This window comes from Phaseolus vulgaris, chromosome 2, assembly GCF_000499845.2.
Source record: "Phaseolus vulgaris cultivar G19833 chromosome 2, P. vulgaris v2.0, whole genome shotgun sequence".
Classification (NCBI taxonomy): Eukaryota; Viridiplantae; Streptophyta; class Magnoliopsida; order Fabales; family Fabaceae; genus Phaseolus; species Phaseolus vulgaris.
Window position 1 is genome coordinate 20,091,518 of NC_023758.2, and position 72,089 is coordinate 20,163,606.

Consider the following 72,089-nt stretch of genomic DNA (forward strand, 5'->3'; position numbering starts at 1 on the left):
CACACGGATACAGAGATACATAAAGATTTATGTGCACAAGTATGTTTCAGATTATTTTTTAAAGCAGAAAGATGTTCACAAGGATTTGTTTCTTATTTTTATAATCATAATAACAATTTATACAATGAATTTTTTAAAAATTAATGTATTTTTCCTTTTTAAAATTGTGTTAGAACTGTACTAGAATTGTCAGAAATGTAACAAATACTTTTTGAATTGAACACTTCAAGGATACGTGTTCTACATGTGTCATATATCGGACACCGCCATTTAAGAGAAGTGTTTGAGTTTATAGCTTAGTATTACAAATGCTAAACCAAATTATCATAACAAGTAATCAATGATTACCGGTAAAGAAACTTTTATATCATCAATGTATTTAAATCAAATTCAAAGGCCATTTTACTAATTAATTATCAATTCATTAATATGACATGTTAATAAGATAACTTTTTTTTTGTTGTTGAATGCTAACATATAATAAAGTATTGTTTTTTTTAATAATTACATTAAGTATAATATACAAGGACAAATACAAATACTCTCCAACTCTTTATAACAAAACAAATCACCATTCTCCTTAAAAATTATAATTGAGGTGTATTATTAATAACAATGACAGTAATTAAATTTTTTTTTTATTTAAACACAGTATTATTAGGAATTAAAACATATTTTAATTTTTATATAGCATTAATCAAATCTTTATATGTACAAATAAATATATATCCTAAAATTAATTGGAGATGTAGTAACTACATATATATTTTTAATTATATTTTATTATTTATTAATGGAATTCAACATGAATCCCTTTCATTGATTAAGAAACTCCACTTATAAGTTTATAGTTATTAATAAAATTTATTATTATTTTGATTTTCTTGTCTTGTTTTTTAATTAAATTCCATTATCCTTTAACTTATTTTTTATGTTCAATTTGGTCCTTTAGCTTTTAAAAAATCAGGTTAACCATTTGAAATTCACAAATTTACACTATCTCTTTCCTAATTAATAAACTCTACTTTTATAATTTTATTATTATTATTTTACTTTCTTACTGTATTTTTTGGCTAAATTTTAGTTTTAAAATTTTTAACTTATTTTTTATGTTCAGCATGATTCTATAATTTTAAAAATTTCAATTTAACCCCTTAAGTTTCTAAAATGGTTTTTTTTTTATTTGTTTTGTGACTGAGTTATAAAAAATATTAAAATTATATAATGTGACTATTAAGTATACACGTTCTTGAATTATTCACTTTCGATTCGATGATGACAAATTTCTTGAAATTATTAGTTAAGAACGAGTAGCTCTTGCAGGATTCCCAAGAAATTCTTCGATTTCTTCCGGAAGCAGATGATTATTCATCTGCTTCTCACGTTCCATGAATAGTCGGCACATTGAGGAATATCCATAAAGGTTTTTAAGGAATCGCTTTGATTCTATCTCTGTTCGATTATTAGTTGAAGTATTTATTATTATAGTTAAATAAATTATTGTTCATTTATTCAACATCATATTCTTCTCCAGAGAAAATCAACTCAGAAATATAAGTACAATAAAATCTTCCATTTTGCCTATATCCTCATCATGAGAAATAAACCCAGCATAAAAAGTTTTATAAAAGTCCAAAATATGTTCTCCATATGTTTGTATTTTTTTTTCTTGTTTAATAATTTTTCTTTTGGCTAAATTTTAGTTTAAAAATTTTTAACTTATTTTTTATGTTCAGCATGATTCTATAATTTTAAAAATTTCAATTTATCCCCTTAAGTTTCTAAAATGGTTTCTTTTTTTTTTATTTGTTTTGTGATTGAGTTATAAAAAATATTAAAATTATATAATATGACCATTAACTATACACATTCATGAATTATTCACTTTCGATTCGATGATGACACATTTCTTTAGTTGAAGTATTTATTATTATAGTTAAATAAATTATTGTTCATTTATTCAACATCATATTCTTCTCCAGAGAAAATCAACTCAGGAATATAAGTACCAATAAAATCTTCCATATTGCCTGTATCCTCATCATGAGAAATAAACCCAGTATAAAAAGTTTTATAAAAGTCCAAAATATGTTCTCCATATGTTTGTATTTTTTTTTTCTTGTTTAATAATTTTTTTTCATGCAATGACAAATTGAGGTGTCAGCATAACTGCGATGTCAAGTTGCATAATGATATCTAGCATGAAAGTTTTTTAAAAAAATAAAAAAAATAAAAATTAGCGTTCATTAGTTTTATCCTAAATTAAATAAATTTTGGTTTTAGTATTTTAAATTAGAAGTTAAGTTTTTCTTTTTCTATTATTGAACTATTTTTAATAGTAGAAAATAGATGAAATTGTGGTTGTAGTTTTTTATAGTTATTGTGCAAAGATTGTTGATGAAAAAGATAACCATTGTGAGATTAAGAAAAAAAAATTATGAAATAGCTAAACAAAACTTTTTAAAGTCAATGAATCAAATTGAAGATAAAAAACAAGTTAAAAGATTAAGAAGCAAAATTTATTGTATGTTTATACTTAACTATTTGTCAGTTTCCATATTACTCACGAAGAAGAGTGTCATCATTTTATTATTATTTTTGATGTATTTTGCTTGATATTTTTTTTAATTACTAAAATACAAAGTACATTAACCATAAGGAATGGTGAATTAAATAAAATTACATAGTATGAAAAAAATGTTTTCATAAGAAAATTATTACTTTTGAGATTATAGATATTTTTGTTTTCTAGAGGAACCAGTATTTAGAACATAACCCACATATTTTTGGTTAATTTCTTTATTAGATTCATCAATATGTACGTGAATGAGTTATGAACTACCTTTAAAATTTATTTGCATTTTTTATCATGACATCTTATGTTGTATTAACAATCTATTCACCATTTGTATTTCAAGTTCAACAAATTATTTATTATTAACACAACAGAGACATAGTAATTCTTCCACGGAATACAAGACTACCATCATCATATGAAGTTGGTCTCTATTATTGACATTAAGTTTTATAATTTTTTTATAATACATTTTAAAGTAATTTATGATTTATTAATTAATAATTTAAAAAAGTATAATTTTCTTTTATAAATCAATCATTTAAAATAAAAAAACCAAAAAATTATTTTAAAATATGATATCCTAAACACAACTTCTAAACGAAATAAACAACTATTCAAATTTTTGTCAAGACTAATTACTTAATAGAGAAAGAAACATTACAATGAAATAGTGAAAACAAAGACAAGTGTATCTTTTATTTTATGATAATAACAAATTAAAAATATAATTAAAAAAGAAGTAGATTTTATAATAATTATTAAAATAAAAAATTATTATAAAATAAATATCATAGTTGTAGAGTTATTAAGAATACCTATTATTAATAAAAAAAATGTACATTCAATTTTTTACAAAATAATTATAAATACCAATCTCTTTATTAATAGTTATAGATAATAATAAAAAAACAACAAAATATTCAATAGATAATAATGAATAAAAGTTTCTTAAAAGTGTGTAAAATAGTATCTATCAGAAGACATTATTAACTTTTTAACTGGACTTTAAATAACAATAGAAAATCAATATGCATTGTAACCCCTCCCCTAAAAGGAAAATAATAAAATACAGGAAGCTCCATTAACTTTTCAAATTAATGTTTGAAAATTAAAATATTTTAAAAACTGTAAACTAGTATTTTAATTATACAACTTTCAAAATAATAATTTTCATAACATAATATGGTATGTACATGGAAGAGTCTACGGAGAGAGGAAGTACGCGGGCATACGAATAGGCACGTCGTGAAGAAGTGAAAGCAAAGAAATGGAACTGAGAACTAATCTGAAAAAGAAAAGAAAGACGGCGGATCTTGCTTTTGGGATTTAATTAAAACTTCAATTATTTATAGTTGGAAAAAAAAAAAGAAGGAAAGGAAAGGAAAAGAAGGTAACACTAATATCCAGGCTGAAAGTGGAACCAGCTCCCGCACTTGCATTGCATTGCAACCACACCACTCCCATCTCTCATCTCTCATCTCACATTTCATAATTCATATTCAATTCCATTCCAATTTCCACTAACCACACACTCTCAGATCTGGCATTCCCGCATATTTCAACCATTTTCTCTCTCTCTTTCTCTGCTGCCTAAACTTTGAGCTTCTTTCTCTCTCTTCCCCGTTGAATTTGGTTCCGTGCAAAGAAGTGCTTCTTCTGTTTTTCCGTGGTGCAGTTTTACTCACAATGTCAGATTTGTTGTTACATTTGCTATTTCCTATTTTATCTTTGGTTACTCTGCTACTTAGCTCATCACCGCTAAAAGTGGAATTAGGTTTTAGCTCTCTTTTTAATATCGTGCTTAAACTGCAAATTCATGCTTACAATTCGCTAATTCACTTGACTAACGTCTCGTGTGTGCTATGAAATTAACTGTGTTGTTGATTGTTAGCTCATTTTTCTGTTGTTTATTTTATATATGTTAGGGAGCAGAACACCTGTGCTGTTTTTTAAGATATTAGGTTTAGAGTTGAGGATATTTGTTAGACGTTCTTTTTATGGTAATGGAATCGAATTTGGAGTGGTTTTATTTGAATGTGAAAATTGAAATATAGTGGAATTGTGACAGTAAAGTGAGGGAAGCTCCAGAGATTAGTTGGGTTGGTGGTTAGTTTATACATGGGCTTGATTTGTGGAAAACTTGATATGCAGACTGCTTAATTGTTCATGGCAAAGTCGAGGCAAAAATTATCAAACCAGGATTCTTCGTTGTCACCTACTGCTGCAAGATCAAGGGACTGGGATGGGCCATCTAGATGGACGGACTACCTTGGAAGGGAAATGACTTCTCCATTGTCGTCTAGTAGCTCCAGGAATATATATCATGATGGGCAGTCTCAGGGCACAACTCCATCCCAATCACACAAGGGTATTAACATGCAGTGGGTTGTCCAACTCACTGAGGTTGCTGAAGGTTTAATGGCTAAGATGTATAGGTTAAATCAACTTTTGGATTATCCAGATCCAATCAACCATGTATTTTCAGACGCATTTTGGAAAGCTGGTGTGTTCCCCAACCTTCCTAGAATCTGTGTGTTGCTCTCTAAGAAATTTCCTGAACACTTCGGCAAATTGCAACTTGAACGTGTAAGAACTGATGTCTGATATGCTTTATATTTTGAATGTTGACTACGGCCTCTGTTAATTTCATCATTTGGGAAGAAAATGGATGCAGATAGACAAGGTTGCTTGGGATTCATTGCAAGATAATGCGGAGCTTCATTTACAGAGCCTGGAACCATGGGTGCAGGTACTATTATGATACTTTTTTTTATTGGCATGTGTTTCCCATTGGTAGCCCTTAAGCAATTAATTGAAGGTTTCCACAGTCCAGTTGCACGCCCTCATTAGACACCAAACTTTTCACATCCCTTCGCCCAATACCCAAGCTTTTAGTTTAATTGATTCATGCACCTCATCTTGCTTTTGCTGGATTAGTTTGAGTTATTTTAATACTATCCAAAGTCTACTTGTCAAGATCTTTCTTTATTCAATGTAGGAATAAAGAATAAACACAAGCCATAACTAAATAGGAATCTTCAAATTTTTATTTGCATTTGATTTCTAGATTTATTTCTTTTTCTTAGGAGGAAAGGTTCACAAGAGTGAAAGAGAAGGCTGAAGCTTGTACTAAAGTCTAAACTTGTTGTTTAGATTTAAAACCTATACACCAAAAGGTTTTTAAGCACACACAAACAACTTGCATTGAGACCCAGGAGAATACTTATACTCAATCAGACTATTATATATACTGTTGAGCAAATAGACTACCGATAGATACACCAAAAAACCAGTTACAACTTTTCCGAATCTTTTTTTTCGTCCAATGATAGTTGCTTTATTCATAACAAGATAAAAGGACGACAAACTACTGCTGCCAAGTGCTAACATCTGTCTATGTTCTTTTGTTTGGAGATTGTGCAGTAATCCTATTGTTCTTGTCTTGTGTAGCAATCCACCCTATACTTTAAAGTACCTTCAGTTTGGCATTCACTCTATGTTTCCTTCACATTATGTTTAATTCTGCTGATGACGTGAGCTACATTTTATTATTAATAAACTAAAATCTTCACACTATTTCTATGTCCAAGCTTCTATCTTGACTATATTTATAGCATAAATAGCTTACCATGCACTCTCATTATTTCTTCATAAATAATTCCTTTTGTGGGTTTGGCAACCTTGCTGCATTCTGAGTATTACTGTTTCTGTGCTTGTAATTTATGATAGGATAACTATTCCTTCCCCAGTTTTACTTCTCCTTTTCTTGTCTCTAATTTTTATTTTTTAATCCAAAAGGAGATGTGAATAGTTGTGATACATAACACTGAACTTGGACCTCCTATTTATACTAATAATCCAGGTTAAGGTACTAATGCAGTACAATTTGTACAAACCTAGCTTAATAACTGTCACAACTAATTAATACTGTATAGATAACGCTTTTAGGGTTAAATTTGAACACCACAACTGTAAACTTCAAGAACAGTGGGGTATCTACAAAGACAATATAGAATCACACACGTCACAAGTCACTAACTATTGAATTTGGGAGATTAGGAGAAAGAAGACGCAAATAATGTCCTAGACTCATGTAGTTGGGCTGTGCAGTTAAATGCAAATTGTTTGGAAAAGAAAGTGTTTGAATTAGGTGAGACCTAACTTTAGTTTGAGGTCTACTCTATTTGACATGTAGACTATGGTAAAAGAAACTTAAGATTAAAGTCATCTTATAATACTACAATACTAGACTTGAACCATGTAATAAAATAAAGAATCATTTTATGGATAAGAATCACAACAATTACATTCTCATAATCTCTAATTATAATAATCAAAACTTTTAAAATACGGAAACAAAAATATTTTGAAATGAATAGGAAGATTTTGAAGATATTTTTTCTTAATTACTATGGAGATATAGAAAATATTTTTATCCTAATAATATGCTATTTACAACAACTAGCGATTAGGACAAAAGTTAGATGCAATACCATAGGTAATGTTCTCTAATTGTAATTTTGCCTTAGTAATATGCATCGACATTTAATGGAATCAATTATTGTGCGGATAATCAAGATGAAATTCCATTATGATTGGAGAATATATGGTATTGTATCTAAGTTTTGTCTAGCATATTAATAAGGAAAAGTAAATAAGAAAAATAGGATGTTGATACCCCATTACTGTTCATGGAGTTTAGAGTAATAGTATTGTCCTTGCAAATATCTCACTTTTTTGTTTTTAGTCCCTGTAATTATAGTTTTGTTTTTATCCTTGCAAATTTATAATGTTTTACTTTCAGCCCCTGAATTTTTTTGGCGACACAAACTCTAATTTTTTTTGTATGTACTAAAACCAGAAAACACTATTATTACGGGACTAAAAACATATTTAACCTTATTTTTAACTTAGAGTAGTACCTTAATATTCTAACCATTCAGGTTTCATTTAACACAAACAAGGATTTGCAACATTGGTGCTCTATGCATTAAGAAAATTTACATTGTCAAAAGTTGTTTAGAAAAAGGCCCATTTCATCTTTATTTTATGCTTTGCATTTATTGTTTTATTTGATCATTCTATGGTTTATGTCCTCTTGCATTTAGCCTTTGTATGCACATCATCAGAAAAGTATAAGTTATATAAAAATGGAGCCGCATCTTCATTCTCTTGCTATCATTGGCCTTAATGAGATATATTATAGGTTTCTTTGTACTCATGATTTATGATTTTGTTCAATAACTATTTTGAATGGTGCCTATGTCAACTAGTCTTGCTTGTTTATGCCATATCTTTTAGATTTTCAATTTCATGTTACCTGAACTGATAAAGTAACGATTCTTTTGTGTGTGCAGCTACTACTTGATTTGATGGTGTTTCGTGAACAAGCTTTGCGACTTATATTGGATCTAAGCAGTACAGTAATCACCTTGTTGGTGAGTCTGAATATTGTTGCAAGGATCTTGAAAGTGGTTTATTTATACATATAACATTATATGATATGTGCCTAGTTCTCTCTTTATTTGAGTCTTGAGTGCAAAAGCTTTCATCATTGACGAATATCAGTGCTAGTGATAGGGATTTGGATATTGTGGGGGGTCTAAGTTCCACGTCGACTAGTACAGAAAGTTAGGTGGAATATTAAGTTTCTCGTTCTCCCTTTTTCAAAAACTTTTAAGGGTGGCTACCCAAGTGCTTATCAATTGTTATTAAAGCTGGTTGTCGATATCTTGAAAAGGACTGCCCGTTGAAGGTTCTTACCGACAAAGAAGTTGAGTTAAGTGTCACTAGGGGTGTCAAAGTGAGCAAATTCGGCCCATATAGGTTCTCTCACCACGGGTTAAACTAAAAATGGGTCAACTCAATTCGGCTCACTTTATGGTGAGCCAAAAAGTTTGCAATCTGGCTCAACCTACCATGGGTTAGTGGCTTAGTTGAGTTGATTTACTTAAGCATGGTTTTTTTTCCTCAACTTATTTATATATTTATTGCAGTCCAATTAACGTGGGTTGACTCAACCCACCTGTTTATTGGAGTACAATCAAGAATGATTTGTCATGGTTAACTCAAATCACCTATTTATTTCAGTTCATAAATGTTGTTGAGTTGAGCAAGGGGATTCAAAGTTCATCAAGAAATGAGTTACAAGTCAACCCACCTCTAAACCAGCTTGAACTCGTTTAACCCACGAGTTAAGTTAGGCAAGTTCATTTTAACCCATTTTATTAAAATTATTCTTTTCAACCCAACTTGGCTTAAACCCATGGTGAGTTGGGTTGTCTCACGGGTTTGATTCCATTTTGACAGCCCTAAGTGTCACTGAGTGAAGTGTCGTTGAGTGTGAGTTGTCGATATGTTGGGTATTTTTGGATATCCAAGTCTCACATCAAGTAGTATTATATGATTGGTGAAGTATTAAGTGTTTCATCACCCTTCCTTAACAACTGGCTTTTTGGGTTGGGTGCTTATGAGTTGGTATGATAAAAAAGTGGTGTCTCATCAAATTTCCTGGAAAGTCTTTCAACTTTTATGAAAGCTTCTATAATTGATGTAAATATAGGATAGGAAATGAGGTATTGTGAGTTTATCTTTGCCCTTTTTAGCTCATTCATCTAAAGTCACCACTTCATTCAAATGGTTTTAATAGTTGTCGTAGCATTCAAAATAAACTAATAAATAATAAGTTAATAATTTGTGTATATCTCTAATAACGTCTCAGTGTTTTGCAGCCCCATCAGAATTCTCTTATACTACATGCATTTATGGATCTCTTCTGTTCCTTTGTGCGGGTTAACCTTTTCTCTGAGAAGGCAAGTTAATTTCCCCTCAAATTTCTTGATTTTTTTTACTTATGAGAAGCTTTTATGTTATTGAAATAATTTTTTGGTAAACTATATGAGAGTAATTATCTAAACCAATTCTCTCATTACAGATGCCAAGGAAAATGTTGATACAAACCTATAACCTTCTACATGCAATGTCAAGAAATGAGCGAGACTGTGACTTTTATCATCGGTAAGAAATTTTTATAAGTTCTCTTGAATTATTGTCTATTTCTTGTAAACCATAATAGATAGGGATGGATGTTTACTTGCACATATGAACCTACTCTATTGTATAATTCAACTTTTAAGAAAATTTATCCACTCTTTCATTAATAGAGATGCATAAGAAAATGTTTCGAACAAATGTTGATGGCCATTTTCTATATGCAATTATGTACTCTTGGCTTGTGTTTAGGGATGACAAAAACCTATACATGTGGGTATTGTTTGAACCTATCCCGATGTTGACGGAGAATACTCAAATTGACCGGACATGGGTATGGGGATCAACATATACATGTCTGACTTATCCCTATTTTAAATTACTAAGAACCCTTAGTTTCTTTGATACTCTACTTTTAAATTTATGAAATTATAATTTCTTAATCGTTATTTGGAGTTGAAGAGAAGAAAATGTGTGCTTTTTTAGCAATAAATTCTTGATAACTATGTTTCCTTTCCTTTAATTTTTATTTTTGTAAGAAAATTATTTAATAAATATTTGGGTGGGTACGGGCATCGAACGAGGATAAGGATGAGACACAAATTTCATACCTGTTGGTTATCGGGGACAAGAATGTGTATAAGTTTTTACTTAGGGCACGAGAGTATAGTTAAACCTGCACCTGTCTCGCTTTGTTGCCATCCCTTGTGTTATTGGCACGTGTGAGTATACAATTTCTTTACTAAACAATAGTTAGTATTAACTATAGGCAAATGAACTCTTGTTAATATATTTGTTTTAGTTAAACAATTATAACCAACCCGTTTAGTTAATATAATTGTTTTTTGAGACAATTATAACCATCCTGTAACTATTTTGTACTACAAATAAATCTTTGTAATCAAAAGTCTTGGTGGAAATGTATATTTTCTCAATTCAATAATATATAAGTTTTCATTTCTCTCTACATAATTTTTAAACAACCTAGATCATTGGTTTGAGAGTGATAAAACAAGTTTTATTTCTTTCTGCTCAGAAAATTTAGCAACATCATTCCTTGTAATAACAATATCATCAACACAGACAACTAGATAAACACATTTCCTAGGAGAAGTGTGACAATAAAATTCTGAATAATCTGCTTTACTTCATTTCAATCCAAATTTCAACATCACGTGGCTAAATGTTTGATGGTGAAGGACATGAGATCTTTAGATATAGTTAGACTGTTTATAGAAGAATGAAGCTGATGTTTCTCTCGATGAGATAGTGTAGGATGATTTTCTTCTTGGCGGAATAGTATAGGATGGGCAAAAGGAAAGGGTAAAACCTGTTGAATAGAAGTAATGTGTTTTTCAGAGGATGAGAAAAAAGGATCTCTTTAAAGAATGAACATTAGAAAGCATGTACCTTTTACTCTTTGGATAATAACATTTTTTTAATCTTTTTTTGGAGAGGATAATACCGTAGAAATACATTTAATAGCCCTAGCAGACATGTTATATAGGGCAGGAAGAACATCCTGACCAAAACATACCCAAAGCCTTGGGGAGGGACATGACACAAGGATCCATATGGAAAAATGATTGAGGGAGAAATTTCATTTTCAAGTGCAGAAAATGTCATCCAATTATTAAAAAGAAAAGCAATTAGAGTTACATCACCCCAATGATGTACATGAATGTTTGCAGCAAATGCCTGTTTTTTCATAGTGTTGAGGTGTAGGAGAACATGTGGATTGATGTAAAATGTCATGTGAGGATAAGAACAAAGAAAGCTTAGAAGAGAAGTACTCCTTGGCATTATCACTCCTAAAAATTTTAATTACTTTCCCAAACTGATTCTTGATTTCATAGAAAAAGAACAGGAAAATAGATTAAAGTTTAGGTCTATTTTTCATTAAGTATACCCAAGCACATTTAGAAAAATCATAAAAAAATGTTACAATATTTAAAACCAAAAGATGTTACACGGTTTGGACCCAAATATTTGAATGAATGGTAGTAAAAATTGAGTTGCATGTTTTTTTAGTTTGCTTGAGAAAAAAGACCTTACATGTTTGCCTAACTGACATTATTCACAGCCTAACACTTTAATTTCCTAAGACTTGGAACCAGAAGTTTCAATTTTGACGAATTTGGATAATAATCCAATTGATCATGAACGAGCTTTGGAGACAAAACAATAACTCTAGATACAAACTCAAAATAGGAAAGACCCTGAGTCTCGTCTTCTTCTCCAATTATCTGACCTATACTACATTCTTGAATGACAAAAGAATAACATTAAATGTAACTGATCAATTTAAGGACTTGGTCAATTTACTCAAAGGGATAAGGTTGAAAGGATAATCAGTGATAAATAAAATAGAATAGAATTTAGATTCAATGAAGGGGAAAGAGAAACTAGACCAATTCCTCTGGAAGCAAATTTGCATCCATCAGCCTGCATGTGGTATTTTGAAGCCCGATTCAAAATACAACACCTATTTATACTCGGGCCATTATACAATAAAAAAAATCATGAACTGATAACAATTGAGGGGTTAAATGGGCAAAATACAATTCCTATTGAATGGAGGAGAAAGAGAAACTAGACCAATTCCTCTGGAAGCAATTTTTCTTACATCAGCCTGCATGTGGCATTTTGAAGCCCAATTCAAAATACAACTCCTATTTATACCGAGGCCATTGTACAATAAAAAAAATCATGAACTGATAACAATATAGGGGTTAATTTGGAAAAAGTAATCCTTTATGGGCGGAATTGATAAAGGATAATGAAATTAATTTACACCAGTTTTGATGTGTAAATTAATTTATTTTTTCCCTTACCATTTCACCCATTTTTTTATAGCAAATAAATGTTCATTATTTTAGTTGTAATGTGTTTCTATCCTACTTTACAGTTTGGTCCAGTTCATTGACTCTTATGATCCACCACTGAAAGGCTTACAGGAAGACCTAAATTTTGTGAGCCCTCGTATTGGAGAGGTTAGTTTCATCCTTTCCTAATTCAATATTATACAAATAATTGCCAGTACATATGGTAAAGAAGTCGAGTACGTTTTCCAGTCTTCTAACTAATTATTTTCTTTGTGATTCTGTCTTTTCATGATTAAGTTCAATTTATTTTCCTCAGCCTTTGTACTTTTTAGGAGCTGCATTAGTTGGTCTTAAATCTTGTGGAAGTATGTGAAATGTTTGCTTTTTATGGAGATAACTGGGTTTGTGATACTTTGTTTCACTTGCTCGAGATGGACAATACTATATTGTTGATTAAGTTATATCACCTTATCCACTTCATTTGCTTTGGAATAGAAACTGAGCGTTTGCTTTCTTTGTCATGTCTTGTATAAGGAGAACCATCTACAATCTTCTGTCGCTTAAAGACTGTCTTCCACAATCTCTTAAATGTTAGATATAAATAAAAGCATTTCCGTTCCTCCACTTCACTTAAATGTTGGTCATTTGGGTATCCAAGCCTCTTTGACCAAGTGGTCAGGAGTTTGATCGTTGCCTCCATCTTTTATAATTAAATTAAATTAAGTTTCAGTATGACGTAAAGTTTTCCCTTCACTCTATATTCCAAGTTCGAAGAGGCTTGTTATTGACAGATTAAAAACAATGCTGGAGCTCTACTTAAAGGCTCAAACCTTTTGAAGATTTGGTCCAACAGTATACAATATCAAAATTGAATTAATCATTTCAGCAGAAGTCACATTGTTGGTATGTTCTCAATCGTTTGGTTCCTTAAGTTAAAATTGAGACCTAGAGAAGACTGCATATGGCATTTGTTAAATGTAAAATCTCAGTACACTTTCTTAATAGTATGCTTCTGCTTCCAAATATATTATGATTTATTATCCATGATAACTTATTCAGTTACTTGTAATTTTATCAAATGAATAAGATATGTTCTCTAATTCAGAAAAAGAAGATTCAACACTTCAGACCTGGTTTTAACTATTTACATTATTTTTTTTTCACGTAAAGAATTGTTTTCTTAGTTAACTTCTTTATGGGTGAAATGCTGTATTTGGCAACTTAATAATATATTGGTGCTGTGAAATTGATAGATTAGCACATATTAGGGCCTGTTTAGACAAACTTCTCTGCAAAAACTCCTCGGAGAGAAAAATAAGAAGAAAAATTATGAAATTGATTTGTTTTTAAGTTAAAATTAATTCACATTTTTTAATCAAATGAGGAATGTTGTTGTATCACTATCCTTACTGACTGCAACCTAACTAGGTTAGCACCCTAGTCTGTATCAATCATCTCTAGTATTTCCAGACACTACATATATGAAAGAAAAATAAATACAAAAGTTGAGGGGCCTAACCAAACCCACAAACAAAATCTAAACTAATCAATATTAAAGGGAGGAACACCTTCCCACAAAAATAGCACTGACTTTTAATCCCAAAGGAAGCTGGACTGTCATCAGCACCTCTATCTCCTTCTCTATAATATGTTATATATGAAAATACATGTTTTAAAATCTCCATACACTTCATCCATCTATTCTTCAATCTCCAAGGGATCAGATCATGTTTGGAAAAAGCCATGATCAATGTAGAATCACTCTCTAACCTTATAAATCTCCATGCTTTCTGATGAGCAATTTTAGTAGCATGAATAATTCCCATAGCCTCTGCCTCACGCTGAGCTAACCTGAAGAGATATAGAGAAAAACCCCATATTCTTTGCTCTGAAGATTCCTCCACAAGCGGAAGTATTTAGATTTTTCATGTATGCTCAATGTTTATTACACTTAATCCAACCATCATCCAAGGGAAATCAATTAAGTTGAACAATCTTGTGTTCTTTCTTTGGCCTGCAAGCAATAGCAAACAATTTCAAAAGCTTAAATTCTTTTATAGTTTGTAGAAGTTCTTTCATATAGCTTGTCCAGATTTTATTTTTAACTTTGGGCATAAACTAATTTTAATCTATAGAGAAGTTAATTTCATTTATTCTTATTTTTCTCTCCTAAAAGTCCTTACGTAGAAGCTTATTTAGAGACACCCTTAGAAATATTTTGATTTCATTGTTTCCTTGATTCTTTCGTAGTTTTCATAGATAGCTCCTTTTAATTCATAAACTTTAGAGATTGATTATGTAATTCATGTATATAAGTATTCTACAGGATGTGATGTAAATATAATGACAGTTATTCACTCCCTAAAGTATTGCCATTAGAGGATTTGTTTTGATAAAACCCCAAGTCTCACATTGACTAGAGGTAGTTTAAAAAGAGTATATAAAATGATATTAAAACCCCAAACCTCATAAGCCGATTTTATGGATTGAGTTAGGCTCAAACCTAAATTATAAAATTATATTAAAACCTATTCTTGATTCATTAACAGACCACCTACCATACTTATCTACACACTAAGTACAATAATGGTGGGTGTGAGGATGTTCATCATTGAGAAAAACACAAGTCTCACTGTGACTAGAGATAAAACTTGAAAAGAGTATACACGTGGGGGTAACCCATATCTGTAACCAATTTTGTGAGGTTGACTTGGGTCCAAACCCAAATTATAAATTTTGATATCTTTTTTTCCAGGTGTTGGAAGCTGTGGGCCCTATTATATTTCTATCAACAGACACAAGGAAACTTAGAAATGAGGGATTTTTAAGTCCATATCATCCTCGTTATCCAGACATACTCACAAATTCTGCTCATCCACTGGTAATGTATATTTTTGTTAGTAAACCGTCTTGATATCGACTTCTTAAATTGATAACTTTAATTGCACTAATGCTCTCTTTTCATTTAATTCTGCAGAGAGCTCAAGATCTAGCAAATGTAACTGCATATCGAGAATGGGTGTTATTTGGGTATCTAGTCTGCCCTGATGAACTGCGCCGTGTCACTAGCATTGATATTGCTTTGGTAAACTTCATGCTTCATACCTGTACTGAGATACCTACATTGTGAAGTATGCAGTGTACTGAAATTGTTTGCTTTTACTGGGGCAAAAACACTACCATGTTAATATAATTATTGAGATTTGAACTGGTGACCTTCTAAACAAGAAAGCCTTATGTGCCCAACCATGTATGTTAATATTATTAGTAGATGATATTTGGAAAATGGACCCAGCTGAACAATTTGTGGTCCTTATATGTTTTCTTTATCCATGTAGTGATGATACTTCTGAATAAAACAATGTGGATGTAGCTAGGAATCTCTTATTGAATGAAGAACAAAGTCTCTGTTCTGTACTAGTAGTAAGTGCAGATTGAGTGTTGTAAGAATGTATATCCCTGAGAAATTAGAGAGACTCTGGACTATCCTGTTTAACAATTCTAAGCCCCAAATGACTTAATTCTCTCACCCTCCTGATACATATAGTAACCTTCTTAATTAACTATTACAAATCCTCCTAATTAACTCCAACTAACTTCTGTTTACAATTGGTCTTGGTTATCTTCTGGTCCATTACTTCTCTACTTAAAATAGACCTGCTTAACTTTAGGTCATACAGCAAGACAAAACTTTCACCTTGGCCTTAAGGTGAAAATCAGGAAAAGCAGATTTCAAGGGAGTGAGCAAGTCCCAGGCATTCTCAGTCTGGCAACCTTTTCCATTTGACTTGCAATTCCATTGCCCCTGCAGCATTTATTGTATTTGAAGTTCATGGGGTTGCAATGCTAATTTCCAGTCTCTAGATAGCTTGGTTGGTAAAGGCTGAGGTTTGCAACTCTTGACACAGCCTTCTTTAAAAGACATTTGAAAAAATTGTGTTCTCTTCTGTGGTGAGGCAATCGCGGAAGGATATTTGTTAAGAATGCTATAGAATATCTCATCTGGTCTTTTTTAAATAATATAGATGTAATATTTTTTGGTGTTAAGTCATGTGCTTGGTAAGCCATACAAATTACTTAATTTAAAAAATAATAAATAAATTTAAATTAAGTAATTGTATAATTAAAAAGTTATATATAGATTTATTATAGAGAGATAATAGTGGGATGGGTCAAGTTATAAGGGTGAGGCTCTAAGTCCACTAGAAAAAGTGTTATATTGTATTTGTGTGTCGAAGTCCAAACAAACAAACAACTCCTTAATAGCCACTTCCAAACCAACATTCACAAGTTTGAGATATAGTTTTATTTCAGATAAAAATGACACTCTTTACTTACTAATAATCATCCAAATGTTGTCATAATTACGATAAGGTCTTATATTGAAGTAGTGTGGGTTTTAGTTATTCTAAGTATACTTCCTAAGTTCTGTTTGGCCCTGGTATTTCAGGTTGTATTGAAGGAGAATTTAGTCCTCACATTATTCAGAGATGAGGTAATTTTTTCTCATTGACTTTAGAATAGTGTCCTTAGCTACAGCAGTTGACAATATGTAAATGAATACACAGTACATTCTTCTGCATGAGGATTACCAACTGTACGTTCTTCCTCGAATATTAGAGTCTAAGAAGATGGCAAAATCTGGACGCACAAAGCAAAAAGAGGCAGATTTGGAGTATAATGTTGCAAAACAGGTTGAAAAAATGATAAGGTACATATAAAATTCCTGTTCAAATTTAATGTCTCACAGGATATGAGAGATTGAGATAGTCAAATTTTGTGAGTTGTCCATGACTCTATAATTATCCAGGTTACTTTTTTCAGTGATTTGGTGACAGAATTCTAAGTTGTCTTAGAATAATTCTGAAAACAGCTATGCATTCTAAAGGCTTGGTACTTATTAATTATTGTCCATTTTGTGGACATGCCTTGATTATTTGATGCGCTTAGAATTTAATATAATAGAAGGGAGCAAATTTTGTGGTATCACTAAAAGCCTTTACCATTTTGATAACTGCTATGCATCAGAATTTGATGAACTTGACCATTTTTCGGTTGTAGTTATTCTGTCAATGTTAGGATTAGGGAAGTTTAAGATTTCACACTTGGGTGTTTCATTTTACAGGATTCAAGGTTTTTGTAGCCTCTATAGATTTTGGATGTACTTTTTTATTTTATTTTTGGGGTTTGGCACAAAGTGGTTCACTTAATAAAACTGAACTAAATGATGGCCTTCTAAATTCATGGAGACAACAATAAAGAATCAAATATTCTTATATTTTTTGAAGGAAAACTTTCTGTGTTGTTATTTGTTATGTGAAATCACTCTTTCAACTCTTCTACTTTTTTATATGAATATTTGTTATTCTTTTCTGGGTCTTTTCTTGTCATTTTTTATGGTCAATCCTCCTTACTATCACAACTGACAGTGCTCATCGCAAAACTGTTTGACTTTTTCAGTGAAGTGCATGAGCAAGCAATATTATCTTGTGATGCTATTCATCATGAAAGGAGAATTTTATTGAAACAAGAGATTGGGAGAATGGTGCTGTTTTTTACTGATCAGCCCAGTCTGTTGGCCCCTAACATTCAGGTGTCTTTCTTTTTGCATTTTGAAGCATGAAAAAAATGTTGACTCAGACATTTTGTTACTGAAACTTTTGGTATTGTCATGCTTGTAAATATTCTTGATTTGATTTTATACAAGTGCATATTATTACATCTATTCTGTGGATTCATATATTAAGAGAGTATAAATCTTTAGAAAAATTACGAAAAAGGAGCTCTAGAAAAATATTTCTAGTTACTCAACTTGTTAACAGGAGTGTTTTTACTGTGAAACCACTTAATTAGTTATCAACCAAGTGGATAATTGTTTCTAAAATGTTCTACAACTAATTTTTATGTGTAATTTCCAGGTGGTTGGCATGCATATGTAGACACTTAAAAGTTAGTGTTAGGCTGTTAGCATGTTAAATTAGTGGGCTTTTACATATACATTTCTAGACTTGTCTTTGGTGGACTGGTATGCTAAATTCAAATAAAATTTCGGTCCTGGGAATTTGAACATAGTACTGGAAGTGTCTTTAGCTTTGTAAATAGTTATGTAATTTTGTTTTAGTATTTCATGTATCTTCACTTCTTAAAATATTCTGTTTGAGAGAATTTAATCTTTTATGCAGATGGTGTTTTCTGCCTTGGCTTTAGCCCAATGTGAAGTGATATGGTATTTCCAACATGTAGGAGTTGCATCATCAAGATCTAAAACTACTCGAGTGGTACCAGTTGACATAGTAAGCTTTTATCTCTTACTTTTTTATTGCCTTGCTTTTAATGAAACTAATGCCCTTTTATAAGAAAATCACAAACTTTTTCAATGTTAAGGTACAATATATATATATCCTTAATAATAAAAGCCATCCTCGGCAATTTTAGACTACGAATGTATACATATTATAGAAAATACGGGAGCAATAAAATTAACCTAATTTCAAGAACTAAGGTAACTAAATCTTTACAAATAAGGAAAATAAATATTGAATTATTCTACACATTCTCAAGTCGGGACATGCAATTTATTATTTTTGGAGATTTCACAACTAGAGATATATCCAAATTATAGTACATAAGTGGGTGTAAATCTCACCTTACAAGCTAGTTTTGTAAGATTAAGTTAGGTCTAAAGTTTACATTCTAAGATGGTATTGGCTTTTATCCTAATAAGGTTTGTTGGGCATACCATACCACCCATTATCGGACCAATACCAAACTATTTATAAATATCTTGTCCCACGTTCGAGATGTTCAATTCTCGACATGAGGGGTTGTATTGGAGATCCTGCACTGCTAGTAATGTGACCAATTATAATATAAGTGAGTACAAACTCTACCTTATAAGGCGATTTTGTGAGGTTGAGTTAACTTAAAACCCACTTCCTAAGAATTATCTCCAACTTACATGTAAGATCTTGGAAGTGCTTATGCATGAAGTCTTTTGGTCAATACATTTGTCAACTAAAGTTAAAGGGAAACATGTAGTAACTATGAGAATAATATATACTTTTTCCTTGATGAAATGCTAGTTCATCACTATTTTTTGTCCTATCATGTTGAGTTGGATTGTGTGCAATATTGATGGTAGACTTATTGTTGCAAAAAGGCTTCATACTTAATCTTGATATCATCAAGTATAATTTTGACCTACGACAGTTCACTAATCCCTGAACCGCGATATTCTACCTTTGCACTAGTCCTCACAACCATATTTTTCTTCTCACTCTTCCATGTTACCATATTACCACCCAAAAAACGTACCTTGAGGTAAATCTCCAATCACATCAAACTTTACATAGTCTACATCTGTACATAGTTGCATAGACAATTTTCCCTGCTTTTCGCCATCCCTGTGTGCATTGAAAGGGAAGAGAAAGGGGAAAGAGTCAAATTTGATATAGGGACTGCGTCATGTGAAAAATATGTCATCTATTTGTAATGGACATGAATAGTTTGAAAAATGCCTTTATTTGCCACTTTATTAAAGGGCTGTCACTGGGTAACAAACTCTTGTCTCTAGTTTTCTTTTACCATGTAGTTGGAATCTATTGATAAGGTGGTTGACTTGAAATTTCATGATCATGTTTTCAGGATCCAAATGACCCAACAATTGGATTTCTGTTAGATGGAATGGATCATTTATGTTGTTTGGTACGCAAATACATTGCAGGTTAGATTAGCTTTATGTGTACTGACTTATCCTGCATTAGGGAATATGTACTATCTTTGGTCCTTTATCCAAGAAACAATTACGTGTATCTTTTTTTGTCCTAATTAAAAGAAATATAACTTTGATTTGAGATGTATTAATTGCTAATTTTCTTTTATACCCTTAATTTATTATGAAGTCTATTGATGAGGCACTCCCGAATTCCTATGCAAGTAGATGCATTCATTGGCTTGTTAACAAATTGATGCTACACTAGTATATCGTTTCTCTTTAATTTATTTTTAATGGATATTTTGGTTGTTAAATGTTGTTTCATTTTGAGTGCAGCAATTCGAGGTTACTCATTGTCATATCTTTCATCCTGTGCTGGAAGGATCCGGTTTTTACTAGGAACTCCCGGAATGGTGGCTCTTGATATTGATGCTAGCCTGAAAGGACTATTTCAGCAGATCGTTCACCACCTTGAAAACTTGCCCAAACCACAGGGTGAAAATATATCTGCTATCACTTGTGACCTGTCGGTATGTGAGACATCTGTAGTGGCCATTTTCTAATATCTTAAGTGTGGGATGGGATGTGTATGCTTTTTGGATTACAGTGCTTTACAATCATTGATATAAATATTCTTGCATTGAGTTAATAATTCTCAGAAATTGGGGTAGAATAAATTGATTTCAAACATTTATGCTACAAATACTTCAGTCATATATAGAAGGCTGGAGAGCTAATTTAGGAAATACAATAACAGACTTATTTAATTAGATCCCTATGATTCAGGGATATAATCAAGGATATTTCCCTTAGTCACTTTAACTGTAATATGCTAAGTATTAAGAATGAAGAAAATAAATATAGGATTGATATCCCTTGTGTAAAATACACACATAGGGGTGTTTATTTATAGATAAAAATAATAACAGAATCAATAACATAATAACATAATAATATAAACTATGGGCTAAGCTCGTTACATTCAACTTTCCCCCTCAAGCTGGTGCATATAAATCATATGTACCAAGCTTGTTACAAATATAATCAATTCTAGGTCCTCGTAAAGATTTAGTGAAAATATCTGCTAATTGTTCATTCGAAATAACAAATTCAGTCTTGATGTCTCTAGGCACAATCTTTTCTCGAATGAAATGACAATCAATCTCTATGTTTGGTCCTTTCATGAAAGACGAAATTTGAGCTAATATGAAGGGCAACCTGATTATCACTTGAGTGTCATTTGATTGACTTCTCCAAATGGCAATTCTTTGAGTAACTATTTAAGCCAAATATGCTCACAAGTAGCTAAAGTCATAGCTCTATATTCCGCTTCGACATTAGATCTTGTCACAACATTTTAGAAGTTAAATTAACAGCAATAGGAACACAATACCCGAAAGTGGATCTTCTATCAGACGTAGATCCTGCCCAATCGACATCTAAATAACATACAACTCTAGTATGATTATTGTGACCGTATAACAAACCTTTTTCAGGAGAACCTATAATGTATTATAATATACGAATAACTACATTTCAATGATCAACATATGGTGAATTAAGGAATTAACTCACCACACTAACAACAAATGAGATATCTGGACAGGAGTGACCGTAAGATAATTCAATTTTCCAACTAATCTTCTGTATTTCTCAGGATCTGAGAGAGACTCCCCCTGACTAGGTAGGAGTTTGACATTAGGGTCCATAGATGTCTCAACAAATTTTGAATTCGTTAATCCAGTTTCCTCCAAAATATCCAATGCATACTTCCTTTGAGAATGAACAATACTATTGATTGTGCTACCTAAATCCCCAAGAAATATTTGAGTTTGCCAAGATCTTTTGTCTGAAAGTGTTGACAAAGGTGTTGTTTTACCTGTAAGATGCCATGGTGATCATTGCCTGTAAGAACAATGTCATTAACATATATTACGAGATAGGTACACCTAACAATCGAGTGACGGTAACAAACTAAATAATCTGCTTTACTGCGAGTCATACCAAACTGTTGAACAACTTGGGCTAAATTTTCCAAACCAAGCCCTGGGAGAGTGCTTGAGATCCTATAAGGATTTGCTGAGACGACATACCAATCCAGAAAACTTCCTTGAGCGACAAAGTCAGAAGGTTGCTCCATATAAATTTCTTTTTGTAAATCCCCATAAAGAAAAGCATGGCATTCAGTTGATATAGAGACCATTGTTGGAGAGCAGTCATGGCTATGAAAGCGATCTGAAGCCATCTTTGCTACTGGAGAAAAAGTATCACCATAGTCTAAATAAAAAATTTGGGTATAACCCTTAGCCACAAGATGAGCTTTGAGACGATCAATAGTACCATCAGGACCAATTTTGATATCCAAAACCCACGTGCAACCAACAAAAAATTTCCCAGAAGGTTAAGGAACAAGGTCCCAACTTCCATTATTCTACAGTGCACTCATTTCATCAAGCATGGCCTGTCGCCAATCAGGATGAACATCACCTACAAACTTTGGAATGGACACAAAAGAAAGATGAAAGAGAAGTGGGAAACAATATAATGTGGAGAGGATTTATGGGTCGAACGTATATCTTTATGGATGAAAATGGGAATATCAGGTTCAACTATCGGAGCCGAAAGGGACGGAGGATCTGGTACTAGAGGAGAGGCATCTTGTGGACGATGGGATGACTGACGACGACTGTAAACTTGAAGAGGTGGTGGAGGAGGAAAATCTTTAGGCACACTAGATATAACAAGATGATCAAAGACAACTGGAATATATACTTGTTTAGATGGAGACACAAGTGCAAAAGATAAAGACTTAAAATAAAATAAAAAGAAGACTCAATGAAGGTGATATCTGCAAAAATGAAATAACGGTTAAGAGAGAGTGAAAAACATTTATATCCTTTTTGAGATCTAGTAAACCCTAAAAAAATACATTTATGTGACCTAACAAATAATTTATCAAGACCAAGACAACAATTGTGAACATAGCGTGTAAACCCAAAAACTTTAGGTGGTAAGGGATGAAGAGGTTCAAAAGGAAATAAAGTAGAATGAAGAGTTTTATTCTCTAAAATCGAAGATGACATACGATTAATTAAATAACATGCACTAAGAATAACAACACCCCAAAAACGTTGAGGAACATTTCCATAAAGTAACATAGTACGAGTAGTTTCAACAAGATGTTTATTCTTGTGCTCAACCACTCTATTTTGTTGAGGGGTATAAGCACATGAGGTTTGATGAAAAGTGTCATGAGATTTCATAAAAGTGGTAAAATAAGGACAAAGACACTTACGAGCATTATCATTGCGTAAGATTCAAATCGAAACTCTAAATTGATTTTCAATTTCGTTATCAAAAGATTGAAATCTAGAAAACAACCCAGAATGATATTTCATTAAAAATAACCAAGTACATCTTAAATAATCATCAATAAAAGTAACAAAATACTGAAACCCTAAATTAGACTTAACACGACTTGATCCCCAAATGTCAAAGTGAACTAAGGCAAAAGCGGATGAAGCACATTGTGAGACACTACTAGGAAAAGAACTGTGACTTTGTTTACCTAAATAACACGACTCACAAGACAAACTACTAGGAAAAGAACTGCGACTTTGTTTACCTAAATGACAGGACTCACAAGACAAACTAGACACTTTGGACAGACTTGGAACAAGGTGTTTCATCTTGGTAAGACTAGGATGACTTCGCTAAGCATGAATGAGAGATGGAGAATCCATAATCGTGCCAAGATGTGGAAATGTTCGTAGGTGGTAAAGATGATGAGACTCACATCCGGTGCCAATCATCCGTCCTGCTGTAAACAAATAGAATCTTTGGTAAAAGAAATAACACAATCAAGGGAATGAGTTAGATGACTAATGGATAATAAGTTAAAAGGAGATTCAGAACATAAAGAACATTATCAATAGATAAATAAGGAAGATGAATAGTACCAACACCTTGGGATGAGACCCTAGAGCCATTGGCCATGGTAATGGATGGTAAATAACCGAAAGTAAACAAGGAAGAGAAAAAATATTTATTACCAATAATATGATCGGTGGCACTTGAGTCAAGAACCCAAGGACCAAGAGAATTGAAGTGAGTAAGGCTAGCAAAAGGTGTACCTGAATGTGCAACAGAAGCAATGAAACCAAAGTTCTGACGATCCTCTTACCATTTAAGAAATTCATTGAAAATTGCAAGCTGGCCTGAGATATCAAATGAAGTAGGGTCCATAGTAGAAGGTTGCACAGGAACAAGCAACTGCAATAGCTCTAGGAGGACTTGTGATGCCCTTTGCTTGACTTGGAAGGGCGAGTGAGATCATAATGTTGAGAGATTAAAGTAGAAAAGTCATTAACTGAAAGAGGTATATCAGTGATGTGTTTACCCGATACACACAGAAGGGTAGAACAAGTGAAAGTAAAATTGGGAAGCACAGGAGATCCCAACATTTGATCACAGACATGCGAATAATCATCAGGAAGGCCATGTGTGCCCAATAACATGAGGAACTTGGACTGTTGCTCTAGTTCTTGAGAAGGAGTGGAGGCAGAGGCAACAATTCATTAAAATCATAAAGAGCATGTAGTTTACATAAATATTCAACCATTGTACCTTTAAGACGTTTGGGAGAAACAAGGGTAAAGAGATTTTGACACACTATAAAGACGAGTATGATTGGTGTATAATAACTTCGCCTATTTCCAAACTTCTGAACATGTTTCAAAAACACAAATTTTTTTAGAGATGAGTGAATAGTAGATTTAATAACAATGCATAATTGAGCATCAATTTTCAACCAGCAAGAAGCCGCATTTGCAATAACATTGCGAACACATTAGGTAAGATGATCAACATAATCTTGACTCTTAAGCCATAATTTAATAATTGAGGCCCAAATGTCATAATTAGTTCCATCCAATTTTTCAATAGAAAGATGAACATTGACATAATTAGTTTATATAGATGGATTGGCCATATTGACATTTGAAGAAGCCATAGATCCATTCGCTGGCGACACAGTGGTAGGAGACGAATCAAGTCTAATGGTAGGACACGAATCCATAGATCTAGTTGTTGTCCAATTGGTGACAACGGTGGCAATAGCAGCAGCCAATGTAGTTAAAAACGTGAGTAAAATTGCAAAATCGTACAATGCATTTGAGATGATTGATAGCAATGAAGGCTATTGTCTATGGTTTTGGTATGCGCTGTCTGAGGTGGCTCCCAAAATTTGAGATCTCTGATACCCATCTTAGAAATTAGAGTAGAATATATTGATTGTATACATTTATGCTAAGAATACACTAGTCATATATACAAGGCTAGAATGCCAATTTTGGAAATACAATAACAACACTTATTTAATCAAATCCCCATGATTCAAGGATATAATTAGATCCCTATGATTTAGTCATATTTCCCTTATTAATTGTAATATGCTAAACAAGGAAATAATAAATGCGGTTACGGACAATAATCATAACCAAGATGCCACTTGCTACTTTTGTAGAATTTATTTCATTCTGAATATTTTGTGCACATCATTTGCTTATAAACCAAGTCATTGGAATTGTAAAGAAGAATAGTTGAAACTCATGCTAGAGTAGAATTTATTTCATTCCGAATGTTTTGTGCACATCATTTGCTTATAAATCAAGTCATTGGTATGGTAAATAAGAATAGTTGAAATTCATGCTAGAGTTCTTATGCATGCAAAGTTTGTATAGCCCTTTTAGTGTCAGACCCTTAGTTTCTAGTTTTTATTTGTCATTTCTCTTTATTTTCTAGTCATAGACTACGTAATGTGTTAAGAGCGTTCCTTACTATTTTCAGGATTTTCGAAAGGATTGGCTATCAATTTTACTGATAGTCACATCTTCACGTTCATCCATAAACATTAGGCATTTGGAGAAAGCTACAGTTTCCACTGGCAAAGAAGGATTATTGTCAGAAGGGAATGCTGCTTACAATTGGTCCAGGTTTGTATCCACAATTTTAATTTCCTTACTATGCCATTCTGATACTTATTTGAGGAATTCATTAATCAAATGATTAACTGAATCTTTAAAATCCGCTTTCTCCCACCTCCCCACACCATTTATAAGAAAATGAGATTTACCATGTTAGAGGAAAATCATCAGCTTTTTGTGTAAGATCGTATGATTTTACAATCATGAGCGTTGGCTGTGTTACAAGCACAATGTCAATAAGTATTGTGATTTTGTGAGATTGCAATGGCAGCTGTGCAAAATTGTGGGTTGTTCTGTCTTCGTGTCTAGGAAATTTTTTATGTTTTCTGACCTGTGACCTATTGTGACCCGGAATGCTCTGCTCCTGAAAACCCTAAATCTTCCAAAACAGACAACTTTACTTATCAATAGCGAAAATGTTTTTGCAGATGAACTTAATTTAGTTTGAATTAGTATATTGAATTGAGGAACATAATGCTATATCTTTTTGCTGAAGATTTCTTGCTTTCTGCCCTATAATTAAGTTGATTTTGTATCCTCATTGTGTGCTAATCAAATAGTTTCTCTGACTATTAGTAACACATCACAAGGATTCATCCCTGCCCCATTGTTGTACTAGGAGGATATCTTGATTTTGTGTCATGTATTCTCTTCTCTTTTATAATTTATATATATTACTAGAGGGCCGTGTGTAGAATTATGCTTTTAGATTATGGCTTGTATTATGCAATTACTCACATCCGTGTAAATACAAATACCATAGCATGCAGCAGAGTTAGAGATTCCAGACAATTTCTCTATACATAATAAATTAAAAAAACTTGGAAGATATAATTATGGCATAGTGATTCTCTTTTATGCAGATGTGTAGATGAATTGGAATCCGTACTTTCAAAGCATGGTAGTCTTAGGAGGCTGTATTTCTACCACCAACACCTCACAGCTGTGAGTGCCCATATTCCACACCCAACTTATTTATTTATTCAGTTTCTCTAGAATGAATGATGCCTAGTTTGTACGCTAAGACGTTAACCTTAGGGTATGGATTTAAGTTGCCCCTTTATTTTCCATTTTAACCCAAACTATGTTCCTATAATAGGTTTTTAGAAACACCATGTTTGGTCCAGAAGGGCGTCCTCAACACTGCTGTGCATGGCTTGGGATTGCTAGTAGTTTTCCTGAGTGTGCATCTCCGATTGTTCCAGAAGAGGTAAAAACAAATCCTTGAGAGCAGTTTTACTTTAACTCTCAAGTAGTGATCAACATTAGTAAACCGTTACTAACGCCTTTTGATGGAGGCTTGGAGTTACATTTTGCTTCCTTTATGGTGGTATTTTGTTGCTTTCTTTTGCTTACTTGAATACTTGATCTGCAAATATTCAGAATATTTACTGCAATGCAATCTTTTATTTTCATTAATATCTTTGTTGAAGGAAAATGGAGAAACTTATCATTACAAAAATAAAAATAGATTTAATGTTGCTTATGGATCTGTTAAAAGTGGTGGATTCACATATAAGGCTTCATAAAATTTCTGAATAAGGAGTTCTGAAATGTTCTGTTTGAAACTACATAGTAATTGTGGATTGTGATTTCACTGCAAATCTATACTTCTCTTATCTCATCAGTAGTAAAAACTCAAAAAGTATAAATAATGCCAATACCTTTGAAAAATGAAACCTCATATTGACTTAATAGTCATGTAAACTTCCATTTCCTACTTCCTGATTGATCATTAGGTGTTATATGTGATGATAGCAAGATATGGAAATATTGAACTAAGGTCGTGACTGTAAATTTTGCTGCAAGCAGGTTACAAAAATTGGCAGGGATGCTGTTCTTTATGTTGAATCTCTGATCGAATCTATCATGGGAGGATTGGAAGGATTAATAAATATTCTTGACTCTGAAGGAGGATTTGGTGCCTTAGAGAATCAGGTAAAAATACTTTTAGCTAACAAGTTACCTCCATTTCTGAAAGGTAACCTTTGGATTTCATCAGCTTCTTCCAGAGCAAGCAGCTTCGTATCTGAATCAGACGTCAAGAGTTTCCATTCCATCATATAAATCTCCAAAAGGAACCGCTGGTTTTCCTTTACCTGGCCATGAGAGCTTTCCTGAAAATAATGGTTCTATCAAAATGTATGTCATAATAATCCCATCTAAAATATGTATGAGTAACCAATAATTATATTCTTTTAATTTGTCTACTGTTTTTAACGACAGGTTAGAAGCTGCAATGCAGAGGTTGACCAATTTGTGCTCAGTTTTAAATGATATGGAGCCTATATGTGTTTTAAACCATGTCTTTGTACTGAGAGAGGTTAGGAATGGATTTTCCTTTTCTTCCTCTTTTTTCTTCTTGAGATTTACTTATCTGTTGAAAACAGTCAATAGCGCTATATTTGCACAAAATTTGGCCAGTAAAAAATCTATGCTTGAATGGGTAACAATTATCAGCTCTTTTGAAGAAACTGTGTATCATGGTCCAGTGTAATATAACTAAAGCAGTAAAAGATGTCATGATGTTTTGATATGCAAATCCAGGAAGGATTCTAAAACAGTAAAAATATTATAAAGATATTTGTGTATGATAGAATGGAGAGAAATAGGAACAGGGTGAGTCTTTTGTTAATGGAAAATGGAAATGCGCCTTATTTTTTGGATATGGAAACATACAACTAGTAAGGGATGTTTTCCTAGTTTTATTGCTTAATATCAGGGTTTCTGAATAAAGGAGGTTATGTAAGAAAACATGCATCAAGGTTGTAAAAGATGTTTTAAAATAGCATAAGAAAGAGGTATTTCTATTTTTGATTTTTTTTTATGGAAAATCCATGTTTAAATATATGAATTTATTCTTTTCTCATTTTCATTAGGCTGATTTAAAAATTCTTCTTTGTGAAATCTCATAACTCTAGTGTAATTTTCGTGAGGAGCTGTTTCTTATTGATATATTGATTTTGGTAAATGATGTCCTGCCTCTCACTCCTAGAACCTAGGGATCGAGCTTAGAAATTTTGTCCTACAGTGGTTGTAATCAAGGAAGAACAGTAGGGAAATAGTCAAGTCAAGAACAGTAGAAATGGAGGTGGATAATGCAACTTTAGGTCTAGAACCCTATAGAGAGTTTCAGATGTAAAAGTATTGTTATAATGATAGCTAAATCTGCTTACCAAAGTTCCCCTGAGCCTCTTATTGATAGAAGTTTAAGCCAAGAGCCCTAGAAACCTTCTATCCAAGTCATGTATCTAGATTGTAGTAGTATTATGAAATAAATAATGGCCCGGAGGCATCACACTGCAATGATAATGATTGGACATTGGTTGGAGTTAGATCTTCTTGTTGAAGATTCCACATCGACTAGAGATTGAGACAATTCATTGTATACAAGTGGGGGCAAACCTCACCTCATAAGCCGGTTTTATGAGGTTGAGTTAGGTTTAAAGTCCCCTTCATAATATGGTATCAGAGCCATTTCGAGCCTATCCTAGCGAGTGTTTGTTGGGCTTATCAGGCCACCCGCTATCGGACCGTTATCGAACCACCCATCATATGTTATCCCACACAGGAGCTGTCACTCTCGGCGTGAGGGAGGGGGGTGTGTTGGAGATCCTACATCGACTAGAGATTGGGACAATTCATTGTATATAAGTGGGTGCAAACCTCACTTCATAAGCTGATTTTATGAGGTTGAGTTAGGTTTAAAGTCCACTTCATAATTTTTCCTTTCAGCAATCCCATTTTGTTAAGGAGTGTCCACACAAGTTAATTCATGAACAACTCCATTTTTCTGGAGGAACTTGGAAATATTTTGGTTCACATATTCTCTTTCATTATCAGAACACAATCTCTTAATTGGACTTTCAAATTGTGTTTAAATCATTTTGTAAAACTTTACAAACAAGTGAAAAACTTCAGACTTATCTTTCATGAGGAATATCCAAGTAACCTGAGTAAAATCTTCAATAAATGAAACAAACCATTTTGCACCCTAGATATTAGGAATAGGTGAAGGTTCCCATACATCGGAATGAATAAGATCAAAAGGTTTAGAACTTTTATTGCCATTGGGAAGAAAAGTTGCTTGATGGTGTTTAACAAACTGACAAACATCACAATGAAAAGACTCAGCAGACACTTTTGTAAATAAAACAGAAAATAAGGACTTTAGGGTACTAAATGAAGGATGACCAAGACCTTGCACCAACATCATTACAAGTGAGGACAAATATTTTGGAAAACAATATTAACGAAGGCAACAAGAACCTGTCCTGGTCAAACAACAACTTCATTGAAACTTTTGAGGACACCTGTGAGAACTCATACCTATGAGACTCTTGAGGACACCTTAAATACTGCTTTTGAACCTAACCTAAATGATTTACCTATTGCCTTGAGAAAAGAAAAAAGATCTTGTGCCAAATATCCTATATCCCAATTTGTGTCTATAGAAAAACTTTCTATGTGGCATCAGAGTTTTCTTTCTGCTATTGATTCTATTAGAATCCCTACATCAGTACAAGAAGCCTTAAAAGATGAGAATTGGATTCGAGCCATGAATGAAGAAATGAGCACATTAGAAAGGAATGAGACTTGAGAGATTGTAGAGAGACCAAAAGATAAGAAAGCAATGGGTTGTAGGCAGTGTTATCACTTATTGGCCATGGCGTCGCCATGGTGGATTTCGGTGGCGGAATTCCAGACCACCGCCACAACAAGGCGGTGGCGAATCGGATTTCGCATGGCGGCCCATGGCGGAGCGGTAACGGATATCGGAGATATCCAAAATATCGGTAAAAATTGTTGGCAGCGGAGCTTGAAGGAGTTGATGAAGAAGAAGGGCGGCGACTGATGAAGAAGAAGGGTGCAAAAGCCCTAACCCTAATTTCTAAGAGAAAAAGGTTTGGGCCAAAGGCCCATTTCATATTTAAAATAATAAAAACTTTAAAATTTAAATTAAAAATACTAAAATTTTAAAACTGACTTGTGGCTCTGAAGGCAATCCTAATTTAAACACCTTATTAGTATGGCTTTTGGCCCACTATTTCAACCTTAAAATTTTAAAAACTGACGTGTGGCTTTTGGGCCTATTTTGGGCCCAATTAAAACACATATTACCCTAAACCACAGCCATTACACATTCTTATTTCTCTCTGCCACCACTGACCGCCGCCACCCTTCTTATTTTTGCATTTTTTGAAGTTATATATATATATATATATATATTATATTTCTTTCGACCGCCATGCTTCCGCCATAACCCGATATGGGTTCCGTTATAACTCTATAAAGGAAATTTGGGGTCTCCGATATGATCCGTTATCCGATATTGATAACACTGGTTGTAGGTGGATATACATAGTTAAGTATAAATTTGATGGTACACTGGATTGGTATTATTAAAGGAAAAGAAAGAATAGGGTAAATCCCTTGTGTATATTGAACACATAGGGTTATGTTTATATAGGAAAAAGGAACATATGGGCTAAGCCCATTACATAAATATGAGATATCTAACAATATCTATAATATCAAATAATATCTAATTATATCTAATTATATCTAATTATATCTAATAATATCTAACAGGTATAAAACAAGGGTGGTTGCAAAAGGGTATACTCAAACCCATGTGATTGATTATGAGGAGACTTTTGCTCCAGTGGCAAAAATGAATACAGTCAGGATTATTCTCTTCCTGGCAACACACTTTGGTTGGGCGATGACATATATGTTTACTAAGGGACTTCCCACAAAACAATTCAGAGATCTTGCAAGTTGGGTATGATATATATACATTCACCAACTTGAGGGGAGTGTTGCATAATCAGGAGAATTATTTTGTAATTAATAGATTTGTTAGTGATTTGATTTGATTTGTACAACTTTAATCACCCATTATTTCTTGCTTTCATTACCTATTATTTCTTGCCTTCATTACCTATTATTTCTTTTCTTAATTAGGTTGTAAACAGTCTATAAATTGAGACTGTAATCACATTTGTAAAATACATCAAAAATACATTCCATCTATTTCTTTCAACTCTTCTAATATGGGATAGAATTTTGAGTAGGCGTGATATTGGGTCAAATTTGGGTTAGATCCTCACGGGGAAAAATTGTAGGTATCTCTATTATTCAATATGAACCAAACTGTGAGCTCTTATTTGTTTTGGGCCAACCAGGTTCATGGGTTTAAATCGTTTCCACTTAAATGTCTGGTTTAAGGGTCAAAGTGAGGATAGTATTCCATAAGAAAATTAAAGGATTTGATTTGCGGATATCCATGATCTCTTACCCCAGTGTTAAAATTTCAGAAAATTTTAAGTTATTGATTATCCCATCAATGGTTATCAATGCTGCACTTTACTCTTGAAGTGCACCACTCAATTTAGAGGATCCAGAACCATGATTAGTCACTTGTTCAAGTAACAATGAATGCATGAAACCCTAGTCTTATATGAATCCACTCTCACTCCACCAAATTTTACTGTTTCTTAACCAAACATTGTTCATTCTGTCATTATTTTAACTCATCAAACTGTTTGTGCAGTACATGAGAGAATGCATTCTTGGCAACTTCAGAAGAAGATTGCTTGGTGTTCTGAAAACTGATAATGATCTTCAACGGCCTACTGTTTTGGAATCACTGATTAAGAGACATATTAGCATTGTTCATCTTGCAGAACAACACATCAGCATGGACATTACTCAGGGTATTCGGGAAGTTTTGCTTTCAGAAGCCTTTTCAGGACCAGTTTCTTCTCTGCACTTGTTTGAGAAGCCAACAGACCAACATACAGGATCAGCCACTGAATCTGTATGCAACTGGTATATCGAAAACATAATCAAGGATGTTTCAGGTGCTGGGATTTTGTTTGTTCCAATTCATAAATGCTTCAGGAGTACAAGGCCTGTTGGTGGATATTTTGCAGAATCAGTCACTGATCTCAGGGAATTACATGCTTTTGTACGTATTTTTGGTGGATATGGAGTAGACAGGCTAGACAGAATGCTAAAAGAACACACAGCTGCTCTTTTAAATTGCATTGACACTTCACTACGCTCAAACCGAGATGTGCTAGAAGCAGTTGCTACCAGTCTGTACGCTGGTGATAGAATTGAAAGAGAAGCCTCTGTGAAGCAAATAGTTGATCTGGAAACTGTGATTGGTTTTTGTGTTCAGGCTGGCCTTGCACTGGCTTTTGATCGGCTACTAGCTGAGGCTTCTGGTGCTATACTTGAAGAAGGTGCTCCCTTGATTCATTCATTGCTAGCTGGGGTGGTTAAGCATCTACCTGATGGAGTACCAGAAAAGGAAGAAATCAGGAGAATGAGAACAGTGGCAAATACTGTTGGTGTTGTTAATGATCATGATTCAGTTTGGGTAAGATCTATTTTGGAGGAAGTAGGTGGTGCAAGTGATGGATCATGGGGCTTTTTACCGTACTTATTTGCCACATTCATGATGTCTAATATTTGGTCCACCACGGCATTTAATGTTGACACGGAGGGTTTTAGTAACAATATCCATTGCTTGGCAAGGTCGGTATGGTTATGTTTTGGCTTAAATTACTTGGTTGTAAACAATATGGAGTTTAATACTTCACAATGTTTTGTGTTTGCCCAGTTATAACTTAAGTCCGATGCCAGTATATTGACTTCCATATAGTAATTCCACAGGGTTGGAACTGGAAATTATTCGTATAGTATTTGACTCCATTGCTTGGCAATATTTTAGAAGTCAAACTACTCATTGCCGTTAGAATATACTAATTTTGGTGTCTGTCTAACCCTAATCACATGATATCGTGCAGGTGCATTTCTGCAGTGATTGCCGGAAGTGAGTTCGTTAGAATGGAACGGGAACATCAGCATCGGCAGTCTTTAAGAAATGGACATGTCGAGGGAATGGATCCTGAATTATCAAGTCATATGTCGGCCGAAGCGAGTATTAAGTCCACATTGCAGTTGTTTGTGAAACTCTCGGCAGATATCATACTGGATTCTTGGAGCGAAACACACAGGTAAATGCGTGCGTGTGTTGTGTTGTGATTTTTTTGAAACACAAATAACTGTATATTTATATATACACGTGTTGGAAAACTACACATACTATTTAGGTAGGTAATGTTGCAATATATTAAAGCAGAATTTCATCTGCGGTTTGTACTAATCAGTTCTGTCTTCTAGGAAACATTATTCTTTCATTTTGTACTTTGTGGTTATCTTAGATATTTTGTATTTTGGTATTGCACAGGTCTCATCTTGTAGCACAGCTTATCTTCTTAGACCAACTTTGTGAGATTTCACCTTACCTTCCAAGAAGCTCGCTGGAAACCCACGTTCCATATGCCATTCTCCGTTCAGTATACAGCCAATACTACGCAGATACTCAATCCACTCCATTGGCAATACTGAACGCATCACCCCGTCATTCACCTGCTGTACATGCTTCTCCTGTCTTAAGGCATCCTCGTGGGGGGGACTCACCACAGTATTATGGCCATGATACTGGGTACTTCAAAGGATCATCGTCACATAGTCAGGAGCACCTCTATGATGCTGATATTGGCAGCTTAAGGAGCATGGACAACAAGCAAAGGAACTATCGTAGTTCTGGGCCTTTGGATTACAGTGCCAGCCGTAGTAGGGTAAAGTCTGTTGAAGGTTCAACTTCTGGAAGCACTGGCCCCAGTCCACTTCCTAGGTTTGCAGTGTCTAGATCTGGTCCATTAGCATACAAGTAGTAAGTTGTTTCATATAATACCAACAGAAGATGGTAAGTTATACCTTCTGCTAGTCATCAGTTTGTCTATAACCGTTAATCATCCAGCAGCTTTGCACAAATTTTAGCAAAATGTATATCATATTAAATCCTCCTTTTGTAGTCGCCTGGATAGTTTAAATCAATGCCATATTAAGTCCCTGCTGTTTTAGCCACAACCAGGTGCTCATTCTATTTAATGCTCATATAGCAAAATCTTGACATCTTCCTTTCTCAGAGGTATTCTGTAGCTTCGAATGCAATTAGTAATGATATTTACTGTAAATTTATGTTTACGTCACTACATTTTTATGTTCATTTTTTTTTCTGCTTAAAATGACTCAAAAGTAAATGAAAGGACATACGTACAAGAAATTTATTTTTTCTTAACAAAAGCTTATATTAAAATTTTGTAAAATTAATGAATTGATATATTCTCCAGTATACGCAAGTTTACTCGAACTGAATTTTCATTATATAGTTGTTGTGATAGCTCATTATTCGAGTATTAACCAAAGGTCTTTCAAAACAATTTTGCAATAAATTAACTTTCATGAATGTAAAAGTTAAGTTTACATAATTTTGTGATTTTTATTATATATATATATGTGTGTATATATATGTGTTTGTACAGGTCATTTTTAATATATTTGGAAAACACATTGCATATTAGTAAGTAAGCTGGTAACATCTCTCTAATTCGTCAATGTTCATGTCAAGTTCTTCACTCATACACATTGTAATTACTGAATTTATTAAAAAGAAGAAACAATTAAGGCTTCCAAAAAATGCATTTGGCTGTAGCAAAAATATCACACCTTTGTGGAGAAATACTTGTATAAAAGAAGACATATAGAAGACAGGAGGAAGTGGATGGAGTTGAGAGGCTACTTTTTATTTATTGCGGGAACTTCATTTAAGTCTCAAGTTAAAATTATCCACTCTTCTTTGGTCTATTTGGAAGAACTGAAACGAGAAAGTCTGGAATGATTTGGAATTTGCTCCTTTATTCTTTGACCTTGCGAACCAGTTCGTCTTAGAATGGAGCACAGTTCGCCCAAAGCAAGTAGTTTATTTTCCTATCATGTTATTGCAAAATACTAATTAGCTACCACCAACAAATGGTTACATCATATGCAACCTTGGATGATGAGATCTTTAAAAGACGTTTTTTTCCTGTACCCCAATGTTTTTTTAAATACCCAAATTACATTTGGCAGCTTCCATGACAGAGGTTGGTTTGCAGGTATGATCGTTGCAGTTTATGCAAGAAACGCTGAGTTCGGTGGAGCTACGATGGAGGTGGTGGTGTGTTTTTGAAGACTTTGTTGGTGGTTGGAGGTAAAAAATGAGTTCTGTTGAAGTGTTTTGGGTGGTTATGGGGCGTGGTGGTTTCCAGAAATCAAGTTATGGGAATACTTTTACAGAATAGACAAACCATATGAGGAAAAATGAATTCATAGAAAAACTCATTTTGGATAGGGGTGTTCCATAAGCCAAAGAGTTTTCCGGAATAGGAAATCAGGAAAGAAAAAAACCATTTTGGAATATCCTTTCTAGAACACATTTTTTGATTTTTGGAATGGTGAATCTAGAATTTATAAAATGTTGTCTAGAAAGGGTATTTTGAAATGTTTTTTGTTCTCTTATGGATTTTCTATTTTGGAAAAAAACTTTGTAATGTTTTGTTGTCTTTTTTAATATTTTGTTGGTATTTCATGTTGGTAACATGTTATTTTGTAGGAGTATGGACACTAACAAAGGATTTTACTCAGGGTTATATGATGAGGTTGATGTGTGGGAGGGACTAGATGATGTTGATATCGATGAATTAATATCTTGTAAAACATTAGATAATGTACGCAAGCCACATGAATGTAGTGACCCGTTTACCACATATGAGGTAAATGTAAAGGTTGAAAAATATGTTTAGGTTGTGTATTATTTGGTAAATTAAATAAGAAGTTGTGATAACATTTTGTAGGTATTTTCTAGTCGGGATGAGAAAATGTGATTGTTCTTTTAGATTAAGAGGGAGTACTCTAAAAGCGGTGAAGTATAAACATTGAAATTATTTTGTGGGTCACATAATCATGCTTGGCAAATACATTGGTTTGTCATCCATATGTTGGTAGGTTAACATCTAATGAAAAGTCAATGCTTATGGATCACATACAATACAGTGAAGCCTACAAATATTTTGCTAACAACGAAAGAGCATAATGAGAAAAATGTGCCCATCGTAGAGCAAGTTTACAAAGCCATTCATATGTGTAAAAAATCAGAACTGTGATAGAACTGAAATGCAATAACTGATGATGTTACTTGAGTGAGACATGTATATCCATTGGTGTAGGTTTGATGAAAAGAAGAATTTCGTGCAAGATTTATTTTTCACACGCCTTGATTCAGTGAAGCTATTGAATGCCTTTAACATTGTGTTGATGATGGATAATACATACAAAACTAATAGGTACAGGATGTCGTTGCTTGAAGTTGTTGGTATTACCTCAATGAGGTTGATGTTCAGTGTTGCATTTATGTTACTCGCATCAGAATGACAACATAACTTTGTATGGGCCATTGAGAGACTTAAATGTTGTTTTTTAGAGTTGATTCATACCCAAAGATCATGGTCATTGATAGATATATTGCTCTAATGAATGTAATAAATGTTGTGTTTCTAGAAGTGTCTAATTTGTTATGTTATTTACAAATTGATAAAAATGTCAAATCAAAATGTAAAATGATTGTTCATCCAAGAGAGATATGTGATCAAGTGATGAAATCTTGGGAGATGTTGTCGATTGTAATAATATAGAAGCCTGTGAACATCGTGATGGAAGAGGGCCCAGCACCAATCCTTTGAGAGGCCACTAAAATGCTACATTGAGGCAACCACTAGAGTCATGGTCAAAGAGGGGTCAAGAGGACACATTTTTACATGTCATAGACTCTAGTGTGTGATAGTTCTTCTTACTTTTCTAGTCAAAGTAGCATAGTTTAAAGTCATTTTATAAATATGATGAAACATGCAAAGTGGTACTTAAAAGGCTAAACCTAAGTTTAATTAGAAATATCCATTTCTAAGTAAACTTAGGGCCGACCCAATTAGCTAGACCTAAGGGGCGTAACTTCTAGACCAACCACACAAGGAAGGATTCTAGAACTTACCTCCTTTTCTCTTAGCAAATCCGGCCATGTGAAGGCTAGGTGCACCATGTGCTCACATTTTCCATGTGCTCACTTTTGCATGTAATTTGGATAGCATTTTCCTTTCATTTACATGTACATTTACGGTCCTTCTAGGCTATTTAAGGAGGAGCCTACCTCATGTAAATCCAAGATTATTTTGAGTATTGATATGCTGCCAAATTTGTGCCAATCATACTCCTTGCCTAAATCTCTCTAGATTTAGGGCTTTAATCTTCAACTCTTTCACCAACCAAAGGGAGCTGGCCGAACCTCTCCTATTTCCCTACCTATCATGCACTTACAAGGCTACCACACCTCCTAGGAGAGCCTTGATCCACCTACAACCCATTAAGCTTCCGCAAACCACCCAAAAACCGCAAAAGAGAAGAGCTCAATGCCATCACATCGTGTTCAATCATTTCAAGTTGTTTGTTCACCATGACTATGTGATTAGCACTTGATTACATGCACATAAAGAAAAGTTTGTTATTGTTAGAATTAGCGGCCTAAATAAGAGGGGGGTGAATTGTTTTCACAAGATTTTCGCAAAGTTTGAAGGTAGAGTGAATAGTTCTAAAAAATTAGCCAATTGATTTTCTGTTCAACTCAATAAAATTTATGTTTTAAGGTTATTTCCAGAACATCAACCTGTTGTTTTCATGAAATAACTAGTTTTTTATACCAGCAGAATATGAAACCAAGTTAAAATAGTTTATGAGAGTAGAGATAGAGAGAATCACACAAGAGGTTTATATTGGTTCACTCTCAACCAATAGTTACTTCCAGTCCTCAACTAACCACTGAGATTTCACTATGTAATCAAACCTAGATTACAAAACACACATCAAAAGTGATGATCTTGAACCCCTCAAGAACACACACCACTTCTTGACAACACTACAGTTTCCAGAAACACTTTTATGAAATTACCTTACACAAGAACACAGAAATGCAATATTCAAAGAGAAGATAATATAATACACTTGGGTATACAAAGCTATAGTTTAGAAGAATACAAAACCCAATCCTATTCCATACACTTGAGATGATCCAAAGCTTTTGAATTCTTGAAAAATGTTTTTAAGCAATCTCTCTTTCTTAGTCAATTAAAAAGAATGTTAAACAATCTTTATATAACCTCAATCAAGTGGTTAAAGTTGTTACATAAAAAACTAGAAGTAGTTGGAAGCATTTAAAACAATTTAAAACACTAACAAAATTCTGTTATAAAAACAAGTTGTTTTCTAAAACAATTGATTGAAATAATTTTCCTGTTAAGATTTTCATAAAAACAACTAGTTGTTTTATCTAAATAACCGATTGTTTCTGTCTGACATCAAAGACAAAATAAGCACAACTTTTCCACAACCTTTTAGAAAACACATCTTTTCAAAAAGAAATTAAGATTTAAATGAGCTTGGATCATTTTAAGGAGTGAATTAATAAGTTAAAAACTACTAGACAACATACACACCCAACAACATGGTCTTCAAGATTTCCACATAGATTTGGAGGCATCAAAGCATTTTGTTCAACTGTTAAGGCACAAAGAGATAAAGTCATGCACTTAGGTAATACGATAAGTAATAGGTATGCATATGTCATACTTGTGATAATATTTGTTTTCCTGTTGTAGGGTTAAGGTTGCATATTCCATTTATTGACATAATATTCTTTATAGGTTGAGTCTGCACATTGAATGGGAGACTTATGCTTTTGTTGGGACTCCAAGAACAAGATGATAATCTTACAACATAATGCAATTAAATCTTCATTTGAAAAAAGTTTGCATGTGGTGGCTCATGTGTTTAATGTGAAAAGATACAAGAAATTGTTTGCCTTTGTATTGAAATATGCTTTACAATATATTACAGAAGAGATGCACCCTTAGATATACTCATGGGCTTCCTTGTGCTTGTGAATTAACCTCCTTTGGTGTAGGTAGCATACGATTGCAGTCAGTGCATTTCATATGGACACATATTTTCAGATATCTCAAGTATTGATACTTCAGCAGAGTTGTCCATCCAACAAGAGTTTAATGTCATCATGAATCAATTTAAAGAGGTTGACATTGCTGGTAAGGTTAACATCAAAACCAAGTTACGTAAAATTGCATATCCAGATAAGACATCTTTGTGTCCGCTAGTTGAGAAAGTAAAAACAAAATGTGCATAAAAGGGATGTGCCATTAAATTTGCTAGATCTACAAAGCGAATCCCTTCTTATTTTGAACACGTTGATGCCCTACATTCACAACATGGTACTTCTTCTACGTTGAAATCTATCAAGGGATTCATCAAAGACAGACTAAATTGAACCCATTGCTAGATCAATTTCATGTAGGTTTCATACATACATTGTTGATATTGTTGATGTCAAGACTGACAACCATTGTGGGTACTGTATTGTTGCTGCATTGTTGGGTATGGGAGATGAGTCATGGGTTGTTATGAGCATGAACTTTCATAAAGAACTAACTCAATGACCACATGATATATTGATTTGTTTAGAAGAGATGCAAAATATAAATATATGAAAAACCCACTTCTTGTTGACCACATGGTAATTGTAATGATTTAAATTCATGTTGTTTATTTTTAAACGCTTTGTCATGAGTTAAGTTGATTCATTTCCTTTTGTTTGCAGGTTAGTACATATAAGTGGATGAAAATTTCAGACATGGGATATGTTATTGCAAATCGATATAATGTGATTCTTGTGTGTTAATCTCTTAAACAATCAATGACTATTTTCCCATTAAGGTTTTAACCACCAAGTGATTTAAACACCATCGCGTCATTTGTATTGGACACGTTTATGGAAATTATTTTGTTCAGGTTTAATCCACTTGCATAGGGAAATATGTTTACTTACATTGTTTAATGATTTTTTTCCAGGTGCAGTTGTAAGAAGGTTGTCAGATTTCACCAAAAGATATATTGTGGTGTCATTACTCAACCTTGGTTATCATATTATACTAGTCAAATGCAAATTTGTACACAAATTATGTCCATTAGAAGATATTTGTATTTTCCAGTTTTGTAATTGAATTCATAATTCAATATGTAAACATTTATTTTTATTATAAATGCGCAATAAGTAATTCACTCATTATGTTCCAAGAAGTATTCCTATTACCATTCAAAATATCATCTTAAACAAAGTCTACACCTTCTAATTACAAAAAAATAACTAAAATAAAAAATAATATATATCATCATCAATGCCCATGTTTTCATTTGCAAACATACACATACATATCATCGGTGATTAATCGGACTAACATAAGGACGATCTGTGTAATAATACATAATTCCAAATAATACCTCCTACCCTAGTTCTCGCCTTTTTGATATGCACATACATCATTTCAAATAATACAAAACAATTCATTACACAAATTCAGAAACTCATTCAACAAAAACATTGAAAACAACACCTATCATGTTTTTGAATTTGGAAAAATGGAATGGGCCTTTCAGAATAGACTTTCCAGAATAGGCTTTGGGATTATGAATTCTGAAAGCATGTTCTAGAAAGCCCATTCCATAAAGCAATTCTAGATTACCAAATTTGGAAACATGTTATGGACTGTCCTTTTCCAAAATGTAATATGCATGCACTCTCCCTTTTCATTATGGATTTTCTGTTTCCACAAATATTCTAGATTATGAATTATGGTAGAAAAAAAAACGAACCATACCTTTCTTCTCCAACGAACAACGTTTCCAAAACCACCCAGAACCATTGCAATGCCTCCAGAAAGCACATAGCTCTCTATCTACGTCCACTGAAAGAGCACCAAAATCACCAAAGTCGTTCATAATCCTCACCACCACTTGCTCTCAATAGTGTCAATGAAAATGACAGAGAAGAAGGAGACATTGCACTAGGGTTCTCAAAACCTCCCAGGATTAATTTTGTCAATTCACATTTATGATGGGGTGTAGGAAGAAAAATGTAGGAGTGCAGGAAGAAACACCCTCTTGAAAGAATTAAATTCTATTGGAGTTTGATATTTGTATCATAGGTGAGCATATCAATTTCATCAAAACAATGCTAGGCTTTAAATTATAATAGCACTTTTAAAAGGTAATACACTAAAGTGGTTGATAATGATAATCATGTCAAAAAATTGGTGTTTCAAACTTGCGTATTGTCGTTGAAAAATGTAGAGCAAGTCTTTTACAAATTCCAAATTGGATAAATCTTCTTAGCAAACATTTTGATCATATTGTCCATATGATAGAATTACCCTACAAAGTAGTGGAAAACATGAACTTAAGTTTTCTCTTTCAAGGATGATTGCTTTGAGAAGATCCTATGAGAACACTCCAATTTTTAGGACTTCGAAAGAACTAGAAGAATGCATAATTGTTAGAATGTATGACCAAAACAAGAGGGGGGTGAAATGTTTTCAGAAGATTTTCGCAAAGATTGAAAGTACGATGAAAATATCTGTAAAAAACAATCTGATGGAGATCAAGATCAAGAGAATATAGAGGCCAATCAACAAGATCAAGAAGAGGTGGAGGCACAAATAGAAGACGCCCATGGAGGTCAAAGTCCACCTCAAAGGCTTACAAGAAGCATGTTTAAAGCTTTAGGAGCTAGAGGACATTTATTTTCTCTTTTTGTAATTTCTTTAGTTGAAGGTGCTTAGAGGGAAACTTTAGAAACCTCTATTGTTATAGCATCTTTTAGGCTTTAGTTAGGAGCTTTAGGGGGGGGGGGTGTGTTAGTAGATAGGTGTAGAAGTAGAATAGGAGGTGCCAAAGTGAAGGAAGGAGTCACACCTTCCTCATGGTTTGAAATAGGCGCCGGTTTTAGCTTGCTTTAGGAGGGAAATTTGAATTGTGTTAGCTTGCATTTTCAGCACCTTAGGCTATAAATAGAGGTGCTCTCTTTGTAAAATTCAGATTGGAATTAATCTAAGAAAACTCTACTCAAATTTTGAGTGATCATTGGAGAGCTTTTGAGCCTTCTTCTCTAGTCTTGTCTTGATGGATCCATGGAGTCCTCAAGTGGCGGCAACACTCTCATCTAGGAGCATTCCACACTTCTAGTGGCGAGATCATCCATCATCCTTCCATCTTCATGAGCAATTCTTCTCTCCTTCCTTTCTTCTTTGTTAATTCTTTGTTCTAGCTTGTTGTCTTGTTGTTTGGTTCGGCTATTCTGTTTTTCCAGCACCTATTTGCTGTTCTTGCCTTTTTAATTTCACTTTGTTCGGTTCAAATGTGTTCTTATTCAATTCTATTCGGTGCTTTTTAGTTTTACCTCTTTTTGTTGGTTCAATTTGACAATATGTGGAACATCCAAATGAGTTTGGGATTTGGTACTAGTTTTTGGTGAGTTCTTGTCTTAGAACAATGATCCAACTCTAAGAAAAGTGCCTCAATAATGTCCAGCTCAAGGTGATTCCTAAGAATGTCAAGAATCATTCTCTATATGGCTAGTGGAATCACATCATGTGGTATCATGAGTCTTAGGTTCTTCTTGTTTAATTTTTGAGTTGTGTGCACTTTAATTTCAAGAACTCTTTATTTTCTTGCAATTTAAGTTTCTGTTTTAAATTTTTACTTGAGTATTCTTGCTGTTTTTCTTTTACACCAAGTGCTTGTGAAAAGGTTTATGGCACTCATTCTTCTTATGAGTATGGTTGCTCTTTTGGAATGGCATTATCCTTCTTAGAGTTTACCTTAAGCTTCCTTTCACTTGTTGTTAAAATTTGTGATGTGTCTTTTAATTTTGTAATCATGTCAAGTTTTGTCTTAGTCATGTTATTCCATAATTGTCATTACTTCTAGTAGTACTTTTATTGCTTTGATTGTTTCTTGCTTTGGTGTCATATAATTTTCTGAATTGATATTGATCCTTTGTACATTTTCTTTTCAGAATTGAGTTCATACTTGTATTTTAGACCTATACAAGTTCCAATACATCATTTTCCATTATGTCTTAGCTAGTTCATAATTCTGTTTTTTATTCCTATTAGGATTCCTCTGTTTCTGAAAAAAAGTGCTTACTGTTTTTCCTTATTGCAATTGATTTACTCACTGGAAAATTCTGAAATTATGGATTTGTGATATTCAAAGTGTTAGAAAAGATTAGAAAAAAGAATCATTCAAAAATTCAAAGTACACAAAAAATGATAAATAAAATAAAAAAGTGTACAATTCTGCCGAAAAGAATACGGTAATCTGGCAGCGATTTTAAAAAATTTATCTCAATTAATTGGCTTACTGTTTTTAATTGATTCTAGTGCCATTATTGATTTAACATCTTGAAGTTTCTGTGGTTTAAATTTCATAATCCAGTTCGCTCTACATCATTCCAGTTAAATCAGTGAATATCAAGCACAATTTGCATTTTTTTAAAATTTTTTTCCAGTAGCTAATTTTTTGTGTTCTTCATCTACTCTAGTGCTTTTCCTTAAGTATTCTTTTGTGTGCCTACTTTCTCATTGAGTTCTTTATTTTTCTTGATTGTCTTTCATTCTTACTCTTTGAGTTTGTCTTACATATTGTATTCCTTTGGCAATTACCTTTCTTTGCTTATACCTTTTCTTGTTTGTCTTTATTGTTTCTTTGGTTTTGTGGTGGTTGCTTTTGAGATTGGTGTGCTTGCTTTGACATCTTTCATTTGAGGATTCCAAGTCCTCAAGATCAGATTGGTGCAAGAACATTATTTCTTTGAGAGTGATCTCTTTTTCTGCTTCATTTTCACTTCGGCAGTTTCATTGCCAAGCTCACTGTTTTTGCTAATTTTTAACTTGTTTGCTGTTTTTGTGTGTTTGCTGTTTTTAATTACAAATGGCTGGATTTTCAAGTGATGCATCCTACAAGCAGAATTCTCCTTCCAAAGCTTCAATCCTTGGTGAATTACATGAAGCTCAAAGAACAATTAGACGGTTGGAGGAGAAATTGCAAAAGTTGGAGGTGCAACAAACTAGACCATCTCCTTCCATCCATGATGAGCATCTTGCACAAAGACCTTCAACAAGATCATCTTCAAATGATTTTGGCCGTGAAGATGAGCATAGGAGAAGGAGAACTCCACCCCAAGTCCATGGACAAAGACATCATCATCAAGGGGAAATAATTCACTACGGCAATGGCTTCTATCATGATGCAAAGTCTAAGCTTCCTTCGGTCAAGCTACCTTGTTTTAATGGCTCTAGTGATCCAAATGTATATTTAGATTGGGAGGCTAAGTGTGAACAAATTTTTGAGATCCATGAGATCCAAGATGAGCATAAGCTTAAGCTAGCCACCCTAGAGTTTAGTGATTATGCCATGAAATGGTGGCATGGAATTGTAAAGGACGTTATCTATCACAAGGGTCCTCCCGTGGACTCTTGGAACTCTTTGAAGGATCATATGCGCGCTAGGTTTGTGCCCCCACATTTTAGGAAAGACCTCATGTTGAGACTCCAACGGTTTCAACAAGGCACGCTAAATGTGGATGAATATTATAAGGAGCTTGAGACGCTTGTGCTTAAAATTGAATTAGAAGAAAGTGAAGAAGCCATGGTTGCTAGGTTTGTGAGTGGTCTTAGGAAGGATATTCAAGACATTGTTGAGTTACAAGAGTATTCATCATTGGGCTCTTTAGTTCATCTTGCAATGAAGGTGGAAGCCCAACTTGCTAAGAAAAACTCTTTTAAAAATGCTTCCAATGATGGATACTACTCCAAGTCTTGGAGAAACAAAACTTCTTTTTCTAAACATCCTTCCAAAGATTCTTCTTTCAAACCCAAGGAATCTAAGCCATCTACTTCTAGGCCTAAATCTCCCACTAGAACGTCTAATACTAAATGCTTTAAATGTATGGGTTATGGTCATATTGCTGCAAATTGTCCTTCCAAACGAAGTATGTACATGCATGAGGGCATTGTAGTTAGTGAGCATGATTCGGATTCTCCTAAGCATTCATTGCATTCTCATGCATCTAGTGAGGAAGAGAGCGAATGTCCACTTGAAGGGGACTTGTTAGTTGTGAGAAGACTTCTTGGACAAGTTTCACAACCTTTTGATGAAAGTCAAAGGGAAAATATTTTCCATACAAGATGTCTTATTCAAAACAACATTTGTTCCTTGATAGTGGATGGGGGTAGTTGTGCAAATGTGGCTAGTACAAGAGTAGTAGATAAGCTTGGATTGCCTACTATCTCTCATACAAAGCCCTACAAATTACAATGGCTTAGTGAAGTAGGAGAAATAATTGTCAATAAACAAGTCCTCATCCATTTCTCCATTGGAAAATACAAAGATGAGGTATTTTGTGATGTTGTGCCCATGGAAGCCACTCATGTTCTTTTGGGAAGGCCTTGGCAATTTGATAGAAAAGTTTTACATGATGGCTTTACCAACAAACTATCTTTTGAATTCCATGGTCACAAGGTTACTTTAAAATCTCTCTCTCCAAGAGAAGTCCATGAGGACCAAGTTATCATGAAGAAAAAGAGGGAGAGTGAAAAAGATAAAAAAGATAAGAGTTCTAAGCCTACACTCTTTGTGTCTAGGCGTGACATTGAAAGGGAAATAGTGGCTCATCATCCTCTTTTCTTAGCCATCCCTAGAACTCTTAGAGTAGAAACACTTGTTGATAATCCTCATTGCTTGGAAAATTTGGTAGAAGAGTTCCAAGATGTGTTTCAAGATCCTCCAAATGGACTTCCACCTTTGAGAGGGATTGAGCACCAAATTGATTTGATATCGGGCTCTTCTTTACCAAACCGTCCAGCATATAGGACCAATCCATGTGAAACCAAGGAAATTCGCCAACAAGTTGAGGCCTTGATTGAGAAAGGGTGGGTGCAAGATAGCATGAGTCCTTGTGCTATGCCTATCATCTTAGTGCCAAACAAGGATGGCACATGGCGAATGTGTTCGGATTGTAGGGCCATCAATAACATAACAATTAAGTATAGGCATCCCATACCTAGACTAGATGATTTGTTGGATGAATTACATGGTTCCAAAATCTTTTCAAAGATTGATCTTAAAAACGGCTACAATCAAATCCGTATCAAACCGGGTGATGAATGGAAGACGGCTTTTAAGACCAACTTTGGTTTATATGAGTGGTTAGTTATGCCTTTTGGTTTAACTAATGCACCAAGTACCTTCATGCGCCTCATGCATCATGTTCTTAGACCTTTCATTGGTAAGTTTGTTGTGGTTTACTTTGATGACATTCTCATTTATAGCTTATCTTTGAATGACCATAGGTTGCATGTTAGGCAAGTTTTAGAAACCCTTAGGAAGGAACATTTGTATGCTAACCTTGCTAAATGTATGTTTGCTCTTGATCATATAGAATTCCTAGGGTTTGTTGTGAGTTGTAAAGGGGTCCATGTGGACAAAACAAAGGTGGTGGCCATTCAAAATTGGCCTACACCGAAATCTTTGAATGAGGTCCGAAGTTTTCATGGACTTGCTTCTTTCTATAGAAGATTTGTCCCAAACTTTGGTACCATTGCTGCACCACTCAATGACATAGTGAAAAAGGATGTGGTCTTTCATTGGGGAGAAGCACAACAAAATGCTTTTGACACTTTGAAAGAAAAATTGACTAATGCTCCCATCTTGGCCCTTCCTAATTTCACTAAGACATTTGAGATTGAGTGTGATGCTTCAAGCATAGGTATTGGGGCTGTTCTCCTTCAAGAGGGCCACCCCATAGCCTATTTTAGTGAGAAATTGAAGGGAAGTCATCTCAATTATTCCACCTATGATAAGGAATTATATGCACTTGTCAGGGCTTTGTTTACTTGGCAACACTATCTTTTTCCCAAAGAGTTTGTGATACATAGTGATCATGAATCTCTTAAATATTTGAAAAGCCAAAACAAACTTAACAAGAGGCATGCTAAGTGGGTGGAATTCATTGAGCAATTTCCTTATGTGATCAAACACAAGCAAGGCAAAATAAATATTGTGGCGGATGCTCTTTCTAGAAGATACACCTTGCTAAATCTTTTAACCTCTCAATATCTTGGTTTTGATCACATTAAGGAACTTTATCATGATGACCTTGATTTTTCTCCCATCTATCAAGAGTGTCTTAAGGGAGGACACAAAGATTTTTTTATACAAGATGGCTTTCTTTTTAAAGGAAAACGTCTTTGTGTTCCTCAATGCTCTATTAGATTATCTCTTGTTAAAGAAGCTCATGAGGGGGGGTTTAATGGGACATTTTGGGATTGCTAAAACTTTGGATGTGTTGCATGAACATTTCTTTTGGCCTCATATGCATAAACATGTTCATAGTTTGTGTGATAAATGCGTAGCTTGCCGCAAAGCTAAGTCTAAGATGCATCCCCATGGTCTATATACTCCTCTTCCTATCCCTTCAATGCCTTGGGTAGATATATCTATGGATTTCATCTTAGGCTTACCCAAGACATCAAAGGGAAAGGCATTGTGATAGTGGATCGTTTTTCAAAAATGGCTCACTTTATTCCTTGCCACAAAATGGATGATGCATGCCACATTGCAAACCTCTTCTTCCAAGAAGTGGTTCGCTTGCATGGGATTCCTAGGTCTATAGTGTCCGATAGAGATCCTAAGTTCTTGAGTCACTTTTGGAAGACCTTGTGGGGCAAGCTTGGAACTAAGCTTTTATTTTCTACCACTTGCCACCCACAAACTGATGGTCAAACCGAGGTGGTGAATAGAACTTTGGGACAACTATTGAGATGCTTTATTTCGGGGAATCCTAGAGTGTGGGAGAATTTACTACCCCATGTTGAGTTTGCATATAATCGAGTAGTAAATTCTACCACCTCACATTCTCCTTTTGAGGTGGTCTATGGGTTTAATCCCCTAACACCTCTTGATCTTCTTCCTATTCCCCTTCTTGGAGATGTCTTGTGCAAAGATGGGGATGAAAAGGCTTCTTTTGTGAAAAATTTGCATAAAGACATCAAGAAGAGAATTGAGAAGAAGGTTGGCAAGTATGCTGAACTTGCCAATAAAAGGAGAAAAGCATTGTTGTTTGATGAAGGCGATTGGGTTTGGCTTCACTTGAGGAAGGATCGCTTTCCTACTCAAAGGAAGTCCAAACTAATGCCTCGAGGGGATGGACCTTTCCAAATCCTCAAGAGGATTAATGACAATGCTTATGAGTTAGATATGCCTGATACATTCTTAGGTAGTCATACTTTTAATGTCAGCGATCTAACTCCTTTTTCTGTAGGTCTCTAGAATTCGTGGTTGAATGCTCTCAAACTCGGGGAGTATGATGGAGATCAAGATCAAGAGAACATAGAGGCCAATCAACAAGATCAAGAAGAGGTGGAGGCACAGATAGAAGACGCCTATGGAGGTCAAAGTCCACCTCAAAGGCTTACAAGAAGCATGTTTAAAGCTTTAGGAGCTAGATGACATTTATTTTCTCTTTTTGTAATTTCTTTAGTTGAAGGTGCTTAGAGGAAAACTTTAGAAACCTCTATTGTTATAGCATCTTTTAGGCTTTAGTTAGGAGCTTTAGGGGGGTGTGTGTGTTAGTAGATAGGTGTAGAAGTAGAATAGGAGGTGTCAAAGTGAAGGAAGGAGTCACACCTTCCTCATGGTTTGAAATAGGCGCCGGTTTTAGCTTGCTTTAGGAGGGAAATTTGAATAGTGTTAGCTTGCATTTTCAGCACCTTAGGCTATAAATAGAGGTGCTCTCTTTGTAAAATTCAGATTGGAATTAATCTAAGAAAACTCTACTCAAATTTTGAGTGATCATTGGAGAGCTTTTGAGCCTTCTTCTCTAGTCTTATCTTGATGGATCCATGGAGTCCTCAAGTGGCGGCAACACTCTCATCTAGGAGCATTCCACACTTCTAGTGGCGAGATCATCCATCATCCTTCCATCTTCATGAGCAATTCTTCTCTCCTTCCTTTCTTCTTTGTTAATTCTTTGTTCTAGCTTGTTGTCTTGTTGTTTGGTTCGGCTATTCTGTTTTTCCAGCACCTATTTGCTGTTCTTGCCTTTTTAATTTCACTTTGTTCGGTTCAAATGTGTTCTTATTCAATTCTATTCGGTGCTTTTTAGTTTTACCTCTTTTTGTTGGTTCAATTTGACAATATGTGGAACATCCAAATGAGTTTGGGATTTGGTACTAGTTTTTGGTGAGTTCTTGTCTTAGAACAATGATCCAACTCTAAGAAAAGTGCCTCAATAATGTCCAGCTCAAGGTGATTCCTAAGAATGTCAAGAATCATTCTCTATATGGCTAGTGGAATCACATCACAATCAATTGATTTTCTGTTCAACTGGATAAAACATGAGATTTACAGTTCTTTACGAAAAATCAACCAGTTGTTTTATCAAAATAACTGATTGTTTATACCAGAAAATAAAAAACAAATTCGAAAGTAGTGTGTAAGAGTAGGGAAAGAGAGATTCATACGGAGAGATTTATACTGGTTCACTTTTAACCAAGAGCTACATCCAGTCCTCAGCTAACCACTGAGAATTCACTATGCAATCAAAACTAGATTATAAAACACACACCAAGAATGTTGATCTTGAACCTCTCAAGAACATACAACACTTTTTAGCCAAAATCACACCAAGAATGTTGATCTTGAACCCCTCAAGAACACACAACACTCTTGATCAACAACACAGTTTACAGAAACCCTTTCTGAAACTGACTAACACACAATTACACTTAGGCTTTACAAAGCAATATAACAAATTAATAGAAAACTCAATTCCTACTTCACACACAAGCAATGATCCAAAAGCTCTTGATCTTCTCTTGAAAATGATTTTAATAAACTCTCTTTCTTGTTCTTCTCAAATGATCACAAAATAGTCTTTATATAGACTCAAAGAAGTGGTTAAAATTGTTAGATCATTGATAAAAAAACAGGTAGAATTTGTTGAAGCTGGAGGAAGCTTCTTCCCTACCAAGGCTTGATGTGTGTTTGATGAAGAAAATGGCTTGGGTGCTTTGAAGATTGTAATAGGTTTTTAGATTCATATGTAATTAGGCTAGTAAGTGTGTATGATTGCCTTTTGCTGTGTAATCTATCCTAGATGCCTAACCAAGTCTAGATCAAGCACATGGTGTGGTTAAATGGTTTTTGAAAAGTTTTTAACAGTTTTAAAACAGTACACAAATAAATCTGTTTTATGGAGAAAGAATCTGTTTATTTCTTCTCTGTTAAAAAGGCTTTCGTTTAATGGTTTTTGAAAAGCTTTTTAAAATGGTTTTAACAGTTTTAAAACAGTACACAAATAAATCTGTTTTATGGAGAAAGAATCTGTTTATTTCTTCTCTGTTAAAAGGCTTTTCTAAATTTCTGTTAAGGCACCAAGGGAAAGCTCAATTCGTTATTTCAGTTAAGCTGAGCTGGCCTGTGTGTGATACTTCAATCTGTTTTACTGTGAAAGAACAGGTTTATTCCTTGGTGAGTTGAAAGGTTTTTCATAAGTTAGTTAGGGCTCCAAAGGTACCACTCAGACAGTTATTTCTGTTAAGCTGAGTTGGCAGTATTCACAAATAAATCTGTTAAGATTCAAAACTGAATCTGTTGTTTTCTTAACTGCTTTTCAACTGTTTTTGAAAAGAAGTTAGAAACTGTTTTCTATATAAAGAAAAGTCTCTCTCACATGAAAAAGTGCTGAGGAATTACGCTTTTGACAGAGATCAAACAATTTCCATGTGAGAAGAAGGATTGAAAGAGTTTTTGAAAGGTTTTCCAAAGAGATTTTCAAGTGTGCTTGTTCTAGGAAACCTGGAATCTTGGTGAAGGTGCTGGTGCAGTTTCTGCAGCAAATTGAACTACTGGTTTTGAGTTCTTGCATCTTCTTTTCAGGTGTAATCTTTCCTTTATTCTGTTTTGTAAAGGTGTAGGTGTTAGTCACTCCTTGATAGGGTTTCTTGGAGTGCAAGGTGTGCTGAAATAGGGTTTTTCAGCATTGTGTGTGCTGTTCTTGTAGTGTTCAAGAACTGCTGGTTTTGTAAGTGATTGGCACTGTTTTTTAGTGAATTCCACCTTGGGGTAAGGTGAGACTGGATGTAGCTTTGTATGAGTGAACCAGTATAAAAACGTGTGTATCTTGCATTCTCATCCCTGCACTCTTTTCTGTTTTTGCTTAATTCTGTCAAGAACTAAATCTGTTCTTTTTAAATTGAATCTGTTAATTCTGGGTTAAGTGAAAACTGTTCTTCCTGATTTGTTGAAGTTTTCTGATCATAAACAAGGTTGCTGCATATAATGGCTTAAGTGAATTGTGAACAATCTGACCATTCATTAAAACCTGTGAAAGGATCTTTTTTCTTGAAACCTTGTGTTGTGTATTTTTGGTTGATCTCTAAGCATAGCTATATTCTTTATCCTCACAATATTAAGCTGATCTGGTTCTGTTCTGATTCTCTGTTGATCACAATTTTACAGTGAACAAAATTCAAATTGTGCCAATACTGCTCTGAAAAATCAATTTGTTTCATATAAAAACAATCTGTTCTTTTTGCCTCTGGAATACTGAAAAATTGTGTGTTCTTGCGAAAATTTTATAAGCTCAATTCACCCCTCCCCTCTTGAACTTAGACACTAATAGACCCAACAGAAATAATTAAAAATAGTTTCGAATTCATAACAATATTCTGTTAAAAAAACAACTGATTGATTTATTTTTGTTAAGGATTTCATATTAAACAACCAGTTGTTTTATCGAAATAACCGAGTGTAAGCCTTACAGAAAAGACAAAAGAAAGCAAAGCTTTTTCAAAACCTTTGAAAAAAATTAAGAAACACTTATTTCAAAAGATAAAGAATCAAGTGAGCTTGGATCAATACTAGATGTGAATTGAAAATTCAAAATCTACTAAACAACACACACAAACACAACAACAAATTCTTCAAGTTTTCAAAGCAGATTTAGAAGCATCAAAACACCCTTGTTCAACACTAATAACTATTAGGATTCCAAGTATAGATACATAAGTCCCTTACACTCAATATTCTAAGAAATGTGGTAATAAAAATACATTGCATTCAATGCCTCACTCGAAGTCCCACATCAAACAATTCACTTAAAAAAACAAGCCTTTATATGTGCTAGTCTTGGATGGATGTGCATGATTGTGTGGTGCTAAGTTGTGCTCTGTGTTGACCTCCTAAATTAGAATTTGAACTTTTAGCTCTAATTAGGAGGGGCCGAATGTTTATCATACTTTTGTGAGGATTTCATGATTAAATATTTATACTCTAGTTATAGTTTTGGTTCTGGTTAAACTTAAAGTGAACTTTAGATATCATTAAAAGTTTTTGAAAGATGATTTTTTTACAAAAAAATATTGTGGTATTAAATTAATATTTTTAAAGATTAAAATAAATATTGCAATATATTTTTCGTCCATTTTAGACTTTTTTTAGTCTTTCAATTAAAAAATTGTCTTTTTAGTTTCTTGGATATTTAAAATATTGTTTTAATCTCTTGTTTTAGACAACATTGGCGATGACATGCTTATGTTTAATGAGGATTCAATTTATGCATTCACACAGTTTAAATAAGTAACAAGGCATTACATAATTAGAGTGACATATGAAGATGTGAAATTATTTTACATTTATTACACTTCATTTATCCATGATTAAGAGAAGTTAAAACGTGTCATAAATATTAAAATATGGAAAAAGTAAAACATTTTTTAATTTACACCATTCAAGTTGTAAACAAATGTATAACAAAGTAAAGAAGGTGAACGATGGTGGTGATAAGAAGGATGTATTGAAGGTGGTTGTGATCAAAAGGTTCTATTGAAGATGGTTGTGAATCTCAGCTACATCAATTTAGGTATTTGTTTGTGTATTGCTTTCATTTTGAGGTATTTATTTGTCTATTGTTTTTCAATTTAAGTTTGTTAGTACAATTTAGGATTTTATTGTTCTAGTTTTGGTATTTTATTTTAGAGTTATGCTGATTTGAGTTTTCTTCATTAAAATATACGATTTTTTTATGTTGTGCTTTTAATTTGTTATTCTTGTCTAGTTCAATGGTTTGTTATTCATAATGCATCTAGCGAAGAAGTCTTCTCTACCATATTCCATCACGTGAGAAAGATTAAAAAATGAACCTAATATAAACTATTTTAGTGAAGAATTCACACTTTCCATGGCATGGATATTGATAAGTGGTAATTTGTTGTTTGATGGAGAAATAAATTTTTGGTGGTAACCATAGAACCAAATTTTCTCCCTACCTCTCACCTAAGCCTCGGGAAGTGATTTAATATTACCTTTAGATAGTTGAACCTAATAGTCTATGTTTCAGTGTTGCTCAACCTGCATTTCTAGATGTCAAGTTCCTACTTGGACGAAAAAAATAAAATAAAAATCATAGTTAGAACATTTAAGGTAATCAATTTTTCTCCAAACATAGAAGAAGTTGATTAATGAATGTTATTCTGAATTTAAAATAAATAGATTGATGGTTGCAACCATCTTGCTAGAGAAGTCAAAAAGTAAAAAAAAAGATATTGAAGTGTACTAGAAGTCAATGACCAATTACAAGACCTTATTAATGGAGGAACTCAATGTGTGATGATTCAAGACATTTGATCACAAAGATAGGAGAAGTTAGGGTGTCTCAAAGTAGTTCCACTCAGTGATGTAATAGGCTGGCCCATTGAATTTTTTTATTCAGTGATGTAATGAATTTTTGACAAATTCTCTATGCACCTTCCTAATTTTTTTTAATCTCACCAATATCATTCTAAGTATGGTGGAGAGTGTGGTATTTTTTCTCCATTTTCAAGTTTTTTTTTCCTTCAGGACTTCTAAAGGAACAAAACAAAATTGCTACATTACGAAAATCGTTTTCTAACATGCAACAAAAAAGATAGATGCAATTTGCTTTGCTGTAGAATCATTGTGTTCCAAAGTTGTGTGATGATGCTATATGACAACACTTGATCTCACATTCCAAAATCATCCATTAATATATTCTTATCATGTGGAGATACAAGTTCAATGCTCCTTCCTACCCCATTGGGAATGGGATAAAATTATACACTCCCTCTATTTCTTCTTTGTGTAATTTTATATTATTTATGAACTAAATTTTGAATAAAATAATACACATAATCGAGTTATGATGATGTTATTTATTTTTGAGAAAAAGCCAGCAAGATGCAAAAATTGAGTACAAAACTAAAAAAAAAATTATCTTCGCACTGAAAAACATTGAATACAATCAATCTTCTAGTCAATCCTCTCACACATGCTCAAATGATGGAATTGTTCTCTCGAACGCTACAATTGGAGAAGAGTGAAAGTGTTGCGGATGAAAGGAAGATATGGGATGCGGGGTGTAGTTGAGGTTGCGCTTCATTTAAGGTTGTTTAAATTTTTAAAAAATGTTAAAACCGACTTTTCACAATTAATATGGAGGTGCAGGAGAAGGTATGAAGGTGGAGGGAGTATTTGCCTTTAGCACATTTGTGTGTTATGACTAGTATTATAATACACGTGTTTCTTCCTACACTCCATAAAAAACGTGAAAGGACAAAAATAACCCTAGGAGGTTTTTAATAAGCCTTAATGTAGTGCAACACGTCCCTTCCTCTTCTTTGTGTTTTTTTTACACTGTGCAGTGAGGATTCCTTTCGATTTTTGTGCACTCTCAATGGACATATATAGACTTGTTTGCATTCCGGTTGCATTGCAATGGTTAGCGAGAGGGTTTGGAGCCGCTATTTGTTAGAGAAGAAAGGTAAGGTTTAGTTTTTTTTTACTTGCATAATCCATAATCCATAATGTTTGTCGAAATGGAAAATCTGAAAGACATTGGGGGAGTGCATGCATTTTGTATTCTGGAATAGGGAGTCTGTAACATGTTTTTAAAATATGCTTTCTGGAACTGCTTTCTAGAAAAGGTATTCCGAATTGTTTTTTTTTTTCTAAAAGATTGCCTATTCCAGGAACAACTTCGCTTTATGGAACACCCCATTACATAATGCATTTTTTGGCTTACAAATTTATGATTATGGAACACATTTTACCAGTTATGAATTACTTATTTCGGAAGTTATTCCTTGTACTGGACAGAGTGCTCAGGGCTCAGTGGTCGATGCTTGGTGTAGGTAGGTCAGCTCGGTTGTTGGGCCAATAAAGTGGGTCATGTGTTGGACCCAATTTTGTCAGTAAGCTCGTTGAGGGCATAATTAAAATAACCTTTTTATACGTTAGTATAGTATAAGGCTACTAGTAAAGGGTATTTTTGAACCTAGGGGTACGTATAATACATGTGGTGGCTAGGTCAAGTAAATGTTTCTTTTAACCTAAGTGTGTGTGTTCTAGGGCACATAGTGGTTAAGTTGTATGCATGGTAAAGGGTAACATTGCACCATGAGTAGGGTGCCCACGTAAGTAGAATATCTCCCTGTTGTTGGCGCCTAAGATGGTGTCCTGCTGGCAGGTGGTTGTTCTGTTATTATTTTATGCTCTCATTAGAGATAATATTCCTTTTTGTTGTAGCACCTCGAGAGAAGGCGCCCATAAACAAAATGTTTTCCTGTTACGTATGCTTTTAGTTGAGATTAGATTCTCATGGGAGAAAGTTGTTATTAGAGATAAGCTATAAAAGGGGCTTGAGACCCCATGAAAAGGGACGCTGTTTTTGAGACTGAAACTGAATACTTCTTTGTTTTAGTAAGCTCTTACTGACTTGATCGTCGGAGTATGATCAACAGGTAGGACACCCTCTGTTTCAACGGAACAACATTCCGGCACAACAAGACGTCAAACAAAATCCAGAAGAGACAAATGGAGCTAAAGCTAGTCACCAGAGTCAACTGGCAAGAAAGTCAACCGGCGAGAACATTTGGCGCCAACCGTGGGGCTTGATAAAACTTGATCCCATCCACAGTTGTGTGAGTTTTCCAGCGATATGTGGAACACTAGGCAAGGACCACTGGGACCTAAAGGGAATGACATTGTGATGTAAACCAAAAATACATGAAGATGACCAAGGATGTTGTACTTGAAGGGTCATCTCCACAAGCAAAGAAAGACTTCATCACAAGGAGGAATGGACAAGCCAAAGCACTTGAAGTTCTTCCTATTAGTCCTCTTAAATAATAAGCAAAATGTTGTAAATAAGTGGGATCACATAAAGGGTCCAAATAGTAAAGAATAAACAAAAGTAGAGTAGGTTTTATGTAGGACATAAAAGGAAGGTGTAGATATAGATATAAGGGGTGCTAATGTACAAAGATAAGTCACACCTTCCATGTGACATAAAAAGAAGGTGTAGGTGTAGTTTTAGTAGGTGCCAAAGAAAGAAACCAAGTCACACCTCCCATGTGAAGTCACACCTTCCATGTGACTTGTTTTTTGTGGCAATTTCAAATGAGTCTCATTTGAATTTTCCCACCTAAATTTCAGCACCCTCACACCATAAAGAGAGGTGCCATGCTCATGTAAATTCAAAATTGGAATTTTAAGAAAGGTTACTCTACTCAAATTGAGAGAGAATTGTGTGAGACTTGTTCTCCTTCATCTTGTCTCATCTTGTGAGTGTTTGGGAAGCTCCAAGGGGCGGAATTCATGCACTTATCTTGTTACAATCACCTCCAAGTGGCGTGTTCTTCCCTTCCATGACTACAACCATATAAGTTCCTTCTTGCTTCATCTCCATTTCCATTTCCGCACATTGTTCTTCAATTTTATTTGGTCATCTGTGTTTGTTCTTCAATTATGTTCGGTAGTTTGTGTTCTTGTTTAATTCAATCGGTTAAACATCTTGTTCTTGTCTTCTTTAACTTTCCGCGTCCATATCTTGTTCTATTGTTGTTGTTTTGTGTGTTTTGTCTATTCATTTGTTGTGTAAGGAGATGACACTCATTGTTCACGAGTTTGGTTCATCATTTGGAAGGCATTGATCTCCATTGATGTTTCCTTAAGCCTCCTTATTTTGTTCTTAAAGTATCACAATTTAATCAATCTTCTAATCAACTCACATCACGCCCCCACCCTACAACAACTTATGGAAACTGTGAGAGCTCTCCAAGAGGTCAACGAGCAGTACAGGCGAGAGTAGGAGTGGATCCAATGAGAGGCCAAAGTCGAGCAGGAAAGGCTGTCGGCCGAAGCCAAAGCTGAACATGAAAGGCTAATCGTAGAGGCAGTGGAAGAGGATAAATCAGAACAGGAAAAACTTATTGCGAAAGTTCGAGCTGAGCAATTGCTTAGGAAAGATCAACTGATGGCGGAGATAAATGCTCCGTGAGCAAACAATGAGGAACTGCGCAAGGCCAACGAGGAATTGCACAAGAATCTACAACAACTTGGTCAACGCTCTACATGGGAGCGAGGTTCGATTGCACAGCCAAGAGCTCGTCCGAAGCCATTCTCACAGGCGATCATGGACGCGCTCGTACCGCCACACTACATAACGCTTAAGATCGTTTTCAAAAGAGTAAAAGACTCTGAAAAACCATCTTACGGTGTTCAACGCCCAAATGATTATTTCTGGAGGAACAAATGTTATCCATTGCAAGATGTTCATTGGTACATTCACAGGTACAACCCTGTAATGGTTTAGTGGCCTTCCTGACGGCCACATCACCACCTTCGACCAGTTCCACATTTTTTAGGGAACAATTCTCTGTCAACCAGACCAAACCACCAATCTCATTTGATCTCTTCAACGTGAAGCAGAGACAAGGTGAGTCTCTAAAAGTTTATTTGAATAGGTTCTGATCAGGAATCCCATAGTGACATTTGTCGAGATACGACGTCGGGTTGTCGCCCACATCAATGCGGAGGAGGCAGTGTCTATGAAGCACATCAACATATATCTAGGGTAGACCAAGCCCAAGGAGGGTAGCTGATCTCGACCTCTATGGGTCAACAAAGCCACGACCGAGAAGAGGACGAACTTGAGGTGTGCACCATACCCAAACAAGAAGAACGTATCCAAGGTGAAGGCTCGAGAAGATTTGGAATTTCGACCCAAGTTTCAAATGTCCTACAAGGAATTGCTGAGCATACCAGGGGTCTAGGGTCACGAAAGGATGCCTGGTGCGAATTTCACAAGGGATTTGGGCACGATGTGGAGTGATGTATAACTCTGGGTTACCAGTTGGCAGGTTTGGTGAAGGATAGATTCTTAAAGGAATATCTTGAGGGGGACCAGGAAGGGTCGAAGGAAGAGGTTGCTCCCAGGGACTAAGTGTCTGAGGTACCGATCCATGACTAGCTGAACACCATCTCAGGAGAGTTCTCGGGACGAGGGTGCATTGCCTCCAAACATAAGAGATACGCGAGGACAATGGAGGCGAGGAGACATAGCCATCCACCAGAGCCCGCCCTCTGCTTTACGAGCTTTGACTTGGAGGACGTGGTCCCTCATAAAGATGATTCAGTGGTGATATCTGTCATCACCGTTGGAAGAAAAGTACACCGAGTCCTCATCGACCAGGGGAGCTCAGCTGATATGATGTTCTAGTTGACATTCAATAGTTTGCATTTGTCCCCTAACCAGTTAAAGCCATACGATGGTTGCTTAATTGGTTTTGCGAGAGACCAGGTGGAAGTGTGGGGATATGTCGAGCTGAGGACGACTTTTTCGGATGGCACCTTACCTCGGACGATTAACGTCAGGTATATTGTAGTTAATGCTTCCTCAACTTACAATTTGCTTTTGGGGAGACCCTCTTTGAACAGGTTGGGTCCGGTGTCCTCAACGAGGCACATGAAGATGACGTTGCCTTTCCTTGATGGAGGGGTGATCACCATCAAGTATGACCAGAAGACAACAAGAAAGTGTTACGAGAGTAGCTTGAAGAGTAGAAGGGGAACAAACTCTATCACTACTCAGGCGGGAGAACCAGAGGTGATTATGCAAGCTGAAGTTGCCAGTGAGAGGAAACTTGGACCTGTCGGTGAGGTTCAGAAGGAAATATAAGGCAAGAAGTTCAAGCTCTGCTCGTCCATATGTCAAGAGTTGCAAGATAAGATAGCTGAGGTAATATTGAAGAACATGGATGCTTTTGCTTGGTCATCAGTGGACATGCCTGTGATAGACCTAGATTTCTTGTGCCATAGGCTCACTATGGATGAGAAGGTTAGGCCGGTAGTCCAGAGAAGGAGGAAATTTAATGAGGAAAGGCGCTTGATCATCAGAGAGGAAACACAAAAGCTTCTGAATGCTGGCCACATAAGGGATATCCAATATCCAGAATGCTTGGAAAATGTGGTGTTAGTACAAAAGATTAATGGGAAGTGGATGATGTGCGTCGACTTCACTGACCTGAAGAAGGCCTGTCCCAAGGACTCTTATCCATTGCCGAGCATAGATTCCTTGGTGGACAATGCCTTGGGTTGTCGACTGCTAAGTTTCCTGGATGTGTTCTCAGGGTACAATCAGATCTGTATGCACCCCTGAGATGAGAGTAAGACTTCCTTCATGACCGAACTCTCCAGCTACTATTATAAGGTCATGCCTTTTGGCCTCAAGAATGTTGGTGCCACCTATCAGAGGTTGATGGATAGAATTCTCACCCCAATGATTGGGCGGAATGTGTAAGTATATGTGGACAACATAGTCGTCACATCAGAAGAGAAGGATCAACACATTGCTAATTTGGAAGAGTTGTTCGCCACGATAGCAAAGTACAACTTAAAGTTGAACCCAGAAAACTTCGTGTTTGGGGTAGAAGCAGGGAAGTTCCTCGGGTTTTTTCTCACCGAACGGGGTATAGAAGCGAACCCGGACAAGTGCGCGACAATCATAGGAATGAGGAGCCCTGTCAGCGTGAAGGAAGTCCGGCAATTGACTAGACGGATGATCATCTTGTCTCGATTCTTGTCAGCTGGTGTAGATAAGGAGTACCCATATTTTTAATGCTTGAAGAGGAATAACCGTTTCGTATGGACTCGCGAGTGTGAAGAGGCTTTTACCAGGTTAAAGGAGTATTTGGCCAGCCCACCTCTCCTCTGCAAGCCGCTGCCAGGTACTTCCCTACGCCTTTATTTTGCGGTGACAGATCGGGAAATTAACTTGGTCATTGTGCAAGAGCAAGACAAGGTCCAGAAGCCTATCTACTTTGTGAGAAAGGTCTTGCAATAGCCTGAAACGCGATATCAAGCTATTGAAAAGGCCGCTTTGGCCGTGGTGTTCACAGCTCGGCGGCTCCGCCACTAATTCTAAAGTCTTACAGTAATAGTGATGACTGATCTGCCCATCTACAAGGTTCTTCAAAAGCCCGACATAGCAGGTCAGATGGTTCCTTGGGCAGCCGAGTTGTCTGAGTTTGATGTGCAGCATGAACCCTAAGGGCCTATCAAGGGTCAGGTGTATGCAGATTTTATGGCAGAACTGTCATCTGGGGGTCCTCAACCTGATCCTAATGACTTTTAGTGAGTCCTTTTAGTGGACGGATCTTCTAACCAACAAGGGAGTGGTGTTGGGGTTATTCTATAAGGGCCGAGTGGGTTACTAATCGAGCAGGCCCTGAGATTTTCTTTCAAAGCCAACAACAACCAACCTGAATACGAAGCCTTGATAGCTGAGATGTTGTTGGCCAATGAGTTGGGTGCTCGAAACTTGTTGGTAAAGAGTGACTCGTTGTTGGTTACTGGGCAAGTCACAAGGGAGTACCAGGCTAAGGATTCATAGTTGGCATTGTATCTCAGGTATGTTGTGTATCTTAAAGCAGCTTTCTCCATGTTCAAGCTGATGCACGTCCCAAGAAAACGGAACTTCCGAGCAGACTTGTTGATGAGAATCAAATAAAGGAGGCTTTTATTAATGGAGGAAGAGGACATCCACCCTCACATTTGAAGTTCTTCCTTCTAGTCTTCTCAAAATTAAAAGAAGAAATAAAATAAAGATGAGGCCCAAGCCCAAAGCCCAAGCCCAAGCCCAAGAAGGCCAAAGCCCAAAGAGCCCAAGTCCATCCCATGAGGGGCAAGGCCAAGCTTTGAAATACTCTTGTATAGTTTTAGGAGGTTTGGTTATTAAATAAAGGTGTGTGAAAATGTAAAATAAAGTCACATTGTCCATGTGACTTAGGAGAGTGGTGTAGGTGTAGTTTTTGGGAGGTGTCATAGTAGAAAAAGGTCACACCTCCCATGTGACTTGTTTTTGGTGGGAATTTCAAATGAGTTTATTTGAAATTTCCCACCTATTTTTCAGCACCTTAGGCTATAAATAGAGGTGCTTCCTTTGTAAAATTCAGATTTGAATTCATCTAAAGAAACTATACTCAAAATTGGAGTGAGCATTTGGAGAGCTTTTGAGCTTCTACTCTAGTCTTATCTTGAAGGACCATGGTTTCCTCAAGTGGCGGCTTCCACACTCATCTAGGAGCATCCATACTTCTAGTGGCGTGATCATCCAACCTATCTTCCATCTTCATGAGCATTCTCTTCTCCTTCCTTTCTTCTCTTTCAATTACTCTTGTTGTCTTGTGTTCTTGAGCATTTTTTGGTTCGGCTGTCCTTAATTTTCCAGCACCTATGTTTTGGTTTTCTAAATTCTGTTCGGTACATTTGTTTGTGTTTTAATTCTGTTCGGTCTTCTCTTTTATAATTCCTTTGTTGATTCAATTTGACAATATTTGGTTCATCCAAATGAGTTTGGGAATTGGTACTTGTTTTGGTGAGTTCTTGACTTAGAACCATGATCCAACTTCTAAGAAAGTGCCTCTTTATTTTCCAGCTCAAGGTGATTCCTCAAAGTGTCAAGAATCTTGTTCTATGTGGCTATTGGAATCACATCATGTGGTATCATGAGTCTTAGGTTCATTCTTGTTTAATTGTTGAGTTGTGTGCACTTTATTTCAAGAGCTCTTTAATTTCTTGCAATTTAAGTTTCTGTTTTAGAATTTTAATTGAGTTTTCTTGCTGTTTTTCTTTTGCTCCAAGTGTTTGTGGAAAGGTTTATGGCACTCATAATTCTTATGAGTAAGGTTGCTCTTTTGGAATGGCATTATCCTTCCTAGAGTTTACCTTAAGCTTCCTTTCACTTGTTACAATTTGTGTTGTGTCTTTTAATTTTTGAATCATGTCAAGTTTTGTCTTAAGTCATGTTATTCCATATATGTCATTACTTCTAGTAGTACTTTTATTGTTTTGATTGTTTCTTGCTTTAGTGTCATATAATTTTCTGAATTGATGTTGATCCTTTGTGCATTTTCTTTTTAGAATTGAGTTCATACTTGTATTCTAGACCTATACAAGTTCCAATACATCTTTTTCTATTATGTCTTTGCTAGTTCATCATCCTGTTTTTTATTCCTATTAGGATTCCTCTGTTTCTGAAAAAAGTGCTTACTGTTTTTCCTTATTGCAATTGATTTACGTACTGTAAAATTCTGAAATTCTGGATTTGAGATAATCAAAGTGTTAGAAAAGAATAGAAAAAAGAATCATTCAAAAATATGAAGTACACAAAAAATGATAAATAAAATAAAAAAAGTGTACATTTCTGCCGAAAAAAATACGGTAATCTGGCAGCGATTTTGAAAAATTTATTTCTCTCAATTGGCTTACTGTTTTTAATTGATTCCAGTGCCATTTTTGAGTTAACATCTTGAAGTTTCTGTGGTATAAATTTCATAATCCAGTTCGCTCTACAACGTTCCAGTTAAATCAGTGAATATCAAACACAGTTTGCATTAAAAAAAAATTTCCAGTAGCTAATATTTTTTGTTTTCCTCATCTACTCTAGTGCTTTTCCTTAGGTATTCTTTTGTGTGCCTACTTTTCTCATTGAGTTCTTTATTTTCTTGATTGTCTTTCATTCTTATTCTTTGAGTTTGTCTTACATATAGTATTCCTTTTGCAATTACCTTTCCTTGCTTATACCTTTTCTTGTTTGTCTTTATTGTTTCTTTGGTTTTGTGGTGGTTTGCTCTTAAGATTGGTGTGCTTGCTTTGACATATTTCATTTGAGGATTCCAAGGCCTCAAGATCAGATTGGTGCAAGAACATTATTTCTTTGAGAGTGATCTCTTTTTTCAGCCTCATTTCACTTCGGCAGTTTCATTGCCAAGCTCACTGTTTTTGCTAATTTTGTTTCTTAACTTGTTTGCTGTTTTTGTGTGTTTGCTGTTTTTTATTTGCAAAATGGCTGGCTATTCAAGTGGTGCATCTTACAAACAGCATTCTCCTTCCAAAGCTTCAGTCCTTGGTGAAGAAGAACATAGAAGAAGGAGGCATCACCATCATTCTCATGAAGAGAGCTATAACCGTGACCAAAGATATCACCAAGTGTTCAACATTGCTTGTAAAAAAGTCCCTAGTTTTAATGGTGATAGTGATCCTAATGTGTATTTAGAATGGGAGACTAAGGTTGACCATTATTTTCATGTGTATAAGGTCCAAGATGACCAAAAACTTAGAATAGTTTCTTTATCCTTTTTGGGCTATGCCAAAGAATGGTGGCATAAAATTGTAATGGACATTATATATCGCAAGAAACCTCCCGTGGTTTCTTGGAATGCTTTGAAAGAGTGTATGCGCGCGAGGTTTGTTCCTCCTTCTAGGAAGGAACACTTGTTGAAGTTCCAAAGGCTTCCTCAAGGACATAGGATGGTAGAAGAATACATTAAAGATTTTGAAACAACTTTGACTAAAATGAATATGCATGCTAATGAAGAGTCAAAGCTAAAATGGTTTGTACGTGGTTTGAGAAGAGATATTAGAGAAATTGTAGAATTAAATGAGTACTCTTCTTTAAAGAAAGTGTTTCGCCAAGCCATCAAGGTAGAATCCTATCTTTTGAAAACAACTTTCAAAAATACTCATGATTATAATTTCTACAACTCTTCTAGGAAGGATGCCAACAAAATGTCTACTCAAAATTGTCCTTCCAATTTTTCCAAACAAACCATGTTTCCAAACAAAGTTTCTACTACAAATCTTTCTACTCCTAAGTCACCTACCAAAACTTCAAATATCAAATGTTTTAAATGTTTAGGTTTTGGGCACATAGCTCTTCATTGTCCACAAAAGCAAATCTTAAAGATAAACAAGGTAACACAAGACCTAACTCACCCACTTCCCACAAATCAAAATAAAAAAGACAAAGAAGAACAAGTTGACATGAGTCTTCTCCTTTCACCTCCAAGGTGTTTTCCTTCCTTATCTTTTTCATTACCCAAGGTTTCTATTTCAACACCATCTTGGTTAAAAAGTGTTAGGGATGATTTCATACCTCCTAATGGTTTTCACCATTTAAGATGCCTTTTCCCAAAAGATATCATCATTCCCAAACAAATTTTTCCAACTTGGTCGATTTATAGAACCTCCTTTTCTGAAATCCCATTGTTTACAAAAGATAAGTCATGTTTACATTTTTCTTCCACTTTTAATTGTAAAACTAAACTGACTTTGTTATATGCAGGGATTCAGAATTCGTGGACGAATTCTCTCCAACTCGAGGAGTATGATGAGAATCAAATAAAGGAGGCTTTTATTAATGGAGGAAGAGGACATCCACCCTCACATTTGAAGTTCTTCCTTCTAGTCTTCTCAAAATTAAAAGAAGAAATAAAATAAAGATGAGGCCCAAGCCCAAAGCCCAAGCCCAAGCCCAAGAAGGCCAAAGCCCAAAGAGCCCAAGTCCATCCCATGAGGGGCAAGGCCAAGCTTTGAAATACTCTTGTATAGTTTTAGGAGGTTTGGTTATTAAATAAAGGTGTGTGAAAATGTAAAATAAAGTCACATTGTCCATGTGACTTAGGAGAGTGGTGTAGGTGTAGTTTTTGGGAGGTGTCATAGTAGAAAAAGGTCACACCTCCCATGTGACTTGTTTTTGGTGGGAATTTCAAATGAGTTTATTTGAAATTTCCCACCTATTTTTCAGCACCTTAGGCTATAAATAGAGGTGCTTCCTTTGTAAAATTCAGATTTGAATTCATCTAAAGAAACTATACTCAAAATTGGAGTGAGCATTTGGAGAGCTTTTGAGCTTCTACTCTAGTCTTATCTTGAAGGACCATGGTTTCCTCAAGTGGCGGCTTCCACACTCATCTAGGAGCATCCATACTTCTAGTGGCGTGATCATCCAACCTATCTTCCATCTTCATGAGCATTCTCTTCTCCTTCCTTTCTTCTCTTTCAATTACTCTTGTTGTCTTGTGTTCTTGAGCATTTTTTGGTTCGGCTGTCCTTAATTTTCCAGCACCTATGTTTTGGTTTTCTAAATTCTGTTCGGTACATTTGTTTGTGTTTTAATTCTGTTCGGTCTTCTCTTTTATAATTCCTTTGTTGATTCAATTTGACAATATTTGGTTCATCCAAATGAGTTTGGGAATTGGTACTTGTTTTGGTGAGTTCTTGACTTAGAACCATGATCCAACTTCTAAGAAAGTGCCTCTTTATTTTCCAGCTCAAGGTGATTCCTCAAAGTGTCAAGAATCTTGTTCTATGTGGCTATTGGAATCACATCACTTGTTGTCCAAGCTAGCAAGCTCGAGGAAGGGAGGTCGACAAATGTAAGTTATTCAGGAGACCTTAAATTTGCCTAGGACCACTATAGAGGGGATAACAGAGGTCAACCATGTGGAAGTCTTGGGGGTGAACTCGAAGAAAGGGAGGAGGCACCGGTCGTTGACATATAACACCTTGAAAGTGCTTAGGATAACCACCTATGACGTGGTGGAAGATTAGTCTCTGGAGGTTCTGCATGTCAACGTTGTGGAGACCTGGATAACTCCATACCAACGCTACCTAGCTAATGGTTTACTCCCTGCAAAACCTACAAAGACAAAGGTGATTGAGAGGAATGCGGGAAGTATACCCTTATAGATGGAAAGTTGTTTTTGTCATGGTTATACCCACCCCATTCTCACTTTCGTAACTGGGGATTAGTGTGCCCGCATCATGGCAGAGCTCCATGAAGGCATTTGTGGGAGTCATGTGGGAGGAAGAGCTCTCTCGTTAAAGGCCATCCAAGTTGGGTATTATTGGTCGACCATGAAGGAGGATTGCATGAGACATGCACAACAATGCGAGAGTCAACTGGCGAGAAAGTCAACAGAGTCAACTGGCGAGAAAGTCAACTAGCGAAACCCGAATTTTGAAAACCTGCATGCCCTTATGACCACCCAAAACAGTACAACACAACTCATTTCTTACCTCAAACCACCAACAACATCTTCTCAACACACTTCCACTTCCATTGTACCTCCGTTGAGCTCAACGTTTGCTGCAGAAACCTCCACGATCCCACCTACAACCCACACACTGTCATAAAAGTTAGGTTTTCAAATAAATCAATAAGGGCAATTTCACCATTTCAAACAATGATGGGGTGCTGGTAGAAAGGTAATGGGATGCAAGAAGAAACACCCTTATAATATTTTTTAAAGAAGGTACAACTATTCAACTAATAGTTCATGAGTTTATTATGACTTTAATTACTTTAAGTTTTGTATGGATAGTTCAATTCAATTCATAGTGTAAATTTCTAGCTCAATTAAACTTTATTAACTTATGGAGTCAAGCAATATAGCAACTTAGAATATAGTTTTTAATGCATGAATTTTTTTGTTTATTTATTTGCAATGAGAGTTTCAATTTTAGCACATTAAAAACATTGTTGTACCATGTTCTTCATTTACTTTTTTACCACATTAAAAACATTTTTGTAGAGGGAGTCACGAAAAATAAATTGGTGGGTTTGTTTTTTTTTTTTTTGGAAATCAAAATGTCTTGTATGCTGAGGTCATGAGGCCATTCTTGTCATTGAACATGCTTTAAGGGCTGAGTTCAAAAGTTTTGGTTGGATAATAATTCTACTTTGCTTTGTCAAGCTCTTTATTCTATTGATGTGATTCCTTAGTGATAGGCATATTCTTCATCCGAATGGGTTTTCCTTGAACTTTGGTGAGAGATGGCAGAAGCTTAATGAATGTAATGAGTCAATGAAAGCTCCATTGGAGCCATGTATTTTGATAATGTAGCCTTCATTCTGAATTGGTTTCTTTGAATTTTGAGGTGGTTTGCGGAAGCTCAATGTAGAGGACAAGAATGGCTCCAATGGAGCTATGGTTTCCTTGAAGGTGCATGAGAGGTAGGGAGAGTGATTGGTTGGGCCATATCACTTTGTCCTTCTTTCATTTACCATTTTTTTTCTACTTTGAAGTTTGATATACTTATTTTTTTTTTCACTTTTTCTTAACACATCAAACTTCTCAAATCCAGAATTTCAAAATTTTTCACCAACACAAATAATTTTGATAAATGTTTTCAGCCAGCACAAAAACTGTGAAACATGGAAAACCTATACTGGAATTAAAAACAACATTGGAAACTTCAAAAATATAATGGAATTGAATGAACAATGAACTTGTATGGAAATAACAACAAGTATGAACTCAAATATGGAACAATTAAAAGGCACCAAAGCTTCAAATTCAAAAAATAACTTGTACTCAAATTAAAATCAAGCAACCAAAATTAACAACAAAAATACTACATAGAATTGATGACAATTTTGGATGAACATGACATTAACAATACTTGAATGGATTCAAAAATTAAAACAACTCAAATAAAATGTGAATTCAGCGATTAAAACAGCAAGAACAACTCAATTAAAATAAAAACATCACAACTTACTCAATGGAAACCTAAAAACAAATTGAAATCAGAATGTTCAAAACAATTGAACACAAATGCACCGAATAAAATTTCACAAACAACAACATGAACTAAATTTGAAATTAAAAACAGAAAGACCATTAATAAAATGATGAACAACACGGAATTGAAGAACAACACAAAATTAAAATAAGTAAAGACACTTATCTATTGAAGAACCAAAGCTCTGATACCAAATGATGGTGTAGCCTGTTAAGAATAAGTGAAGATTCTACTCAACTTTCATGAAGATGTGTCTGATGAAGACAACATGTTTGAAGGGGTTTAAAGAATGTAATTCATGGTCTTAGCTAGGTTATAATTGTTTAAGTTTCCTTTTGCACCTAGGTCAAACCTCATATCTCATAGCCATGATGATGAACTTAAGCACAAGAGTCTCTTAAAAAGTGTTTTAAAAAATCTACTCTAAGTTTTTCAAAAACTGTTTTACTGTACAAGAATTTAATTTGTTGTTTGACAAAAACAATTGATTCTTTGGTACTGCATCAAAACTATTTGGTTTTTTCAAAATTATGTTTTGACTCCAAAATTATGTTTCCTTCACACTTTCAGTTTTCAACTAACCAAAAAGTGGTTATGTTACCACAAGAGTATTTTCAAAAAACATGTTCTTTAAACTTCAATATGTTGTTTTAATAACAATTTGTAGTTGTTTTTGAGAAATCTGTTTTGATCTGAAACCTATAAAAATGGAGCTTGATCTCAGGTCAAAACATCCCTTCCAATTACAATTTGCATAAAATTTTCTAGTACTTTCATTGAGTTTTTGAAGTGAGCTTAGTTTTTGAAGATTTTTCTTAAAAAGTTTTAAGTGCTTTTGTGATGGTTCATTTGGCTTGGGATTCAAGGTTCTGCTAAGTGCTACAGTTGTGAGGGTCCCATTTCGAACTCCTTAGTCTTCAAATAAGGTGTTTACTTTCCTAATTATTTTCTCTCGTAAAAGTGTGTGTGTGTATGTACTTCTTGATAGAGTTTCTAGAAGTAAGTATGTTGTTAGAATAATGTGTTTCAGCTTGTGATCTTGGTGCTTGGATGGTTCAAGAAGTAAGTGGTTTGTAAAGATTGTTTTGTTTAAGTGGAATCCATCTTGGTATAAGGTGAGATTGGATGTAGCTCTTGTTGAGTGAACCAGTATAAAATTGTGTGTCATTATCCTTTCTTGATCACTGCTTTAAAACTAAAATTTGAAAATTTGTGATAAAATAAATTTGTTTTTTTCAAATTAAATCTGTTATTTTAACTGCTACTGGGTTAAATCATATTCTGTCCTTCAAGATTCTGATAAGACTTAATCTTTCTTAAAATTCAAGGCATCTTTAATCCTTGAATGGGTATTACGTGATTTAAGTTTCAGACAAGCAATCATTTTCAATACTTCATCATATTAAAACTGAATTCAAAAAAGGCTTTTGAAAGTGCTTGCTGGATTTAATTTGTTTTCCCTAAAATCCCCTTAACATAATTGTTTCAAGTGAAACCTCTTTGAACTGAGTGGATTAAAGGTACTGTTTTGGAAATCAAAATTTAAATCTTGTATCTCTTGATTTTAATCTTCAAAGTGTTACTTTGTTAAATCATTGTGTTTAATGTCTAACATTGTCTTCAATAGTGTCTTTGGATAAAAGACTTGAATTGATTAGTCAGAAATAAAATTTGTTGATCTTAAAACGAATTTGTTATATTTCTGAAACTGCTTCCTAAAATAAGAAATCAATATGTTTTTCTTTAATTCAATCTGTTATTTTTCTGTCAGAATTGCTTAAATAACATTTTAGCGAAAATTTTCTTAAGTACAATTCATCCCTTCTTGGACTTAGACTCTCGTAATTTTGAATTTTTGAGGTGGTTTGCGGAAGCTCAATGAAAGTAGCGAACAAGGATGGCTCCAATGGAGCTATGGTTTCCTTGAAGGTGCATGAGAGGTAGGAGAGTGATTGGTTGGGCCATATCACTTGGAGAGGTGAAGAAGAAGATCAAGGTGTTTATCTTAGAGAGGTCTAGACAATGGAGTGAGAAAGAATGCAAACTTGGCAAAAAACCACTCATATATTTGATCTTAGAAAAATGAGAGTCAAGCACCCCAATATATAGGAAAGAGGGCTGAACATTTTGGAGTCAAAATTTGAAAATTCAAAATAAAACTCTCCAGTGAGAATGTGTCATGTGGAGTCAGGTGGAGTCATGTTTTCCATGCTTATTAGCTCACACCTTCCATGTTAAATCCTTTCCACTCCTAGGTTGTCATGTGGATGTCCATGTACTCCATACCAAGGTAATTTTCGTCCTCTAACATACCCAAGAAGTTTTAGGGTTACATTGGGCTCAAAGAAGCCCAATTGTTACCCTAACTAGTCACTTTTAACCCTAATTAGACCTATTTTACTATTATCCCAAAACAAGCCCAAAAACCTATGCTACTTGGCCCAAATATTTGGTCCAATTATTTTATGCTACTAGGCTCAATACATGGCCCATGAAATCATGAATTTGATCTATTAAATCATGAATCAAGCATCTCCTTTTATAGGTGAAGGAGGTCAGCCAAGGGTTACAAAAAGTGGTGGGAAAACTAAAAAAAAAATGGTTTGAATTAGGCGTCTAAACAAGTCACAAGGCAAACATGTTCAAGTGTGTATCATGTGACCTAATTAGGTCTAATGATCGGTCTAGAGTTTAATGTGGACTACAATTAAACCCAATTATACCCTATGTAGGTTTTAGAAACCCAACCCTAATTTACTTAAAGAAAAAATACAAGTAAAAATCATACTCTACTTTTAGCAAAAAAAACTTAAATCCTAATCTAGAACTTATACTAGGTAATGACACTTTTGAATATATATAAGAAAGTGTCTTTGCCATCAGTAGCAAAGTCCTGATCTTCTTGCCATAACTCTAGTGGTTGATCCTGAGCTGAGGCCTCTCCCATGACTTAGACTTTTTAAGGGAGGTGGAGAAGGTCCATACAACTATGTGTTGACATGAACTTCACAGATTCTCATAGTTGTAGGAAAGACAATAATTGTGAGAATAAATTGACTAATCTTAGCGTTAATAATAAATTATACTTAGTTATGTACTTTTTTGTGCCTCTTTGTCTTAGTTTAGATTTTTTTCATAATAGATACAATTTTTTTTTTCTGTGTTAGGTTGTATTCTTTTTTTTCTTACATAAATTTTGATTTGATTTTTCCATATTTTGAATTCCTGTCTTTTTCTATGTTAGGTTTAATATGAAGATAAATAATTAATGAATTTTGAAGTGTTAGTTTAATTGGAATGTGAAAATTAACATAATGATTATTAACATGAACTTTAATAAAAAAAATTATTACTTTCATCTTTAAACTTTATATCTTAATAATCTTTCATTTTACTCGTTGGAGATATAACTTAATCCT

General features: G+C 34.6%; 1 protein-coding gene across 4 annotated transcripts; it reads left to right on the forward strand.

Annotated features, from left to right (window-relative positions):
* Positions 1-3,750: 3,750 nt before the first annotated feature.
* On the forward strand, positions 3,751-35,157 carry LOC137810873 (protein NAP1). Of its 4 annotated transcripts, none has more exons than XM_068612351.1 (24): positions 3,751-4,266; positions 4,730-5,164; positions 5,253-5,327; positions 7,936-8,016; positions 9,310-9,390; positions 9,513-9,595; positions 12,477-12,561; positions 15,149-15,274; positions 15,371-15,478; positions 16,844-16,888; positions 16,962-17,104; positions 17,854-17,986; positions 18,576-18,686; positions 20,038-20,116; positions 20,444-20,637; positions 25,955-26,100; positions 26,955-27,036; positions 27,191-27,301; positions 27,904-28,029; positions 28,094-28,233; positions 28,318-28,414; positions 32,648-33,639; positions 33,912-34,121; positions 34,355-35,157. In XM_068612351.1, the coding sequence occupies exons 2-24, from the start codon at positions 4,745-4,747 to the stop codon at positions 34,842-34,844; spliced, it is 4,158 nt and encodes a 1,385-aa protein (XP_068468452.1). In that variant the 5' UTR covers positions 3,751-4,266; positions 4,730-4,744; the 3' UTR covers positions 34,845-35,157. The 4 variants fall into 4 exon arrangements, with proteins under 4 accessions (XP_068468452.1, XP_068468453.1, XP_068468455.1 ...); XM_068612352.1 differs by having other exon boundaries at positions 3,784-4,247; XM_068612354.1 differs by having other exon boundaries at positions 3,845-3,968.
* Positions 35,158-72,089: the final 36,932 nt, after the last annotated feature.

Excerpts from the sequence above, each read along its gene's own strand:
- LOC137810873 (XM_068612351.1), top strand. The coding sequence starts at position 4,745 with ATGGCAAAGTCGAGGCAAAAATTATCAAACCAGGATTCTTCGTTGTCA. Across the intron at positions 17,987-18,575 it reads TGTTGGCCCCTAACATTCAG|ATGGTGTTTTCTGCCTTGGC; the intron begins GTGTCTTTCTTT and ends TCTTTTATGCAG. Across the intron at positions 18,687-20,037 it reads GAGTGGTACCAGTTGACATA|GATCCAAATGACCCAACAAT; the intron begins GTAAGCTTTTAT and ends TCATGTTTTCAG.